Source organism: Schistocerca cancellata, chromosome 1, assembly GCF_023864275.1.
Source record: "Schistocerca cancellata isolate TAMUIC-IGC-003103 chromosome 1, iqSchCanc2.1, whole genome shotgun sequence".
Taxonomy (NCBI): domain Eukaryota; kingdom Metazoa; phylum Arthropoda; class Insecta; order Orthoptera; family Acrididae; genus Schistocerca; species Schistocerca cancellata.
Genome location: NC_064626.1, coordinates 718,828,783 through 718,900,871, shown reverse-complemented (window position 1 = coordinate 718,900,871; position 72,089 = coordinate 718,828,783). Strand labels below are relative to the sequence as shown.

The following is a 72,089-nucleotide window of genomic DNA, read 5'->3' as shown; positions in this document are numbered from 1 at the left end:
TTTAAAAAGTACGAACAGTACGTTGCTCGTAATAGCGTTGTCGTTGACGCACGTAATCTTATTCACTGTTACCACGAGGGCCAAAAGTAATTATAGGGTTTCCTGTCACAAATACTGATATTTACAAACGGTTACACTCTTGCGTTTGTTATTCACCTACGTACACGCTACGGATCAGTACTAGTCAGTGTGCTAAATCAACATTTCCTAAATCGATGGATAGGACGGGGGAGTCTAGTTTATAGTTTTCCAGCGCGGTCGCCGGATCTCGTCTCCATGAACTTTTTGTCTGGGGACTTGTGAAAAATGTGGCGTATCAGAAACTTCAAACAACAATGGACAACATGAAATCCCATATCACCACTGCATGTGCCGCAATAACACCAGAAACGCTCACAGCAATGGCTCGATCAATGTTGGAGCGTGCACATAGTTGCCATGTAAATGGCGATCTCTTAGAACATACGTTGTAGAGTTTCTGCTGTGGGAAATGTGATTGCATGCCGGCGTACATTTTGTGCGTTTCTGACGAGACGTACGTCTGTTTTGCAGTTTCACCGCGTGCAAAAGTTAAATTATAAAGTAATCATCAAAAAATGTTCAGTGACACATCCTGTATCAATCATGTACGATTATGGAATTGATGTACAATTAAGCAGAACTGGAATTTACCTCTGTTAGATTCTTGGTCAGTCATTAATTCTGTTTACTCTGGCAGGTGATATTCGATGTTTAGTTATCAATATGTCCATTCTAGTAAAAAATGGTTCAAATGGCTCTGAGCACTATGGGACTTAACATCTGTGGTCATCAGTCCCCTAGAACTTAGAACTACTTAAACCTAACTAACCTAGGGACATCACACACATCCATGCCCGAGGCAGGATTCGAACCTGCGACCGCAGCAGTCGCGCGGTTCCGGACTGAGCGCTTAGTACCGCAAGACCACCGCGGCCGGCTCCATTCTAGTACTGTACTAAAGATCAATAAAGCACAAACGAGGAACCCTTTCCTTATTTCCCATTGCGTGTCACTGTACATTTCTATTGTTTCCAGTAAAAAACAATAAGTACAGCGTTAGCAGCATCGTGTTACGTCAATCACATCCCGATTAAGGGCAACGTCGGGTTCACGCTTGCGTTTCTGGACGTGCAATAGCGGCGTGTTCCGTTTACTTCAAGCGTTAACTTCGGTTGCGATTTCTTGGGATGTGATAGACGTGTTGTTACGCAATCAACGGCACTCTTTTTGTGATTTTTCACGTTATTGGTTTTGTAAGAAAGAATACTGGCTATCCATTTAAAAAACCGTAAGTTTGTTTTCGAAATAATTTTTGCTTACGTTTTAGAATGTCTCATAGTATTTCCTCCATGGGCTCCTGCCTTACATCTATACCCGCGAAAGCCGTTTTCCAATATCTGTTGTTGCTCCAGAAATTCCTGCGCTGAAGCATTTAAGTGGGCCATCCTGTGTGACAAGTAGAGTGGAAACGCCAAGCCAGTGAATCTGTTGGACTTTTGCCTGTCTGTAATCGACGGATTGGTCAGAGGCACAAAACACACCAATCGCAAAATCCCTTAACAATGTTCAGGATGTAGAGGCTTGTCTCACTAGGGGTAAGATAGATACTGCCTACAGGAAAATTAAAGAGACCTTTTGAGATAGGAGAACCACTTGTATGAATATCAAGAGCTCAGATGGCAACCCAGTTCTAAGCAAAGAAGGGAAAGCAGAAAGGTGGAAGGAGTATATAGAGGGTTTATACAAGGGCGATGTACTTGAGGACAATATTATGGAAATGGAAGAGGATGTAGATGAAGATGAAAGGGGAGATAAGATACTGCGTGAAGAGTTTGACACAGCACTGAAAGACCTGAGTCAAAACAAGGCCCCGGGAGTAGACAACATTCCATTAGAACTACTGATGGCCTCAGGAGAGCCAGTCATGACAAAACTCCACCATCTGGTGAGCACGATGTATGAGACAGGCGAAATACCTTCAGACTTTAAGAAGAATATAATAATTCCAATCCCAAAGAAAGCAGGTGTTGACAGATGTGAAAGTTACCGAACTATCAGTTTAATAAGTCACAGCTGCAAAAATACTAACGCGAATTCTTTACAGACGAATGGAAAAACTGGTAGAAGCCGACCTCGGGGAAGATCAGTTTGGATTCCGTAGAAATGTTGGAACACGTGAGGCAATACTGACCTTACGACTTATCTTGGAAGAAAGATTAAGAAAAGGCAAACCTACGTTTCTAGCATTTGTAGACTTAGAGAAAGCTTTTGACAATGTTGACTGGAATACTCTCTTTCAAATTCTGAAGGTGGCAGGGGTAAAATACAGGGAGCGAAAGGCTATTTACAATTTGTACAGAAACCAGATGGCAGTTATAAGAGTCAAGGGGCATAAAAGGGAAGCAGCGGTTGGGAAGGGAGTGAGACAGGGTTGTAGCCTATCCCCAATGTTATTCAATCTGTATATTGAGCAAGCAGTAAAGGAAACAAAAGAAAAATTCGGAGTAGGTATTAAAATTCATGGAGAAGAAGTAAAAACTTTGAGGTTCGCCGATGACATTGTAATTCTGTCAGAGACAGCAAAGGACTTGGAAGAGCAGTTGAACGGAATGGACAGTGTCTTGAAAGGAGGATATAAGATGAACATCAACAAAAGCAAAACGAGGATAATGGAATGTAGTCAAATTAAGTCGGGTGATGCTGAGGGAATTAGATTAGGAAATGAGACACTTAAAGTAGTAAAGGAGTTTTGCTACTTAGGGAGTAAAATAACCGATGATGGTCGAAGTAGAGAGGATATAAAATGTAGACTGGCAATGGCAAGGAAAGCGTTTCTCAAGAAGAGAAATTTGTTAACATCGAATATAGATTTAGGTGTCAGGAAGTCGTTTCTGAAAGTATTTGTATGGAGTGTAGCCACGTATGGAAGTGAGACATGGACGATAACTAGTTTGGACAAGAAGAGAATAGAAGCTTTCGAAATGTGGTGCTACAGAAGAATGCTGAAGATAAGGTGGGTAGATCACGTAACTAATGAGGAGGTATTGAATAGGATTGGGGAGAAGTTTGTGGCACAACTTGACTAGAAGAAGGGATCGGTTGGTAGGACATGTTCTGAGGCATCGAGGGATCACAAATTTAGCATTGGAGGGCAGCGTGGAGGGTAAAAATCGTAGAGGGAGACCAAGAGATCAATACACTAAGCAGATTCAGAAGGATGTAGGTTGCAGTAGGTACTGGGAGATGAAGAAGCTTGCACAGGATAGAGTAGCATGGAGAGCTGCATCAAACCAGTCTCAGGACTGAAGACCACAACAACAACATATTCTTTCTGACATTTTAAATAGATCTCACCTTTCGTGACGCAGGGAAACGTACTTCATCCTAATGTAAAGCCTAGCGTCAAATCATGTAAAATTTATCTTCCACAGAATCAAGTCGGCGCACAAAGGCAGATATATTATATTTAGAACATCCGAAATGTTACTGATAATTTTGTGACGGCGAGCATTCAACAACTGACTCGTCCATCACGAAGCTTTCCAATCGTCAATGTTTCATGCACCATTTCATGCACACTTTCTTCTTATGTGCCTATGGTGTCAGTCATTTCTTACGCCTTGGATCGTTGATCAGTATCGACCACATTGTAATGATTTTAACAGTGAGTAGCGTGGCACCCATAATATTGCTGATTTAAATGTAATTGTATGACCAAAACACAGGGACACTGAACTGGAATGAATTGTGATTTTAGCTTGATAAATAAATTCTTAATTGACAAACTCTAAATACTGAATATACAGGGTGAGGCATTTAAATCTGTTTTTGGAAACATCTGGAAAACTACAAATCGAGTTAAAAAAAGGTTGTAATAAAAATGTTTCGTCTCAAAGGGGAACATCCAATGACACCAACCTCGACACAGCTGCCCCAACACAAGGGGCAGGAGGGGGTCAGATTCGGAATCTTAAATTCAGGGCGTCCGTAATTAAAGTTCCAGTTTCAAAACGCTGTAGAAAGAGAACCACTGCTCAGAATGACGCCAAATTTGAACAGCATATTACTGAATCAAGGGTAAACGTCACTAATAAAAAAAAATTAACGCAAATTTCATCAATGGATGGCTTTGTAAGCCTCAGAATTTGCACACAAACAGACGCGCTGCACACTTTGCGTCCGAAACGCCCGACATGACTGACTATAAAGGGCTGCTTACCGCTCGTTAAGCTCTTTTACAAAAATGGCGACTGCGCGCCAGGAGGCCTGCAGAAGTTCCGCACAGTCAAACGTATTAAAAATGGCATTAGTCCTATGTCTGCTAAGGGATTGGAGAAAATGATCACAAAATTCGAAAATACAGGTTCTTTTGACATACAATGTGGTAGAGGGAGCGAAGCCGTTGATCCGACATCTGATGAAGATGTGGCCCCGGGGAGTTGTCCGAACGTTGGACACGCCTGCGAGCACAGTGCATAAAATCCTACGAAACATTCTGCATTGTTACCCATATAAAGTCACCCACGTTCAAGAGTTGCTTCCTGCTGATCTGCTAGCAAGGCAAACGTTCGCTCTTGAATCCCTTGCTCGCGTAGAAGTGGACAATGACTCACCGTGGAACATTCCCTCGACTGATCTCCAAGGACATGTCAATATGCAGGATTGCAGAACGTTCGTCGTAGGGCCGTGTTTCTTTTTGAGGAGATTAGTCCTGCGGGTCCTGTTACCTGTTCGCTACGAGAGTCTTCTGTGCACCAGTGTCATACCAACTTCTGAACAACGTGGATGTGTGGGTAGGATCATTCTTATGCAAGATGGCATTCCTGTGCGCAGATTGCACAGCCAGTGAAGCGGCTGCTGCAGAGGCATTCTGGAAATCCAGTATGAAATTTTCACTCTTCAGCGGAGTGTGAAACTTCCTGCGGCAGATTAAAACTGTGTGCCGGACCGAGACTCACACTCGAGACCTTTGACTTTCGCGGGCAAGTGCTGTACCGGTAGAGCACTTGCCCGCGAAAGGCAAAGGTCCCGAATTCGAGTCTCGGTCCGGCATACAGTTTTAATCTGCCGCAGGAAGTTTCATTTTGGAAATGTTAGAATTATCAGCTGTTATTTCCCCTACAGCCTGCCATCCTGATCACCTGATCTTAATCCGTGTGACGTCTGACTATGGGGCTATCTGAAAGACGATGTATTCAGTGCTCCAATTACGAAAGTACAGTGACTTAACTGAAGGCACGCATTGTGCGACGCATTCTGAACGTGACCCGCGAGACACTCGATCTGTTGTGGAACATGCTGTTTCTCGATTTCAACATGTGGCAGAAAACGGTGGACAGCAGATTGAACATGTCTTGCACCAAGGTCGCGAAAAGTAGAAACCGATGACATTTAGGTTTTATGCCGTTTTCGGCACCAAAACAATTAAAAACAGGTCATTTTGCTTTTTGTGAGGGTTTTGGCCCCAGGACAATTAAAAACTGATTTCTCTCACCCGATATGATAAGAACTTGCTGTGGTGGATGGGCTTACCTAACTAACAGTGCCACAATTGTTGACTGCCGAGCTTGTCCAGTGAGGCACATTGAAAAGTACGGATGGTAGAATGTGCCACTGAAATCATATTCGTCGTAAGCTGTCGTGAGACGCTTAGGGCGTCACCAATTGGTAAAATTTTTGTTAAATCTCTTTCGGATTCACGACGTTTCCTCCTGCGTCATAAACATGCTGTTCAAGTTTGAAGTCAACTGAGTAGTGGGTCTCTTTCTGCAGCGTTTTGATCCTCGAACTTTAGTTGTGGACAACTTATATGTATAAGTAATCAAGCATTTTTGTTATGGAACTGGTTTGTCATGATTTTTGAATAATAGCCTTTCTCACTTCCTGGGCTTTGATGTGTAGTTTTTGAGATGTTATCATTTTTCAGCGGTTTTTAACCCATTCTGATTTTTGTCGATTACAGTGCCATCTACCATCTAAAGAAAAAAGGTTAAATGCTCAAGTTACGTATTTTTCCCCGGAGAAACCGAAAGCACAATATAATATGAGGGTTCCTACTTAAGATTTCGAAGTTGACGCCGCTCCTGTCCGCGGGGAGTGGGGCAGGCGGGAGCGAATAACAATCTTTATTAAACCGGTTTGAGGTTTTGAAATATTTTCGAAAACAGCTTTAAATGCCTCACCATGTATACAACGATGGCGAGAGGGAGACATATCTTCTCAGTTTGGTATGGAGCTTTTGTGGATGATTTTAATAAGATTCTTTCAATTTGTAATTATTTATTTTCAACAGTATAGCTTTGGCGGTTAGGCAGGTTCATTTTTATGAAGGAGGCTGCATTGTGCTCAAGCATATCTCTGCTAAGAGGTATTTCGCGGTTACAGCCAGTTGAATAACGGCAGCCCAGAAGATCTGCAAATTTGCCTCAGAGCTCACGTGTAAAAGTGCTCCAATTTCCTAAGGATCTTCCATTTACTATTTCTTAACAAGACACGGACCTTATCCCACTCAATTAAACCGCGTGAGCCTGAGGCAACCACCTACTTGCACATGCGGGGAAGAAGATTCCCCACAACACGCCGTCTTTTCCTGGAGCAGTATGCGAACAATAGACATACACTACACTTGGACTACACAGATACAGGCATAAATATATACACAGCAATAAGCGACGAAGAACAATGGGCACAATTAAACGTACTGACAATCAGTATGTCAAAAACAACATATGAAGAGTACATGCGGACACGACATAACAAAGAATGGATCAAATGGCTCTAAGCTCTATGGGACTTAACATCTGAGGTCATCAGCCCCCAGACTTAGAACTACTTAAACGTAACTAACCTAAGGACAGACACACATTCATGCCCGAGGCAGGATTCGAACCTGCGACCGTAGCAGCAGCGCGATTCCAGACTAAAGCACCTAGAACCGCTCGGCCACAGCGGCCGGCCACGGCATAAGACGTGCTTATGTGCAACGTAACAACAATCTCCAGAGGGTGGACAGCAATACACACAATGACAGCGAAACAGTGACAATGAGGAGGAACAGTAGGAGGAAGCCGAGATGTGGCAATGAATATGCATAAGGTGCTGGCGGTCTAGCCAAGAAATCGCCAAATACTGTACACAGATGAGCACCTAAGTTAATACATAGGATTATTAATAATTATTATAAGCAATACTACTTCTCTACTAATAGCCGTTTGTCTCTCTCTCTCTCTCTCTCTCTCTCTCTCTCTGTCTGTCTGTCTGTCTGTGTGTGTGTGTGTGTGTGTGTGTGTGTATCAGGCGGTCAACGGCTCGAAGAAACCATTCCGAGGTATTCACCGTCAGTCACATTCGGTACTAACAAATCTCTCCTCTGTCCTATCATCTTTTTATATTCTTCTTAAACAACAAGATTTATTTATATTACAACCTTAAATTATTGTTATTTTGAAAAGCATCATTCTTTGTAAATGTTATAGCTAAAATGTTATAGCTAAAACAAAAGAAAAGTGTAAAAAGATGAAAAACGAAAATTGTAAGATGTACGCCCTGTTTTAAAACATCAGGTAACAGGTCTATAATTTGGTAATAAATAAATAATTTACGATAGAAATAGAAAAGAGTATACCACGATGTTGTGCAATTCCTTGCTGGGAGGGATTATTAAAACAAGTCCTAGCAAGGACACTCTCTCTCACTCCTGACAGTTTTCCGAAGCAGCCAACACGAAACGTCGGCGTCGGGTAGTCAGTGCTTAGCAGGAAGTCGATTGTAGTGGACACTATGTTGGCGAAAGACTTGCACTGAGGATTCACGCACTCAGAGGACTGGTGAGGGCATCTAAGACTGATCGTAACATTTATCATTCTCGTAGCGTGAATTATTTTCGTGATTAACGCGATCATAAGATGAAACGCCGGACTGCAGTCTGTAGCCTCAAGTGCAGATTTTGCCGCCCACCGGCTAGGTGACAAGCTGTCATGTTCCACTGTCACCTGCAGTGCTTTATACCACTCTTCTAAACTCCTTAGTGTCTCGGTTAATCTGTGAACGCTTTTTTCGGTTGATGCCGTCGTCAACAACTGCAGCATGATATGGCTACTAGTTCACGTTCTCCCCACCCCGGAATTCCAGTGGAAAATGTATGTTTGCTGATGTAAATGTATATTTTCTAAAGCACAACAAATTCAAATTATGAAGTCAAGTTTGACTTTTCTTAGTGTTTCGACTGTGTTATCACCTTTACTGTTCACCTACACCCCCATGATATACCTTGATTAACAAATGGGACAGTTCACTACTCGAATCGTGCTTGTAGGTGGCGGTCGAATACGATGCCTTCGAGACTACATCAAGTGGAGTCTCTTTCCTTGGGGTCCAGTTGTTGGAGACATTGTCAGCAGCTTCGTTGCAACGTCACAAGTGTTGCTACACGTCGATGATCTTAAAGAGAGGCACGGCACGTTTGATTGTAGCCATCCGTTACCTACCAGTCGAAAATCAGTTTAATACGTCGGACGAACATGGATGCAAATGGGTTAATTGTGTTTGGGGTGTTCAGCTGAACTATGGGACTTTACGTTTGGCGCAGATCAACCTACTCTTCGGGTGACATGTCACATACATCATCTTCAAAATAAATCATCAAGCATGTAAATTAATAAATAAGTAAAGAGATATGGAAATTGCATCCCCGCTAAGGAGGGAAGTTCCAACGCAACGGTGCTATGATGTTCTGTACTGTTGCTATACCGCAAGCTTTTCTGATCCTCTAGTGCTTTTCTTCAGTATAGTTATGAAATTACAGTCGTCTTGCATCGTACGCAACGTCATACAACGAAAAGGGGCAGCGTCAAGTTCACAAATTTGAAGTGTGAATATATCGACGCGCTGTAACGATGGTCAAACATGGTGTTCAGGAGGTACACGTTTAAGAATACAGTCAGTGGAAGAAACTTATACTTCCAGATTCGCGCTATCTGAGTGGAAAGAGGTAGAGGAGTACATATCCCCACGAACAGACCACGTTCCGAGGTTCTGTATTAAAGTCTGGACACTTTTTCAGTAATTAGAACTCTGTCGTGATACAAACGTTCGATGAGCCGAAGCCGTGGAGCCTATGTAGTAAGGTATACACTAGCGCTGCTGATAAAATATTGACACTTCTTCAAAAGATATCGATATATATCGGCAATATTTTTTTCGTAGATATATCGATAAGCGATATCGAAATAGCAATATCGTGTACCATTATTTTTATTTTATATTATTATTGTCACAAGTTTCCGTAAATATATGAAATAGTTCTTCTGAAACTGTAGAAAAACATAATTTTACTTTCACTGGCTGAAGGAGTCTGACAACCTTTTGAGCTCCCGCCACATCCAGTATCTCTCTGACTATGTGAAGCAAGTATAGGCGACACAACGTAGTAGTCCGGTTGCACTGGGGGCTGGCCGTGTTAATGGAATAACAAGATTCCCGATGTGGAGAAATAGCAAACCAGTTGCGTTAAAAATTAATTTTTAACGCAACCAGTGCTCTATTTCATCACATCGGCATTCTTCAGAAACACCTGCTGAAAAAGGTGACTATAGTCTAAATTGCAAGATTTGTTTTTACAGTGGGTAGAGACTTGTGAGGTGTCATGCTGACGCTCGGCGCTACCAACAGGAACTGCGACGTTTAACTACACCACGCAATTTTGACACAACTGCTAGGTCGCTAGCGTTTGCAGGAATGAAAAAACAGGGAAGTCTGCATAAAGTGTTCCAGACAAAACCGCTATGTGACGAAACCGAACGAAAGACCCATCGGACATCTTTTATTGTGTCATTATCTGCAGTTACCATTGTTACGGAAGTGGTTATCGCCAAGCGTGAACGTGCATCGTTTTCCTTTAAATTCTTGCCCTAACGGGGAGAAGCAGCCAGCTAGCTTGTTGATATACAGAATAGCTAATAATCAATAGCAGGCAGCGGTGGCCGAGCGGTTCAAGGCGCTTCAATCCGGTACGGCGCGGCTGGTACAGTCGCACGTTCAAATCCAGCCTCGGACATAGATGTGTTTGATGTCCTTAGGTTAGGTTTAAGTAGTTCTAAGTAGTTCTAAGTCTAGGGGACTGATGACCTCAGATGTCAAGTCCCACGGTGCTTAGAGCCATTTGAACCGTCAATAAATCAATACTTAAATATGCAGATCTAAAATCGGCAGTATATTTACAATGTGCAGACAATATTTTTATAGGCCTATAGGTCGATATTTTGTCGTCGATGTATCGAGGGCCGATAATTACGTTTTGAATATCGATATATCGGTTTCCCAATATTTATAAAAATTTCACCGGCCCTAGTGTTCACTACACGCTAGAATTATGTTCCATCACCATTCTTCATTTCACTTCTCGTTCAACCGTAACATCACTAGCACAGAGCAGTAAGTTTAATTACAATTATCCGTGCGATAACATATACCCGCCTGACTCATTGTTGATACGTTGAATGCTCCTCAGTCCGACAACGTGAAGATATTTCTACATCACATTGCAATAATGAATTCAAAACTTCTTATTAGAATGTCATGTTTTCGTAGCGATTTTACCAATATGGAATGTATTGCATACCGAAAACCTTACACATTGCTTCGCTCTACGATCACAGAGTTCACTTGTTTAGAACAAATAAGGTAGTGTTTACTTAATATGTGATACTTTCCTGTGTAATTAACTTAAGACAATAGGAAAGAAAGAATGCTTTTTGCTCGATTCATGGGTACTATGAATCCTGTCGGCTGTCAATTACATTAATAAATTACAAAGATTCTGAAATCCATAGATGAGATTTCATTTCAAACGCCTGAAAAAGCGTCACAAAGAGAACATAAGTTCGTGAATTACAAAGACCAGTGTGAAAAGAGGACAAACACAACCACAGAATGGAATTCAGTTGCCTGAAGACGCTGTTGCCTTCAGCCTGAATCCGTTTCAGATGCTGTAATTAGCAATTTACACATGATTAAACATTAGTTAAACGTAAATCTTAGAAAAATGAGAACCTAGAATACAGGCCATACGTAACAGCCTGCTATACGCAGTTTCAAGCACATCTACTCACTGCTGAGGAAATTCTCTTACGTGATTGTGTCTACCCAATAGGCTCTTCACCGTTGACAATTAAATGCCATAGAAATGTGACAGTGACATTAGACACGAATTCAATTAAAGATTTTTTACGATCTTGTGAGAAGAAAGGACTTCAAAAAAGGCAGAGCAAGAACTTAGAGGCTGTGCTGTTATACCTCCAACGGGTGACAATCACATCAATTTGCATGTGCAAGACTAGAGGCTGGAAAGTGCTGCCAAACCACCAGTGGGCACACTTATTTAACAAAAGTTATGTAAATATACAGCGCATGTAGTCAGTTAATGTGTGTACCGTCAATGAAGATCGGTAATTACTTCACTTTTACCTTACGATGGTAATAATTTTACACAAGTCATCTGGACCAAAAGGATAAAAAAAATATAAATGAAATAATTGAAGAAATCATCTTACTTCAAGACAATGCCTTTGATCTGAAAGTGGTTGGGCAGTGAAACAACTAAACAATTTAAAATACGATATGTTGGAGCATCCATCCACAATAGTCACCAGATTAATGCCGATTCCCACATGCAACGAAATTTGTAGCTCTACAGCGATTTGAGCCAAACGAAGAGGAGATGGCAGCTGCAAGTGGCCACTTTGATTTCCAAAGTCTCATTTTACAGGTGGAATATATGCACTAGAAAAAAGCTGAGCGGCGAAAAAGAACAGTGTTCCAGTGTAAAAAAAAAAGAGATATCTAAAATCACTTATTCCTCCTAACCTACTGATTAATTACTCAGTACATTCAAGTAGTGTACACAGTGTGTTTCACAATTACTGTTACAGGGTTTGAGGAACTATAGAAGAGACTTAAAAGATAAAATTTCGATACAGCACCGATGTCCAGAAAGGTACCGTCACTTTCTCAGCCTCCCACTTTACGATACGATACGTTATGGTATAGCTGCACAACACAAGTTTAGAGAACGTTTTTCAGTTTGCCTCAGTCCATTATATACCGTTTTTCTCCGACTGCAACAACATCTGAAAGAAACTGGTATGTTTGCAACTAGGGATGTCGACTGTGGTGCTTCACGGACGCGAACCAGAGTGTGTGGACAGTGTGTATGAAAGCACGAGTCGCATATGCACCTTGTGCAACGAACAGCAGGATCACCAAGTGCAGCAATTCCTGTAGAGTACACAGGTCAGAGACTATTCAAAAATGGTTCAAATGGCTCTAAGCACTACGGGATTTAACACCTGAGGTCATCAGTCCCCTATACTTACAACTACTTAAACCTAACTAACCGAAGGACATCACACATCCATGCCCGAGGCAGGATCCGAACCTGCGATCGCAGCAGCAGCGCTTCAGAGACCATTGTCTACCTCTAGTCAGGAATGGGAAAAACCGAACGGTTGAAACCCTTACCGGTACTTTAGTTCTCAATAACCGGCAGTTCTAAAATATTTCATTTTTAAATAAAACCTCTTTTAAAAAAGGAGGGATTTTTATTCCAAAAATTTGCATTCATTTTAAATACACTACTGGCCATTAAAATTGCTACACCACGAAGATGATGCGAAATTTAATCGACAGGAAGAAGATGCTGGGATATGCAAATGACTGGCTTTCAGAGCATTCACACAAGGTTGGCGCCAGTGGCGACACCTACTACGTGCTGACATGAGGAAAGTTTCCAACCGATTTCTCATACACAAACAGCAGTTGAACGGCGTTGCCTGGTGAAACGTTGTTGTGATGCCTCGTGTAAGGAGGAGAAATGCGTACCATCACGTTTCCGACTTTGATAAAGGTCGTATTGCAACCTATCGCGATTGCGGTTTATCGTACCGCGACATTGCTGCTCGCGTTGGTCGAGATCCAATGACTGTTAGCAGAATATGGAATCAGTGGGTTCAGGAGGGTAATACGGAACGCCGTGCTGGATCCCAACGGCCTCGTATCACTAGCAGTCGAGATGACAGGTATCTTATCCGCATGGCTGTAACGGATCGTGCAGCCACGTCTCGATCCCTGAGTCAAGAGATGGGGACTTTTGCAAGACAACAACCTTCTGCACGAACAATTCGACAACGTTTGCAGCAGCATGGAATATCAGCTCCGAGACCATGGCTGCGGTTACCCTTGACGCTGCATCACAGACAGGAGCGCCTGCGATGGTGTATGGTGTACTCAACGACGAAGCTGGGTGCACTGATGGCAAAACGTCATTTTTTCGGATGAATCCAGGTTCTGTTTACAGCATCATGATGGTCGCATCCGTGTTTGGCGACATCGCGGTGAACGCACATTGGAAGCGTGTATTCGTCATCGCCATGCTGGCGTATCACCCGGCGTGATGGTATGGGGTGCCATTGGTTACACGTCTCGGTCACCTCTTGTTCGCATTGACGGCACGTTGAACAGTGGACGTTACATTTCAGGTGTGTTACGACCCGTGGCTCTACCCTTCGTTCGATGCCTGCAAAACCCTATATTTCAGATTGGTAATGCACGACCGCGTGTTGCATGTCCTGTACGGGCCTTTCTGGATACAGAAAATGTTCGACTGCTGCCCTGGCCAGCGCATTCTCCAGATCTCTCACCAATTGAAAACGTCTGGTCAATGGTGGCCGAGCAACCAGCTCTTCACAATACGCCAGTCACTACTCTTGATGAACTGTGGTATCGTGTTGAAGCTGCATGGGCAGCTGTACATGTACACGCCATCGAAGCTCTGTTTGGCTCAATGCCCAGGCATATGAAGGCCGTTATTACGGTCAGAGGCGGTTGTTCTGGGTACTGATTTCTCAGGATCAATGCACCCAAATTGCGTGAAAATGTAATCATATGTCATTTCTAGTATGAATACCCGTTTATCATCTGCATTTCTTCTTGGTGTAGCAAGTTTAATGGCCAGTAGCGTATTACGTTATTACACTAAATAGGAAAAGCGGTCAGTACTATCTTATTAACAATGCTAACGGAAACGAGCAACATACACACACCATAAGAACTGGTACAGCATAGCTGGGACAATAATGATGGCCCGGTTACCGTGTGTTGTGGCTACGATATGCGTGTACGTGCGGAGTACAAGACCTGCTGCGACATCGTCGCTTTGACGGTTTCACGCTGTCGTCGCCGGATATCCTTCGTATCGGAGAATGATACCAACCCTAGTCTGGAAATATTTTTATGAAGTGACATAGCGATGAAGTACAATGCTTCATTGTCTTTAAGAGATTAAATATTTGCCTGCCGTTTCTACGAAATAAAGGAAGGGGAAGGAAATTATGGCAACAGCAATAAATTAGAAACTTAACAATACATTCATAGCATACAATAAAAACAGAAACTGACTGACCTTCTGTCTATGTCTACGTAATAAGCCTTTATCTGCTTGTAGGCCTTCAAAAGGGGCAAATTTACGCGAAAAACAGTGCTCTTCAAACTCAGTTTTTCACCCTTTTGTACCGACTTTTCGTAATGCCCAAAGAGTGGCCTGGTCCCCGACTACATGAGATTTGAGGAGATTTTCAAAAACCTACAATCAGTAAGAGACTCGTGATTGTTTGTGGTACTCAACCAATTATCAAATGGTTCAAACGGCTCTAAGCACTATGGGACTTAACATCTGAGGTCATCAGTCCCCTAGCTTTGGAAGTACTTAAACCTAACTAACCTAAGTACATCACACATATCCATGCCCGAGGCAGGATTCGAACCTGCGACCGTAGCAGCAGCAGCGCTGTTCCCAACTGAAGCGCCTAGAGCCTCTCGGTCACAACGGACGGCAACCAATTATCACTTTTCGCGAAAAGCAGTGAACTGTTTAATATTTTGAGTCCGTGTATCTTGAAACTGAGAGTGTCAAAATTTTTTAATCTTTGTTCAATTTCTACGTTTATTACAGGAAATATTAATAACAAAAAACTGAAAACTGATTATTTCAGGAATCGGTTATTTCATAAATGGTTATTCTGAGCGGTTTTAATGTCACTCTAAATGGCGTGAAAAAAAACTATATAACCGTAAACCGGTCGTTTGAGCGATAACAGCCATCCCTACAGTACGGATCTTCTGAACGGAAAGTGTAGCGGAGCTAGTGCCGTCTGCAGGGCGTCGTGAGTGGACGGCTACTGGCGCTCTCTTGTCCAGCGTTCTGGCTTTTACTCCACCTCCCCACCAGTACGACCCACTGGCTGCACACGCAACGGAGAAAATACGGCGCGCAGCGTTTGACCAAAATGTGAAGACTGGCCGCTAAGGCTGTATCTGGGGGCGTAGCTCAGATGGTAGAGCGCTCGCTTAGCATGTGAGAGGTACCGGGATCGATACCCGGCGCCTCCAGGCCTTAATTTTTGTGAGTACATGGTACCACGCACTACACAACCCATGACATTAATATGAAAATCGCTCGTCAGGACCAGACTGTAAGAACACGTGTTCCATATTTGTAATGTAAGTGATGGATTACGAACAAAGATGAATCAATGTGTGCATAAAAAGAAGTGGCTATTAAACAGGATGTTTGATCGGTGTCTTAGAGCTTAATGATTACATTCATATTGTGTTTTTATGATCAGTGTTTTATCATAGAGCACTTCTAGCAGCCTTTTCCCTAAACAAAAACGCTGGAATTTAGAACGCGTGCAGTTCCATGGGTGAGATGAATAACTGTACTGTAAAATGTATGACTGACATCGAAAATCAATATTACAAAGCTTTCATTTGCACTGCATTGAAAATGAAGCTTTTAAATAATACTAATAATATAATACATCATTATTTTATTATTATTATACGCATCAGACACGTTGGTTACGGATCGGAAAGGTGCAATAGAAAATATCTGGAAACTACAGAGAAGAATCCCTAAGGCCCATAAAGAGACTGGAAAGTGGATAAGAGACCGAACACGTATCTGACATAGTACATGACATGAAGAAACATCGAGTGAAATTTTACCGGAATATCAAGAGAATGACTGGCACCCAACAATCTAAGCACACCATTCAGTATATGAAGTTCCCCAGTTTTCTCCTTGGCAAAGCACACTTTGGGCCTCGTGCGCTGCCCTAATGAAAGGTGTTTTTTTTAATTTTTTATTCAATTTCTTACAGTTCACTCCTCACTTTTTTTTCATTCAGCTGGTACAGAACGTAAGTAGCTTGTGCGCTGCCCTAATGAAATGTGTTTTTTACTTTTTATTTTAATTTCATACAGTTCACTCATGTATTTTTTTATTCAGTTGCTACAAAACGTATGAGTAGCATTTTACTCTTTGCTATTTAATGGTCAAGAAGAAACACCCCTTCAGAATCTCAAAAAGAACTCTCGATATTAATCTTTCTGGAACGTTAAATCGCCTCGCCTATCATGGTGCGACTTCATCCTGATGTGACGTCTGGCGTGAAATCATGCCAAATATGTCTTCCACAGAATCAAGTCGACGCACACAGTCACCTGCACTAATTTTAGAACACCGAAAATTTGCTGAGAAATTTGTTTCGCATTTTCTTATGTTCAGAGTTCAGTAAAGGACTCATCCTGCACAAGGCTTTTCAATCATCAGTGTTTAATGCACTGTTCCGTCTACTCCTTCTTACATGGCTATGCCGTCAGTTATTTCTTACACCTTTCATTGTCGGTCTGCGTGTACCATATTGTAATGATTTTAACAGTGAGTAGCGTGACACCCAAGCAGTGTGCTGATTTCAGTGTAATTTTATGAACAAAATACGAGGACACTTAGTTGAAATGAACTGTGATTTTAGTTTCGCAAGTAAGTTCTTATAGACAATACCTAAATACTGAATATATACGACGATGTTCTGTGTGGTCCCGAGACGGTAGGGACACATGTATTAGATCTTGTTATTAGTATGGTACAGAATGTTTTTGGATGATTTTAGTAAGATGTAATATCTTTCTATTTATAATTATTAATTTTCAGCAAGATAGCCCTGACCGTTAGCTAGGTTCTTTTGTATGGAGGTTGAAGCATTTTGCTCAAGGATATCTGTGCTAGGAGGTAGTTCGTGGTGAAGGCCAGCTATACAATGGCAACCCAGAAGATCTGCAGAGTTCCCTCGGAATCCGAGTGTAAAAGTTGTCCAGTTTTCTAAGGTTTTTCCATTTACGATGGCAACAAAAAAGTGCAAGTCACGATGGTATACTATTCCTTGCTGGGACCCGTTATTTAAAAAAGTCCCAGCAAGATCACTCACGCTCGCTTCTGACAGTTTTATGGAGCACACGAAACGTCCGCGTCGTGTAGTCATTACTTAGTAGGATGTCCATTGCTCGCACTTCTTTTTGCCACTCCTCTCAACCCCATATGGAGTCTGCAAAAATATTTATTTTGAAATCTTTTCTCGGCTAGTGTCAGTGCAAAATGTATGTCTGCTAAAGTAAATGTAAACATTTGGAGCGTAATAAATTCAGATTATCGCCTGAATTTGATTCTTCTCAGTGTTGCGATTGTGGTATATCCTTTGCTGTTCAGTTACATCCACAAGATTAACCTTTAGCTCAATTCACGTGTGTGGGCGGGGTGGAATAGGACGCTTTCGAGGGTTCATCAAACAGTGTCTTTCCTTGGGATCCTGTTCGAGAAACTGTCAGGCAGCTTAGCTGTACCTTCACTGTGTTTGCAGGTTAGGTACGTACTTCACGTCGATTACCTCGAAAAGGGGCACGGCACCTTTAGATACTGCCATCAGTTACTCAACTGTTGAAAATCAGTTTAATACGTCAGACGAACACAGATTCAAATGGGCTAATTGTGTTTGGGGTGTTTAGCTTAACTATGGGTTTTACAGCTTGACGCAAATCAACCTACTCTACGGGCAATCTGTCATGTACTCGTACATCTTCAAAATAAATAAGTACATAAGCTAATAAATAAGTAAAAAAGACATGTAACTTCCATCCAGGCGTAAGGAAATGAGTGCCAACGCAACGACGCTATAATGTTCTGTACTGCTGCTCCTCTAGCGATTTTTTCTATTTAGTGGTAAGAATTTCAGTCACCTTTCACCGTACACAAGGAATTTCAGATGTCCTCCAACACGAAAGGGCAGCGTCGGGCACAAAGTTGGGTCGAAATGTATCGGTGCTTTAGGGACTGAAGGTAACGCCGCTGATAAACGCCAGCACCTCGGAGGTCAGACTCGCCAAATTTCATGAGACGCCTCGATGAATTGTTTTCTGTGTCTAGCTTTACATCAGAATACGGTATGAAGCGACTTTAGAACATGAAAGTCAACTTTTTTGTTTAACGATGGTCAAACAACATCATGCGATGGTATACGAGGTGCGACAATAAAGTTATGAGATTGGTTTTCTTTGCAAGATGTGGCAACCCTGCAGCCTTGCGTAGGCACCATATCTTTGACCTTGGTCTATAAGCTGCTTCTAGTCCAAGCGGCACATCGCTGCAACTGCTCAGTCGTGAGTTGTGTTGTAATAAGTTAATAAGTGTTTGTGTCTCTCGCCACGGAAATGGAACCGCATAATATTGGGCAATGGAATGCCATTTCTTTTTGCGTTAAATTGAGTGAAAACGCGACGAAACCTTACGGTAAGCTTCAAAAGGCTTTTGGAGAGGGGGTTATGTCAAGAGCTCAAGTTTTTCTCTGGTATAAAATGTTTAGTGAAGGCAGAACGAATGTTGAAGATGAAGACCGCAGTGGACGACCATCATCCTCATGGACGGATGTCAATTTGGACAGGTTGCGTGAACTCGTACGATCTGATCGAAGATTACCAGTGAAAATGATTGCAGAAGAACCGAACATCAATCGAGAAACGGTTCGTCTAATAATAATTGAAGATCTTGGTACGAGAAATATTTGTGCAAAAATGGTCCCCAAAAACCTCACACCACAACAGCGAGAAACACGGAAAAATGTGGCAGCCGAACTGTTAGAGCAAAATGAAATCAATCCAGAATTGTTGAGCCGTGTTATCACTGGTGATGAAAGTTGATTTTCTCAGTACGATCCAGAGACAAAACGCCGAAGTTCGCAATGGTGTTTAAAGGAATCATCCAGGCCAAAAAAAGCTCGCATGTCAAAGTCAAAGGTGAAATGCATGCTTGTGTGCTTCTTTGATTCCAAGGGAATTGTTCACAAAGAGTGGATGCCTCCTGGACAAACAGTTGACCAATATTACTACAAAGAAATTTTAGAAAGACTTCGTAAAAGAGTTCTTCGTGTCCATGCCAACATTGCTGATAATTGGATTCTGCGTCACGATAATGCGCCATCCTATACTGCTCTGTCAGTACAGCAATTTTTAACCTCAAAACAAATTTCAGTACTACCTTACCAGATATCGCTCCGAGCGACTTTTTTCTATTTCCATGAGTCAAAACGGCGGTCAAAGGACACCATATTCAAACACAAGATGTCCAAAAAGCTGTGACGAGGGTCTTGGAGGATATTACAAAAGATGAGTTACAGAAGATGAGTTCCAGAAATGTTACCATCAATGGCAGAAGCGCTGGAAAAAGTGTGTGCAATCAGAAGGGAACTACTTTGAAGGAGACTACACTAAACTTGACTAAAACGGTAAGCAACATTTTTTCACATCAGTCTCATTACTTTACTGTCGCACCTCGTATGTTTCAAAATATAAACAGTGGAAGAAGCTTACACTTTCAGATTCGCGCTGTCTAAGCAAACACAGGTAGATGAGTACATTTCCTCATTAACAGACCGTGCTCCAAGGTCCTGTAACGTTCGGACACTTATTCGGTGATGCGAACATTGTGTATAGTGATGCATACGTTCTGTAATGGCCAGGGATGGATGCTCACTGTGATGGGTGGCGGAGCTGAATGGTGGCTTCTGGAGTCGGTACTTCACCATCCTCGGCTGAGTAGCAGTGAGTGACGAGTGGTTGTCTGGTTGCAGGCTGATATGTCATCAGGAAATATACTAAAGTTACGGGATGTGAAATGTGTTCAGGCAATGGGAAGACCGAGGAATTTCAAACATGATTTGTTGGAGCATCAATTTATTCACCAGGTTTCCCCACATTCCTACACAAAGAAATGTGCTGGAAAGCCATTTGAGTCAAATGAAGAGAAATGGCAGCCCTAGATTGTTTCTTTGAAGAACTTCCAGGGTCCCGCTGAGCTCTGAGCAACATGTGTTGACCTAATAGTGGACTACGTCGAAAAAGTAGCATGTTTTTTTGAAAGAAATCCTCTCAGCGTAAAAACAGAGAAGGCAATGCAAATATATAGACGGTCAGAAACCGTCTGAACAGCTTGTAACGATCTTGCGGGGTAGGTTGTGCTGAGAAATAATAGTTAAGGAAACAGTTCGGTACGTTGCGCCGTTTCCGAGTTAATTAGCACTGAAGTTAGCCAGTCAGGCCGTTGAGCGCGCAAGTTCAAGTGGCGCACCAGAAACGGTGTTGCGACAGGTATTACTCCTGTTGTTTCCTAAAAGCGAACAAGAACGCGACACAAAAATTGTACGTGGGACGGTAGCAAGGATCGAACGCGAGCCAAGTCGTGAGCAGTCTCGTGCGTTACCATCTGTGCTATGAGAACAACTGACACTAATTGTATCTGGCAGGCCACTTGAATTTGCGCGCGCAATGGCTTGATTGATTAACATCTATGCTAATTAACTCAGAAACGGCATAATGTAACGAATTTTATTCTTAGCAATTATTTCTCAGCACAATCTTCCTGAAACACTATTAGAAGCTCTTCAGACTGTTTCTGACCATCTAGTATGAACTCACTCACTCGTCCTATTCCATTGACGAATTACTTTGTACAGTCAGTTAAAGCATACAGGGTGCTTCGCAACTCCTATTACATGGTGCTATGGGTAGTAAAGGCGGCTTTATCAAAATTCCTTATCGTATGTTGCGAAACGTATTGTTTGGATATAGAAATAAGTTTGAAGATAGGATAACTTTAAAATCTTTTGTTCGACGATACAATACGTAATGGTAAAGCGGCACACTGCAAGTACGGGAACGATTTCCGGATCGCCTCAGTCTGACTGTAAAATTGTTTGAGATAAAGTGGTACGTTCGCCACTAGGATGGTCGACTGTGGTGCTCCACAGAGGCAAATCAGGATTTGTATTCCGCGTGTATTATGAAAGTATGTGTCGCGGATGCACCTTGTGCAACGAACAGCCGAGTCGCTACGAGAAGCAGTCTTGTAGACACACAAGTCAGAGCTCATTGTCTACGCTGAGAGCGTGCCGCGAAGCGGAAGATTTGAAGGTGATCCGATGATCATATATACTTTACATCCAAATGGAATATTTCCGCAGATGGGTTTCTTATTAAAACTATGCACAAAGTGCCTTCTACTACCCTCAAAGCCTCTAATACGAAACAACTTCTTTATTATTACTACAATGATCGTCATAAAAAGAGCTGCATCCAGCCGATCCACTGGAAACTTGGTGGTTATGTGCACTCCATCAGCTATGCCAATGATCACATTTGCACTGTCGGCCATGCACCCAGGGAGCGTGAGAGGTGCCATGACGTCGCCGATTGGTTGATTTAAGAGGGCCCCAAACGACCGTGCTGGCAAGCATCACGTGAATATACACAATTCCTAGGCGGTACGTATGACAGCAGCCCGCAGAGCTAGATGAGTTCGAGAAACGGGCACTACCATTGTCCGTCGTTGGCGGAAGTGGATACAGGAAGGCAAGAAATGCACAACTTGTGGGTTTGGACGTCTCACTCGCACGAAAAGGCGGAAGGACTGACGGACTGTCTGCCACGCGTGAACAGATCCAATGGCAATGATTGGGGGCTGTTCTGCCTTTTATGCCACATCCTGTAAGTGCTGGTACCATTGACAGGCGGCGGGATGTCTCGGGGCTCACAGCACGCCAACCATTGCGAGGCTTGCCACTCACATCCACACAGCGTCGCGCCCGACTCGTTTGATGTCGGCAACAACGGGCATGGTCCCCTGCTGACTGGCAGCGGGTCATCTGTAGTGACGAGTTCCACTTTTGCCTCAGGAACGACGACCGCCGGGTATCTCTCTGGAGACGCAGTGCAGAGCGCCACGAAGATCGGTTTGTGGGCTCCCTTCACACGTCCGTCAGCTTGGTCTGAAGGTGTGGGAAGCGATATCCGAACAGCGGCTCTACCTATCGTGAACCCCAAGCCCATCCCCTATTTCAACACGGCAATGCTGCTCCTAATACCGCTGCCACATCCCCAGCGTACCTTGTAGCTGTGAATGCTCTGCCGTGACCAGCTGCATTGTCCCATCTCTCACTGAACAACAATATGTGGATGCCACGGAGTTTGTCATCAGGACTCCATCTCCACCAACCAACGTGCAGGAACTGTGCCCTCAGATGCAAGCAGCTTTGGATAGAATATCACAAGACTACACCCGAGACCCGTAAAACTTCACACCGTGATGTCTGCACGCTTTTATTCGGAGCGACGTGGCCCAAACACCATAGTAACACATACGTTTTGTGGCCATGTAATGCGATAAATATTGGTCCTTCAAAGTTGAAAGTGTAATCATTTCGTACGTATGGTACCATCTACCTGCCCACTAAAAGCGATTCCAATCAGCCTTGTTCCTCTGGCTACAGCTCTTTTTATGACGATCAGCGTAACACCAGGTAACGTGAACGTCATGTAAAATCTGACTTGCGCATATCTTCTGTGCACGAATGTGATCAGTGGTAACAGACGTTGTAAACTGATTTTCTGTTTTGTGATGCCTGACTACAGTTTCATGACATTTATCATATCCACCTTGTAACGTAGCTAGATATTACGAAACAACATTCGATGCAATAAGGTACGCAGCCGTGTAGCACGGTGGCTCCAGGATGGCTATGTTTTTTTTTCGCTCTTACTCACAGCGCAGGTGACGTTACCATTCGTGAGAACGGTGTTAAGTAACATTCAGTCGGTATGTAAATTCATACCCCTTACGAATCTAAATAAACCATAGTAATTATCATTCGAATTTGTTCAAACTTGGTACACAATCTTTTGTTATTAAGGAAAAGATCCTGTCAAAATTTCAGACTTTTATCTATTTTGATGTGTGAATACATGATAATGAATGAGAGCGCGTATGTGGGACATACGTTAAAACTTAATGTCATTTTATGCAAAACCTTATAAAATTGAACCGTGTGAAAATTATGTTGTAACCACGATGCTGATGACGTATGTCGATGTGTGCTTCCTTTTGTAAGAGAGCATCCAGAATAAAAGTCTGAAGCCGAATAAGATTCTAAATTAATTTAAAGAATATTTTGCATTTCGTTCTATTTTATTAAACAATACATTAAAAACTGAAATTGTAAAGACGTCAATGACTATCTGATGAGTGGTTGGCTAAGGCAAGTTTTGCCGCAAGGATGATCTGGAAGGATCGTTATTATTCTTCATTAGATCAATAGCCAATCAGAATTAAGCGGTTCCCGTGCGTATATAATTAGATGGGCAGAGAGGAGAGGAGAATCGAGAGTGTCTCTCGCTAACCTGTTTCCGAGTAACACCATCCTAAACTACTGGCCATTAAAAGTGCTTCACCAAACGTGCTACAGACGCAAAATTTAACCGACAGGAAGAAGATACTGTGATATGCAAATGACTGGCTTTTCAGAGCATTCACACGAGGTTGGCGCCGGTGGCGACACCTACAACGTGCTGACATAAGGAAAGTTTCCAACCGATTTCTCATACACAAACAGCAGTTGACCGGCGTTGCCTGGTGAAACGTTCTTGTGATGCCTCGTGTAAGGAGGAGAAATGCGTACCGTCACGTTTCCGACTTTGATAAAGGCCGGATTTTAGCCTATCGCGATTGCGGTTTATCGTATCGCGACATTGCTGCTCGCGTTGGTCGAGATCCAATGACTGTTAGCAGAATATGGAATCGATGGGTTCAGGAGGGTAATTCGGAACGCCGTGGTGGATCCCAACGGCTTCGTATCACTAGCAGTAGAGATGACAGGCATCTTATCCGCATGGCTGTAACGGATCGTGCAGCCACGTCTCGATCCCTGAGTCAACAGATGTGGACTTTTGCAAGACAACAACCATCTGCACGAACAATTCGACGACGTTTGCAGCAGCATGGACTATCAGCTCCTAGACCATGGCTGCGGTTGCCCTTGACGCCGCATCACAGACAAGAACGCCTGCGATGGTGTACTCAACGACGAACTTGGGTGCACGAATGGCAAAACGTCATCTTTTCGGATGAATCCAGGTTCTGTTTACAGCATCAAGATGATCGCATCCGCGTCTGGCGACATCACGGTGAACGCACATTGGAAGCGTGTATTCGTCATTGCCATACTGGCGTAGCACCCGGCGTGATGGTATGGTGTGCCATCGGTTACACATCTCGGTCACCTCTTGTTCGCATTAACGGCACTTTTAACAGTGGTGGTTACATTTCAGATGTGTTATTACCCGTGGCTCTACCCTTCATTCGATCCCTGCGAAACCCTACATTTCAGCAGGACAACGCACGACCGCATGTTGCAGGTCCTGTACGTGTCTTTCTCGATACAGAAAATATTCGACTGCTGCCCTGGCCAGCACATTCTCCAGATCTCTTGCCAATTGAAAACGTCTGGTCAATGGTGGCCAAGCAACTGGCTCGTCACAACACGCCAGTCACTACTCTTGATGAACTGTGGTATCGTGTTGAAACTGCATGGGCAGCTGTACCTGTACACGCCATCCAAGCTCTGTTTGACTCAATGCCCAGGCGTATCACGGCCGTTATTACAGCCAGAGGTGGTTGTTCTGGGTACTGATTTCTCAGGATCTATGCACCCAAATTGCGTGAAAATGTAATCACATGTCAGTTCTAGTATAATATGTCCAATGAATACCCGTTTATCATCTGCATTTCTTCTTGGTGTAGCGATTTTAATGGCCAGTAGTGTAGATGTCTCTGCGAAAATGATATGTAAGACGAAGAGTTAGTTAGATGATTTCAGATAGAACGTGTCTTTACTAAAGCGGGTTAGGTTACGAACATTTTGAGGGAAGTGTGATGTTTCGGAACTAATTAGTTGAAGTTTTATCAGCGTGTGATCTTTTGGTCATAGAGACAATTCCGTGTGGGATATTCCGTGTTCTTGATGGAATATTTTGGCGAGCACTTCTAACATAGAAGAGCACTGGAACGACCGAATGTTCAACTCGCTAATAGTGGTTGATCAGTTACTGTTAGATCGCAAAATTGATCGGGTTGGACTTGCAGCAATTCTGGCTGCTTTTCCGTGGGAAATATTTTGTATGGACAGTGAACTTGAAATGATAAAGGACTTGCCTTATTAAATGCGGACTTGATAGCCATTTCATGTGCTTCCTTATGAATAGAAAGACGTTAATAGAATTTTCAAATGCTTACTGCAATTAAACTACATTCTCCTACCGCCCGAAATTTGTGAAAATGAACTTACACGAACTGATTTGCAACCTGAGTTAAGCGGCCTCTGTGCTGTATGTATTAGGTAGTGGTTTCATCAACGCAGCTTTACACTGTCCAGCGTGTATCTACTACTGCAGAGTGAAGGGACGTCGGAAGGAAGAAATATAGAGGTAGGTGAACTGTTCGATGAAAGTGACAGAGAGAGTAAAGGAGACGAAAAGAACCACCGAACGGCCCCGCCCCGCCGCAACCTGAGTGCAGGATACATTTACGTTTTTGTGTCAGGTTTGTTATTACCTCCTAAATAAAAATATGAGAAAGGTTTTCGACTTATTCTACAACCATGAAGATCATTTCACTTAAGATTGTGTAAGGAACATTACACTACTGCGTTTTATTTTTTATTTTGTTAGTTTATAAGCCGCCACTCGATATTATTTTTTTACTTACACTTCACTATTATTTGCTGCATTCTGATTGGTTGAAAAATTAGGCGTCGGACATTCATAAGTAGCCACTTCTGGAGTGTGAACTTACTCCCAAGGTACATGTGCCAGTAATTAAATTCTGACCGTGAGCCTCCGACACTTGCCCTATCTACTCTCCCACACCGTTCAATGACTCATTCCGTTACAAAAATTCTAATAACAATGAGGAGGTGAACACTTTTGTATGACAATTTACTTCATTTTAAATTCAAAAATTACGTCCCTACTTCGTCTGATCGCACACTACAGTTACTCCCACCTATCTATTACGTTACCATGGCCGATTTCTTACTGTACGATCGCTTTTTAATTACATAATAACTCCTCCGACACGATATTAATCCTTTGGTTCAAAATTATTACATTGACCACGATCGCTTCTCTCGTTCATGTCCGCGTCCTGCTAGCGTGATGGCTCTGGCGCGACTGACTCAGTCCTTCGCGCCAAACCATCTCTAGGCACCAATCTGCCCTCCTAGAACCATGGGGCTGCGCTGTAGCAAAGTAGCTTAAGATTAGATTCCATCAGTCTAGTACAGTACCGAAATCTGTACCCTTACAAGTTGTAGTCTGTATTCTCCTTTTGTGGCACGATCCACATACTTGAAGACCTCGTCATTACTGATGTGTGGGGCAGAATGCATTGCGGACCTGACGTAATCTACAGAGCGACGTGAGTGGACGGCTTCTGCTGCTGTCCCGTCCTGCGTTCTGCCTTCCAGTTGCTCCGCCTCCCCACCGACACGGCCAACTGGCTACGCTCGCAACGGAGAAAGTCTGGCACTTAGCAGTTCGGCTAAATGTGAGGTCGCTCTTCTGTATCTGGGGGCGTAGCTCAGATGGTAGAGCGCTCGCTTAGCATGTGAGAGGTACCGGGATCGATACCCGGCGCCTCCAGCTTATATTTTTGTGAACACTTGCTTCTATGCATTACAAAACCTATGACATTAGTAAGTCAATCGCTCTTCAGGACCAGTTTGTAAGAACGTGTGTTCTCCACTTGAAATACGGGTGACCAATCACGAACAAAGACGAATCAAAGGGTAAGCTAAAATAACGATGGTTCTCTTGGGGATTTCTTAAAAAAGATAAAAGTCTATTCTTTTATGATTAGGAGCTGAGTAGTATTGTATGTGATGTTTTTCGGGAGACTGTTTTGCAAGAATGTAGGGTAGGTAGAGGTGATTGGGGGTCTTGAGCCAAACTGTTAGTATTGGAGGGTGTAAAGGAACCGTACCACTGAGAGGAAAAGCAGTATATCGTTTTAAGTTAGGAGAATGGTAGTGCTCTGAGCGGATTTCTTGGTCAGACAGGGCGAGGTGGTTGAAGTTTCATGGGGACGGGATATGGAGAAATGAGTAGGGAAGGAGTCGCAGAGGAGACTGTGATGATGTAAGCCCAAAAGATTACGAGAGTTGGTAGTCATGAAGGAAGTATTGTTGGTGTCAAGTTTACATGAAGCGTAGCAAATCTGTTGAGTTGAATGTGGGAGACAAGAGAGGGATAGTACATACAGGATTCAGGTGGGTCAGGGTGGGTGGACGCGGTAGGGGAGGCAGACGTTCAGAGATTTTGAATCAACGGTATAACTTTGGTGGAGCTGAACTCCAGGTGGCGCTGGAATAACAGAAATTCGCTTGTTGGAGATAAGAACAGTAAATGCGTCATTTGGATCACCGTTATCTAAGAACAAAAAAAATCTACTGAGATACCCCTTCGTAGTATTCTACATCTATACTCCGCAAGCCATCTTGTGGTGTCGTTTGGAGAGTACTTAGTGTACAGCTGTAAGTTTCCACCTTTCCTGCTCCACTCACGAATGCTTCGCGGGTAGAAAGATTTCCGATAAACCTCCGTTTGGACTCTAATCCCTCTAATTTGATCTTTATGGTCTTTACGCAAGATATACGTAGGGGGAATCACTACTTTCTTGTATCTTTTCATGTACACTGTTGTTGTTGTTGTTGTGGTCTTCAGTCCAGAGACTGGTTTGATGCAGCTCTCCATGCTACTCTATCCTGTGCAAGCTTCTTCATCTCCCAGTACCTACTGCAACCTACATCCTTCTGAATCTGCTTAGTGTATTCATCTCTTGGTCTCCCCCTACGATTTTTACCCTCCACGCTGCCCTCCAATACTAAATTGGTGATCCCTTGATGCCTCAGAACATGTCCTACCAACCGATCCCTTCTTCTGGTCAAGTTGTGCCACAAACTTCTCTTCTCCCCAATCCTATTCAATACCTCCTCATTAGTTACGTGATCTACCCATCTAATCTTCAGCATTCTTCTGTAGCACCACATTTCAAAAGCTTCTATTCTTTTCTTGTCCAAACTATTTACCGTCCATGTTTCACTTCCATACATGGCTACACTCCATACAAATAATTTCAGAAATGACTTCCTGACACTTAAATCTATACTCGATGTTAACAAATTTCTCTTCCTCAGAAACGCTTTCCTTCCCATTGCCAGTCTACATTTTATATCCTCTCTACTTCGACCATCATCAGTTATTTTGCTCCCCAAATAGCAAAACTCCTTTACTACTTTAAGTGTCTCATTTCCTAATCTAATACCCTCAACATCACCCGACTTAATTCGACTACATTCCATTATCCTCGTTTTGCTTTTGTTGATGTTCATCTTATATCCTCCCTTCAAGACACCATCCATTCCGTTCAACTGCTCTTCCAAGTCCTTTGCTGTCTCTGACAGAATTACAATGTCATCGGCGAACCTCAAAGTTTTTATTTCTTCTCCATGGATTTTAATTCCTACTCCAAATTTTTCTTTTGTTTCCTTCACTGCTTGCTCAATATACAGATTGAATAACATCGGGGATAGGCTACAACCCTGTCTCACTCCCTTCCCAACCACTGCTTCCTTTTCATGCCCCTCGACTCTTATAACTGCCATCTGGTTTCTGTACAAATTGTAAATAGCCTTTCGCTCCCTGTATTTTACCCCTGCCACCTTTAGAATTTGAAAGAGAGTATTCCAGTCAACATTGTCAAAAGCTTTCTCTAAGTCTACAAATGCTAGAAACGTAGGTTTGCCTTTCCTTAATCTTTCTTCTAAGATAAGTCGTAAGGTCAGTATTGCCTCACGTGTTCCAGTATTTCTACGGAATCCAAACTGATCTTCCCCGAGGTCGGCTTCTACTAGTTTTTCCATTCGCCTGTAAAGAATTCGTGTCAGTACTTTGCAGCTGTGGCTTATTAAACTGATTGTTCGGTAATTTTCACATCTGTCAACCCCTGCTTTCTTTGGGATTGGAATTATTATATTCTTCTTGAAGTCTGAGGGTATTTCGCCTGTCTCATACATCTTGCTCACCAGATGGTAGAGTTTTGTCAGGACTGGCTCTCCCAAGGCCGTCAGTAGTTCCAATGGAATGTTGTCTACTCCGGGGGCCTTGTTTCGACTCAGGTCTTTCAGTGCTCTGTCAAACTCTTCACGCAGTATCGTATCTCCCATTTCATCTTCATCTACATCCTCTTCCATTTCCATAATATTGTCCTCAAGTACATCGCCCTCTATATACTCCTTCCACCTTTCTGCTTTCCCTTCTTTGCTTAGAACTGGGTTTCCATCTGAGCTCTTGATGTTCAAACAAGTGGTTCTCTTATCTCCAAAGGTCTCTTTAATTTTCCTGTAGGCAGTATCTATCTTACCCCTAGTGAGATAAGCCTCTACATCTTTACATTTGTCCTCTAGCCATCCCTGCTTAGCCATTTTGCACTTCCTGTCGATCTCATTTTTGAGACGTTTGTATTCCTTTTTGCCTGTTTCATTTACTGCATTTTTATATTTTCTCCTTTCATCAATTAAATTTAATATTTCTTCTGTTACCCAAGGATTTCTACTAGCCCTCGTCTTTTTACCTACTTGATCCTCTGCTGCCTTCACTACTTCATCCCTCAACGCTACCCATTCTTCTTCTACTGTATTTCTTTCCCCCATTCCCGTCAATTGTTCCCTTATGCTCTCCCTGAAACTCTGTACAACCTCTGGTTCTTTCAGTTTATCCAAGTCCCATCTCCTTAAATTCCCACCTTTTTGCAGTTTCTTCAGTTTTAATCTACAGGTCATAACCAATAGATTGTGGTCAGAGTCCACATCTGCCCCTGGAAATGTCTTACAATTTAAAACCTGGTTCCTAAATCTCTGTCTTACCATTATATAATCTATCTGATACCTTTTAGTATCTCCAGGGTTCTTCCATGTATACAACCTTCTATCGTGATTCTTAAACCAAGTGTTAGCTATGATTAAGTTGTGCTCTGTGCAAAATTCTACCAGGCGGCTTCCTCTTTCATTTCTTAGCCCCAATCCATATTCACCTACTACGTTTCCTTCTCTCCCTTTTCCTACACTCGAATTCCAGTCACCCATGACTATTAAATTTTCATCTCCCTTCACTATCTGAATAATTTCTTTTATATAATCATACATTTCTTTTGTAATGTGATCAAAAGTATCCGTACACCTCCAAAAACATACATTTTTCATATTGGTGCATCGTGCTGCTACCTACTACTAGGTACTCCACATCAGAGACTCAGTAGTCACTAGACGTCGTGAGAGAGCAGAATGGGGCGTTCCGCGGAACTCACGGAATTCGAACGTGGTCGGGTGGTTGGGGGTCTCTTGTGTCATACGTCTGCACGCGAGATTTCCACACTCCTAAACATTCCTATGTCCACTGTTTCCGATGTGATAGTGAAGTGGAAACGTGAAGGGACACGTACACCAAAAAAGCGTACAGGCCGACCTCGTCTGTTGACTGGCAGAGACTGCCGACAGTTGAAGAGGGTCGTAATGTGTAACAGGCAGACATCTATCCAGGCCATCTCACAGGAATTCCAAACTGCGACAGAATCCACTGCACGTAGTACGACAGTTAGGCAGGAGGTGAGAGAACTTTGATTTCATAGTCAAGCGGCTGCTCATAAGCCACATATCACGCAGGTAAATGCCAAACGATGCCTCGTTTGGTGTAAGGAGCGTACACATTGGACGATTGAACAGTGGAAAAACGTTGTGTGGAGTGACGAATCACGGCACACAATGTGGCAATCCGATGGCAGGGTGTGGGTATGGCGAATGCCCGGTGAACGTCATCTGTCAGCGAGTGTATTGCCAAAATTAAAATTCGGAAGCGGTGGTATTGTGCTGTGGTCGTGTTTTTCATGGAGGGGGACTGAACCCCTTGTTGTGTGTGGCACTATCACTGCACAGGCTTACATTGATGTTTTAAGCACCTTTTTGCTTCCCACTGTTGAAAAGCAATTTGGGGATGGCGATTGCATCTTTCAACACGATCAAGCACCTGTTCATAATGCACGGCCTGTGGCGGAGTGGTTGCACAAAAATAACATCCCTGTAATGGACTGGCCTGCACAGGGTCCTGACCTGTATCCCACAGAACACCTTTGGGATGTTTTGGAACGCCGACTTCGTGCCAGGCCTCACCGGCCGACATCGATACCTCTCCTCAGAGCAGCACTCGGTGAATAATGGGCTGCCATTTCCCAAGAAACCCTCCAGCACACGACTGAACGTATGCCTGAGACAGTGGAACCTGTCATTAAGGCTAAGGGTGAGCCAACACCATATTGAATTCCAGCGCTACCGATGGAGGGTGCCACGAACTTTGAAGTCATTTCAGCCAGGTGTCCGGATATTTTTGTTCACATAGAGTATATAGACAGAAGTGGCACGTGAAAATTTGTACCAAGGCCGGGAATCGAACTCAGGTCTCCTGCTTATGAGGCAGGCGTATTAGCCAGTAAGCCACCTTGGCATAGCGGTTCTCACAACTGCACGGATTAACCTGGCCACTTCGTTCCAAATTCTCCCTGCCGTCCAAATCTACTTTCAATTCCCTCTTACACACGAACAGAATTCTTCTAGGATCACTTAAGACCATGAAGTAGCTCTATGGCCCTTAGCAACTAACACCGGAGAGGACAGGTGTATGGTTCACTCAACTGTGTACGATAGCAGAGCCATGTAACGCATCTCAGGCCAGGAAATGTACTTGTTTGCAGCACGACAAGTTTCACAGAGACAGAACGACAACGTCTGGAGCGCCATGAATTGTCAGCTCAGCGACCACAGTTGTTGCTTTCCATAAAGTGGCAGCAGACAGGGATGCACGAAAGAACATACAGGACGCAGGAGTGGCACGACATCGTCTTTTCGGAGGAATTATGATGTATGTATCGGTATGTGGTGGCACCAAAGAGAACGAACGCTACCAGACTGCATTCATCATCGACACACAGGCGTAGGACTTGGCGTGAAGCTATGGTTACAATACCACCTCTGATTCGCATAGCAGATAATTTGGATAGCAGCTGTTACATTTCTGACGTTTTCCAGCTATTTTCGAGGACTCTATAACACTGTCTTTCAACAAATTAACACAAGACTGCATGTTCCCCGTGCTCCCTTTACCTACTTCGATTCAGTGGGTGTTCAACCCATTCGAAATATGTGGTCATAGATGGCTGAGAACCCGGAACACCAACACTCGCCAGCCACTACGATTGATGAACCCTTGTACACAGCTGAAGTAGTGTGGAATGACGTACCCGTACCCGGACCTGACATGCATGCTCATTTCGACTCTTCGCTCAGCCCGATTAGCACACAGAATAGCTATCTCCTGGGAGCAACAAAGGGTATAAATCTTGCACCATGTATACATTCCAATTACATACCAAGTCAACGACATATGGTTCCTACTGTACCATATTGGCTGACAAAAAAATGTGAAGTACGCTGAAGGGGTACCCTCATGGGAGAGAAGCTCTTGACCGCCTCCTAGATCATTTTAATTCCCTGCATCCTAGCATATAGTTTACCATGGACGTGGAAAGTGATGGAAAGCTTCCGTTTCTGGATGTTCTAGTGTACAGAAACGATGATGGGACACTGGGACACAGTGTTTATCGAGAGCCTACGCACACAGACCGTTACCTACGCGCTTCTAGCTGTCATCCATCGTTCCAGCGTACGGGGGTCCTGCGGTCGTTGGCGAAAAAAGCTTATGCCATTTCAGATGGAGAAAGCTTGACACAAGAATTGGACCATCTTCAGGTTGCGTTCAAGCAGAATGGCTATACAGATAAACAGATCCGTCGTGCTTTCCAGTTTGGACCTTCGCCTGAACCACCAGAAGATACCTGCAAATCGGTGGCTTTTCTACCTTTTGCTGGGAACATTTCCTCTAAGATAGGAAGAATTCTATTAGATATGATATCAAAAGTATTTTTCGTCAAGGTTTCGTTAAGGTTGACCTGGGTTGGAGGAAGCCCGGTGTGTACAAGATCCCTTGCCACTGTGGGAAGTCTTATATTGGTCAGACAATCCGAACCATTCAGGACCGATTTGTTGAACACCAGCGGCACACACGGTTGCTTCAACCTGAGAAATCTGCAGTGGCGGAGCACTGCTTCACCGAGGGATATAGGATGCTGTATGACGAGACACAAATGGTTGCCCCTGCATTTCGCTATTGGGACTGTGTTTTAAAAGAATCCATAGAGATTCGTTTATCTGATAATCTTATTAATAGAGACAAGGGTTACCTTTTAAGTAAGACTTGGAACCCGGTGTTATCAGATATTAAAAAAATGTTCAAATGTGTGCGAAATTTTATGGGACTTAACTGCTAAGATCATCAGTCCCTAAGCTTACACATTACTTAACCTAAATTATCCTAAGGGCAAACACAAACACCCATGCCCGAGGGAGGACTCGAACCTCCGCCGGGACCAGCCGCACAGTCCAGGACTGCAGCGCCCTAGACCGGTCGGCTAATCCCGCGCGGCTCAGAAATTAAAAAACAACGGTCTGTGTTTCGATAATTTTTAATTTTTGGAATAATTTTTAATTTTTGATAGCGATATCTCGATTTCGGCTGTTTCCACTACTGGCGGCGCGGTATGTTTACTTACGCTAGAGGGCAGTTGCACCTTCTCACGCACGCGTTGTGGGCCTTGCGTGGCCTATATAGGGGCCGCCGCTTGCGCTAGTTCCGGCGAGCTCGTGTACCAGCACTTTCACCTGAAGATGGCGGTCAGTTGGACCGCGGAAATATTGTGTCAAGATGACGTTATGATCCAGCTGCACACCCGAGAAGAATATTAGGCCCTATATTTGTACTCTGCATCCTCTTTCCCTTTAAGACTTCTCTTCTGGTTTCTTGTTTTCTACCTTCTTTTACTCTGCCAGGTCTTCAACTGACTTTTCAGCTGCAGACAGGCACTGTAAATCTATTGTTCTCAAGGAGTCTAGAGCTAAATTTCTTATATTAAAGCCCGTTGTTTCTAATACCTTCGTCCTCCCTACGTTCCCATCATTAAATATAAGAACAGCATCATAAGTTGCAGTGTCGACAACTGCAGCAAATGAAAATAAGGCATCGTTTCCATATGAGTGAATTGGAAGGCTCCTCCGAATTCTGTGTGTTGCTGCAAACACTAAGGAACAGAGTCACAGATGATCTATAAAGCCGGCCGGAGTGGCCGTGCGGTTCTAGGCGCTACAGTCTGGAACCGAGCGACCGCTACGGTCGCAGGTTCGAATCCTGCCTCGGGCATGGATGTGTGTGATGTCCTTAGGTTAGTTAGGTTTAAGTAGTTCTAAGTTCTAGGGAACTGATGACCTTAGAAGTCAAGTCGCATAGTGCTCAGAGCCATTTGATCTATAAAACAAAAGAATACATATCACAGACTCCTAGATATATCCTATGCAGGTTTGCTTGAAAGTAATTCAAGGAATATTTGTTCACCGAGCTGGTACTGAAGTATTGCTTCAAAAAGTGGGCTTAATAGGAAGGCCATTATCGTCGTCGTCGTCGTTCGTCACCAGTGTTCAGCCCAAAGGTAGGTGTTCACTAGGTAACTCTCCATGCTCTCTTGTGTTCTGCCATCCTCTTCCGATTCACGTAATTTCCACTTCCCTTTATGTCGTCTATAATCTTATTTCATCTTCTTCCTCTCAATCTCCTCCCACGAAGTAGACCTTCCAAAGCGTCTGTTAACAGGCACTCCCGTCTCATCGAATGTCTCGCCCAGTACTTCTCCTTTTCTCTTATAATCTGCAGCTGTATTCTTCTCTCACCAACAATTTCCAAACCTCTTTCCTTACTCACTCTTTCCATACAGCTTATTCTCTCCATTCTCCTCCACATCCACAACTCAAACATTTTTAGCTTTTTCTCATCCTCTCGTCTCAGTGCCCATGTTTCTGCCCCATAGAGTGCCACAGCTGAGACAAAACACTTTCTAGGTCTTTTCCTCAGACTTTATCCAGTTTGCCACACAAACTCCTACTTCTATTGCACGTCTCGTTGGCTAAAGCAGTGCGAGTTTTCACCTCCTGATGCCATCTCAAGTCCTCAGTAATACACTCCTGGAAATGGAAAAAAGAACACATTGACATCGGTGTGTCAGACCCACCATACTTGCTCCGGACACTGCGAGAGCGCTGTACAAGCAATGATCACACGCACGGCACAGCGGACACACCAGGAATCGCGGTGTTGGCCGTCGAATGGCGCTAGCTGCGCAGCATTTGTGCACCGCCGCCGTCAGTGTCAGCCAGTTTGCCGTGGCATACGGAGCTCCATCGCAGTCTTTAACACTGGTAGCATGCCGCGACAGCGTGGACGTGAACCGTATGTGCAGTTGACGGACTTTGAGCGAGGGCGTATAGTGGGCATGCGGGAGGCCGGGTGGACGTACCGCCGAATTGCTCAACACGTGGGGCGTGAGGTCTCCACAGTACATCGATGTTGTCGCCAGTGGTCGGCGGAAGGTGCACGTGCCCGTCGACCTGGGACCGGACCGCAGCGACGCACGGATGCACGCCAAGACCGTAGGATCCTACGCAGTGCCGTAGGGGACCGCACCGCCACTTCCCAGCAAATTAGGGACACTGTTGCTCCTGGGGTATCGGCGAGGACCATTCGCAACCGTCTCCATGAAGCTGGGCTACGGTCCCGAACACCGTTAGGCCGTCTTCCGCTCACGCCCCAACATCGTGCAGCCCGCCTCCAGTGGTGTCGCGACAGGCGTGAATGGAGGGACGAATGGAGACGTGTCGTCTTCAGCGATGAGAGTCGCTTCTGCCTTGGTGCCAATGATGGTCGTATGCGTGTTTGGCGCCGTGCAGGTGAGCGCCACAATCAGGACTGCATACGACCGAGGCACACAGGGCCAACACCCGGCATCATGGTGTGGGGAGCGATCTCCTACACTGGCCGTACACCACTGGTGATCGTCGAGGGGACACTGAATAGTGCACGGTACATCCAAACCGTCATCGAACCCATCGTTCTACCATTCCTAGACCGGCAAGGGAACTTGCTGTTCCAACAGGACAATGCACGTCCGCATGTATCCCGTGCCACCCAACGTGCTCTAGAAGGTGTAAGTCAACTACCCTGGCCAGCAAGATCTCCGGATCTGTCCCCCATTGAGCATGTTTGGGACTGGATGAAGCGTCGTCTCACGCGGTCTGCACGTCCAGCACGAACGCTGGTCCAACTGAGGCGCCAGGTGGAAATGGCATGGCAAGCCGTTCCACAGGACTACATCCAGCATCTCTACGATCGTCTCCATGGGAGAATAGCAGCCTGCATTGCTGCGAAAGGTGGATATACACTGTACTAGTGCCGACATTGTGCATGCTCTGTTGCCTGTGTCTATGTGCCTGTGGTTCTGTCAGTGTGATCATGTGATGTATCTGACCCCAGGAATGTGTCAATAAAGTTTCCCCTTCCTGGGACAATGAATTCACGGTGTTCTTATTTCAATTTCCAGGAGTGTAGTACCTCCAAGGTAGTTAAATGCTCGTACTTGGCTATTAACAACCTGTCCGATCTTTATACATGCATCTCCTTACTTTGACGATCACCATCGTCTGTTTTTGCGGTATTGATTCTTATTCCATATCCCACACAAGCATCATTCAGATTTTTTAGCAATTTATTTACAGTTCGTTCACTTCGTGCCACTAAAACTACATCAGCAAATCTTTCCGTAAATCCACACTCCTCTTTCCATCCAAGCCTTTCACAATAATCTCTTCCAGGTATAAGTTTAACAATAAAGGAGAGAGGCAACATCCCTTCCAATGCTGCTTCCTCCAGACATTTCATTTCCAGTCATTCTTATTTTCTGTCGTAAATACAGATTCTGTACCAATCGTCTCTCCTTCCAGTCTACTCCATTCCTCTTCAAAATATCCATCAGCTTGGTCCATTGTACTCTGTCGAAAGCTTCTCCTATATTAATGAACACAGCAAATACACTCCTGGAAATGGAAAAAAGAACACATTGACACCGGTGTGTCAGACCCACCATACTTGCTCCGGACACTGCGAGAGGGCTGTACAAGCAATGATCACACGCACGGCACAGCGGACACACCAGGAACCGCGGTGTTGGCCGTCGAATGGTGCTAGCTGCGCAGCATTTGTGCACCGCCGCCGTCAGTGTCAGCCAGTTTGCCGTGGCATACGGAGCTCCATCGCAGTCTTTAACACTGGTAGCATGCCGCGACAGCGTGGACGTGAACCGTATGTGCAGTTGACGGACTTTGAGCGAGGGCCTACAGTGGGCATGCGGGAGGCCGGGTGGACGTACCGCCGAATTGCTCAACACATGGGGAGTGAGGTCTCCACAGTACATCGATGTTGTCGCCAGTGGTCGGCGGAAGGTGCACGTGCCCGTCGACCTGAGACCGGACCGCAGCGACGCACGGATGCACGCCAAGACCGTAGGATCCTACGCAGTGCCGTAGGGGCCCGCACCGCCACTTCCAAGCACATTAGGGACACTGTTGCTCCTGGGGTATCGGCGAGGACCATTCGCAACCGTCTCCATGATGCTGGGCTACGGTCCCGCACACCGTTAGGCCGTCTTCCGCTCACGCCCCAACATCGTGCAGCCCGCCTCCAGTGGTGTCGCGACAGGCGTGAATGGAGGGACGAATGGAGACGTGTCGTCTTCAGCGATGAGAGTCGCTTCTGCCTTGGTGCCAATGATGGTCGTATGCGTGTTTGGCGCCGTGCAGGTGAGCGCCACAATCAGGACTCTATACGACCGAGGCACACAGGGCCAACACCCGGCATCATGGTGTGGGGAGCGATCTCCTACACTGGCCGTACACCACTGGTGATCGTCGAGGGGACACTGAATAGTGCACGGTACACCCAAACCGTCATCGAACCCATCGTTCTACCATTCCTAGACCGACAATGGAACTTGCTGTTCCAACAGGACAATGCACGTCCACATGTATCCCGTGCCACCCAACGTGCTCTAGAAGGTGTAAGTCAACTACCTTGGCCAGCAAGATCTCCGGATCTGTCCCCCATTGAGCATGTTTGGGACTGGATGAAGCGTCGTCTCACGCGGTCTGCACGTCCGGCACGAACGCTGGTCCAACTGAGGCGCCAGGTGGAAATGGCATGGCAAGCCGTTCCACAGGACTACATCCAGCATCTCTACGATCGTCTCCATGGGAGAATAGCAGCCTGCATTGCTGCGAAAGGTGGATATACACTGTACTAGTGCCGACATTGTGCATGCTCTGTTGCCTGTGTCTATGTGCCTGTGGTTCTGTCAGTGTGATCATGTGATGTATCTGACCCCAGGAATGTGTCAATAAAGTTTCCCCTTCCTGGGACAATGAATTCACGGTGTTCTTATTTCAATTTCCAGGAGTGTATATAAGACTAAAACCAGCCGACCAGTTGCAATGGATAAAGTAATCTTTACCTAGGTTTCGACAGATTTAAATCTTAGTCCAAAATAAAATATAGCCCTGAAAATAGGGTTTGTCATGTAAATAAAAATTAGTACATGGATGTACATGACAAACCCTATTTTCAGGGCTATATTTTATTTTGGACTATTGGATCTAAGCAGATATTTGTAAAAACGACAATGATACATCATTCCATATTAATGTAATACTGCCGCCTTCTGAAGAAGACAGATTTAAATCTGTCGAAACCTAGGTAAAGATTACTTTATTCATTGCAACTGGTCGGCTGTTTTTAGTCTTATTACGTGGAACCGTTGCTGTTGCGCAGCTATGTTTAAAATCACAGCAAATATGTCTGCCTTTCTCCATGTATCTTCCTCCTATTATTCTTAACAGACCAGTAGCATCTCTTGCTCCTTTTCCTCTTCTAAATCCGAACTGTGCCTCCCCAGTTCATGTGTCCTATTTGCTATATAGTCTTCTGTTCATCACTCTCAGCAATGCTGTAGCAACATGAGGAATTATGCTGGTAGTCCTATGCTCTTCACATTTATAGTTATTTCTCTTTTTCTCAGTTGGTATCACTACCGTTGCAAGAAAGTCATCGGGCCATTCCCCTTTGTCATCTATCTCGAGTCACACATTTAATTACTTTTGAGGCGCTGCGGATGAGATTTCATCATTGAAGCTCTGGGAAATTATTGTCCGTGAGTCCTACTAAAACTGAAAATTGATATTTTCGGTCAATTTCCCCCCATAACCCATTGAGTTGCTAATATTTTCCCCATAGGTTTTTTATTTATTTTTTATTCCCATTTTGTTCTGTATTGTTCGTTGACTTTGTTCGTGGCGGACGTCCGATGATACTCGTTCAGGTTGTTCGTTGATCCGCTCACTCAGTTTTTTTTTATTACAGAGGGTAGCTAAACCCTCTGACCGAACACGCTGAGCTACCGTGCCGGCAGCCACAGTCTACGGTATAGGCACTGTTTAAATTTACGAAAATCATCATATTTTGTCTTACACACTTTTCTCAAAATGACAGTTTTTTGATCGGTATTCTTTACATAACTATCTTTGATATTTATTGAAGTAATAAAGAGTGAAGACAATACTGCTTTAAAAGTTTTTGTTGGTGTGGCATACTCGAAAAAATGCAACGCCACTACACTATTCTTACACTCATAGTTTTCTTCTTCCTTGTTATGCACACTACACAATGTCTGGAAGCTGTGTTCTTGAGAGGTTTGGAGGAGGGGGGGAGGGGGGGATAAACCTAACTCAACCTGAAAACAATTGCTTATAGTTCGCAAAACACTGTAAGAAATCGAGTGTGTTATTCACCACCAAACAGATGGATTTGAAAAAATGGTTCAAATGGCTCTGAGCACTATGGGACTTAACTGCTGTGGTCATCAGTCCCCCTAGAACTTATAACTACTTAAACGTAACTAACCTAAGGACATCACACACATCCATGCCCGAGGCAGGATTCCAACCAGCGACCGTAGCAGTCACAGACTGAAGCGCTTAGAACAGCACACCCCCAACAACGGCCGGCCACATACCGATTTCACAGCTTTCCAATGGTATCTATTAACAGGGAAGAGGAAGCTACAACAGCTCGGCCTCTCTCACAGACGGAAACAGAACATCGGACTTGAAACTTGCGACCGGCTGTGAGCCGGCAGTATAAGACGATGGGTTGAACGCCGCTGGCCAGCGCTGCCCCCATACCGCGCTCCGCCCGCCGCAGCCCCGCCCTCCGGAACGAGCACCCTCGCACGTCGCGCGCAGAAGCGGCCGTTTGTCGCGCGCACTCTCCGCTGCGCTACTCTTCTGTTCTGCGGAAGAAGCGCATCGCTCCGCGCCGCACAGGACGGGACGGCTGTGCTACAAAAAGACGGCCCGGGGACGCGGGGCGGCATCAAAGGCCCGCCAGGAATGCTTTGAATTTTATTTACAGGTCGGCCGCATACCGGCGGCGTGGCGCTGCCTTCCCCCAAACTGCCTGCCTCTGATGTGTGTTTTCCTCCAGAAAAATTCTCTCCGAATTGGCGGCCGCACTCGCGTACAGCGGCAGCTGACATCTCGCTTTGTTTCTGGACTGACGGTGCGTTAGTCACGTTATGCTTCTTTTTTTGTCACTGCGTACATATCTGTTTTCTGTGGCTGTCCTCTGACATTACAAAATGTGATACAGCAGCCGATTTTTATCCGTTCTCACTAACAAGGGAGCATTCCCAAGTGTCAATAAACGATCTTGATGTATGGAGGGGGCAAAATAGTCCAATACGTATTCTTTTGTTTCTGATCAGTCTGAAAGAACTGTTTAGAGCATCCATCCCGAGAATAAGGAACTTCATCTGGTGATCCCAAAGGGCTCGATCGCACACGTACAGCCGTGGAATGTATACGGTTGTCGATGTTGAAAGAACTTCGTGAGAAGGTTTTCAGATACAGTTCTGTTGACCTATTATGATGTTAGTCTCCACTTGAGAAACAATTAGTCCCTCGTGATGATTGGGTGTTGTGTGATGTCGTTAGGTTAGTTAGGTTTAAGTAGTTCTAAGTTCTAGGGGACTGATGACCATAGCTGTTAAGTCCCATAGTGCTCAGAGCCATTTGAACAATCTAGTCAAACTACAGTCACTAGTACACAAACAATTCTTTTCGATAAGGCTTACCTATGTACTGAAATATGCCTGATACAAATGAGATACTTAGAAGTTCACTCGTGACAAATTGAAAATTTGTGGTAAGTTCATAGGGGACCAAACTGCTGAGGTCATCGGTCCCTAGGCTTACACACTACTTAATCTAACTTACGCTAAGGACAACACATCCACCCATGCCCGAGGGAGTACTCGAACTCCGGACAGGGAGAGCCGCACGAACCGTGGCAAGGCACCCAAGACCACGCGGCTACCCCGCGCGGCGTGACAATTTGAAATCCTCCCTAATTTTGTTTTATATTGTCTTCTCCGTCGTGTATATTACGTGAAGAAATTTCTTTCCTTTTATGTGCATGTTGTAAGAGACGTTATGTATTGAGCATTTCCTTAAAGATTGTCATTATTGTAATTACTTTCTATCATAAGATGAGTTACTTATACAACGGTTGCCCAGAAAGTAATACCCCGCATTTTTTCCTTCATCAATTTTTTATTGAATATAATGAGAATTACACATACCAAAGAATGTTATTTCATCTACACACCCTATTTTACCACGTAATCTCCATCCCGTTCTATGGCCATCCTTCAGCGCGAAACAAGGACGTGTATGCCCTGTCGGTATACAAACTTTTGGATATCCAAGGGTGCAGATAATTGCATCCACACTTCCTTTGTTCATTGACGGATGCAGCGCCAACAGCCGAGTCGTGATGCGTCTATCCTCGCGAATGACATCAGCTCGCTGCAACATGCCAGGTGACAGGCGTGGATGGTCTCCCCGACCGCTGCAAATCGTAGAGCTCCGCCGAACCGCCTTCGCCGGCCGGAGTGGCCGTGCGGTTCTAGGCGCTATAGTCTGGAGCCGAGCGACTGCTACGGTCGCAGGTTCGAGTCCTGCCTCGGGCATGGATGTGTGTGATGTCCTTAGGTTAGTTAGGTTTAATTAGTTGTAAGTTATAGGCGACTGATGACCTCAGAAGTTAAGTCGCATAGTGCTCAGAGCCATTTGAACCATTTTTTTTGACCGCCTTCTGATGACCTCACCCTCCGTGCCCAGCGATTAACTGTACTTTTGTCGACAGATGCTCCATGGACTTTGCACGAGCGTTTGTGAATATTCCCCAGAGTTTCTTTCTCTGCAGTGAGAAATTCAATGACGGCACGTTGCTTGTAACGTACATCACCTATAGACGCCATTTTGAAACTGTCCTGCAACTACGTTATCTGCCGGGAGTGACGGAAACTTTGCGCGCTCACTTATTAGACTTCAAATAAAACAAAGTAACCTTCCGCATTCATAGCGTTGTTTTCGGCTGAGAAAAAAGTGAGATGCATTACTTTCTGGGCAACCCTGGTGGTTTTCAATTAACATAATATACATACGTGAAACGATACACGAAAAAACAAAAACCGTGAATGTAACACGTAAAATAAAAATCTGACATTTAAGTGTCAGGAAGTCGTTTCTGAAAGTTCAGATGGTTCAAATGGCTCTGAGCACTATGGGACTTAACTGCTGAGGTCACAGTCCCTTATAATTTAGAACTACTTAAACCTAAGTAACCTAAAGACATGACACACATCCATGCCCGAGGCTGGATTCGAACCTGCGACCGTAGCGGTCGCGCGGTTCCAGACTGTAGCGCCTAGAACCGCTCGGCCACTACGGCCGGCTTTCTGAAAGTATTTGTATGGAGTGTAGCCACGTGGACCATAAATAGTTTAGACAAGAGGAGAATAGAAGCTTTCGAAATGTGGTGCTACAGAAGAATGCTGAAGATTAGATGGGTAGATCGCATAACTAATGAGGAGGCATTGAATAGAACTGGGGAGAAGAGAAATTTGTGGCACAACTTGACTAGAAGAAGGGATCGGTTGGTAGGGCATATTCTGAGGTATCAAGAGATCACCAATTTAGTACTGGAGGGCAGCGTGGAGGGTAAAAATAGTTGAGGGAGACCAGGAGATGAATACAATAACCAGATTCAGAAGGATGTAGGTTGCAGTAGGTACTGGGAAATGAAGTTTGCACAGAATAGAGTAGCATGGTGAGCTGCACCAAACCAGTCTCTGGACTGAAGACAACAACAACAACATGATAAAAATACTCCGTCAGAACACTGTGTGCAGCTTATTTTCCAAACATGGCATTTCAGAAACCGACTTTATTACACATTACGTGGCTTGAAAGGGTCTTTAATTTATGTTGTAACAGAACCTTTCACTTTTGAACATTAGTTAATGGTGCTGGGGTATTTTGTAAATTTTCAAATCAATCACAAAAGCTAATTATACGGTTTTCAATAACATCAATTACATATTAACCTTTTTACGAAAAATATTTTTATACATCATCATCGTATCGAAGATATTTCCTCTAAACTTAAACTGCCAAATTACCTTTCGAGCTATGTTTTGCCTCTTACAAGTGAAATTCGACAAAAACAAAAAAAAATAGTATTGCACTACTTTTCCCTTATACACACCCACCAAATCTCATCAAGATCGTTTATAGGCCCTTTGGAATGTTCCCTTGTAAGTCACTGACTGCAGAATTGGATTATTCCACTCGCAAGTTTATATGCAAGGGCGTGGTGGAAGCGTAACTTATCATTAGAAATGTCTCCATGACTCATGCTATCCGACATTGTGTGGGGTATGACTTCCCGTACCAGTTTCATTGCCTGCCGGTGTGGCCGAGCGGTTCTAGGCGCATCAGTCTGGAACCGCGCGACCGCTACGGTCGCAGGTTCGAATCCTGCCTCGGGCATGGATGTGTGTGATATCCTTAGGTTAGTTAGGTTTAAGTAGTTCTAAGTTCTAGGGGACTGATGACCTCAGATGTTATGTCCCATAGTGCTCAGAGCCATTTGAAGCATTTTTTGAATCAGTTTCATTAGACGTCCTCCAATTCCATTATTACATAACCGAGGAGAAATTGCTTTCAGGGTTTTGTATATGTCCTATTCTCCTCTTAAACATATCACTGTTTTGCTAAATATAAAATGTGTTTCAAAAATATGTATCTGAGTTCACGTGTTTATAAAAATGGCCAAATGTGTGTGAAATCTTATGGGACTTAACTGCTAAGGTCATCAGTCCCTAAGCTTACACACTACTTAACCTAAATTATCCTAAAGACAAATACACACACCCATGCCCGAGGGAGGACTCGAACCTCCGCCGGGACCAGCCGCACAGTCCATGATTGCAGCGTCACGTGTTTATATCTGTACTAATAATAAAACTGTAAAAGCAACGTGTCTATTTCAGCATGCTAATCTCCAATGCTACTGGACGAATTTTCATGGATAAGTTGAGTGGAGCTTTGGACAATATGTAGGCTTTATTTCATCACAATCTGATAACGGAAAAAAATTATATCGCGATTTTAGTGAAAAAAATAAAATTAGTGAAAGTTTACGAGCTTATAGAGTATCGCACTCGATTTGCGACGGGATTCGAGACTTTCTTGCAGACAGAACTCAACACGTTGCTTTTAACGGAACAAATCGACAGATGTAAAGGTAATTTTCGGAGTACCCCAAAGAAGAGTGGTAAGACCGCCATTATTTAAATCGTATATTAATGATCTAACAGAAAGCTTCAGAAGCCTTTTAAGACTATTTGCAGAAGATGCGATTGTCTATAAGAAAGTAGTAATGGTGTACGCTCTGGCAGTTCACCGTGACCGTAAATAATTATAACATATTGCGCATACACAGGAAAAGAAATTCACTACTGTATAACTACACTACTGCAACAGTATCTACCGTAATATCTCTAGGGGTAACTATCCGGACAGACTTAAAGTGCAATGACGACGTATAACAAATAGTAGGAAAAGCAGATGCCAGAATGAGATACACAGGAAGAATCTTAAGGAAAGGTAAGTCACCCGCGAAGGAAGTAGTTTATTAGACAGATTCTTGAGTATCTTTCATCTATCTGGAACCCTTACCCAGCAGAAGTGATACAAAAGATAGAGGAGGAGGAGGAGGAGATTAGTGTTTAACGTCCCGTCGACAACGAGGTCATTAGAGACGGAGCGCAAGCTCGGGTGAGGGAAGGATGGGGAAGGAAATCGGCCGTTCAAAGGAACCATCCCGGCATTTGCCTGAAGTGATTTAGGGAAATCACGGAAAACCTAAATCAGGATGGCCGGAGACGGGATTGAACCGTCGTCCTCCCGAATGCGAGTCCAGTGTGCTAACCACTGCGCCACCTCGCTCGGTCAAAAGATAGAGACGATCCAACGAAGAGCGGCGCGTTTCGTCACATGGTCGTTTAGTCGGCGTGACAGCGTTACAGAGATGTTCAACACACTCCAGTGGCAGACGTTACAAGAGAAGCGTAGTGCATCGCGGAGAGGTTTACAACTGAAATTTCGAGAGAGCACTTTCCGAGAAAAGTCGGTCAACGTATTATTTCCTGCCACATACTTCTCGGTAATGACCACGGCGAGAAAAATTGAGTAATTAAAGCTAATACAGAAGCTTACCGACAATCGTTCTTCCCATGCCCCATTCGCGAGTGGATCGGTATCAGTTGGCAGTTCCGGAAGTATCGTCCGCCACTCACCGTTAGGTGGATTGCGGAGTATGATAAAAATGTAGATTTAAAGTCTTATAACGTGACATGGGGAAGGATACTTACTATTTTAAAAAGCTGTTTACTCTTTGACGTTTGAACTGTATCATATTTGTGAAAATGCGTTGGCCGGCCGGTGTGGCCGAGCGGTTCTAGGCGCTTCAGTCTGGAACCGCGCGACAGCTACGGTCGCAGGTACGAATCCTGCCTCTGGCATGGATATGTGTGATGTCCTTAGGTTAGTTAGGTTTAAGTAGTTCCAAGTTCTAGGGGACTGATGACCTCAGCAGTTAAGTCCCATAGTACTCAGAACCATTTGAACTATTTTTGAAAATGCGTTTATTGACTGATATGTTCTACATAATAAGATTCAACGTAATGAGGACAATGCTCATACATTCCTCAACACATTTAATCCACGCTTCCGTACTAATATTATTAAAAGCGAGAGTAATTGTCTCTTACGTTTTCACAACTGAACTGCTGAGCCAAATTCGATGAAATTTGGGATGGAGATGACTTAATCCTTCGTAACAACATAGGCTGCTTTAGAAAAAAAAGATCTACATCTACATGGTTAATCTGCAATGCACACTTGTGCCTGGCAGAGGGTTCATCGAACCGTTTTCATACTACTTCTCTACCATTCCACTCTCGAATTGCGCGTGCGAAAAAGGAACACTTAAATTTTTCCGTTCGAGCTCTGATTTCTCCTAATTTATTATCATTTCTACCTACGTAGGTGACTGTCAACAAAATATTGGTGATTGAAATTTTGTAAATAGATCTTGCCGCAAAGAAAACTGCATTTGTTTCAGTGACTGCCACCCCAACTCGCGTATCATATCAGTGACACTCTCACCCCTATTGCGCGATAACACCAAACGAGCTGCCCTTCTTTGCACTTTTTCGATGTCCTCCGTCAATCCTACCTGGTAAGGATCGCATACCGCGCAGCAATAAAAATGGTTCAAATGGCTCTGAGCACTATGGGACTTAATATCCGAGGTCATGAGTCCCCTAGAACTTAGAGAAGTACTTAAACCTAGCTAACCTAAGGACATCACAAACATCCATGTCGTAGGCAGGATTCGAACCTGCGACCATAGCGGTCGCGCGTTTCCAGACTGTAGCGCCTAGAACGCCTCGGTCACTCCGGCCGGCACAGTGTATTCCACGAGTGCACATCGTAATAGTGAAACATGCAGCTAAACTTTATAAACCTGAAATATGGACGTGAAGCCGGCCAGTGTGGCCGAGCGGTCCTAGGCGCTTCAGTCTGGAACCGCGCGACCGCTACGGTTGCTGGTTCGAATCCTGCCTCGGGCATGGATGTGTGTGATGTCCTTAGGTTAGTTAGGTTTAAGTGGTTCTAAGTTCTAGGGGACTGATGACCTCGGATATTAAGTCCAGTAGTGCTCAGAGCCATTTTTTTATGGAGATGAAAATCATAAGTGTGTAACTAAGTGGAAAAATGGTCACCACAGAGTAACTATAATAATGATGCTTCAACTTTCTGTAAGTACAGATGTATTTTCGACAAATGCTCCCTTGCCACTTACAATTGTCCCACTTGAATCTGTTTAGTCGTCAGCAAATAATTTTTTTGTATTTATATAGTGATCTCCAGCATATAAACATGTACATGAATGTATAAACACCTGAAGATGGGCGCAAGCCCGCAACCGGTCGGGTGACAAATAAATAACCTTTTATTGTGACTGGTGGCGGAAATTTTTATACACCCTATAAAGGAACAGTCACGGAGTTCAACAGCAGCCACTATGGATAAAACTCATATAATTAGATCACTCTTATGAAGCAATTAGTCGTTGAGGAGTCCCGAGCTACCAGGTTTCAACGAAGAGTGGTCAGGGAGGCTCACAACTACCATCGCACGTCTGAGCTTCGGTCACGACTGCTTCAAGAGACACGTGCACCGAAATGGTCTCTCATAATCCCCGCTGCACGCGTATACTGAAGAGGACGGCAGAACAATTCCTTCATCGGTTGCATAAATTGCCGTTATTTCACAAATGTTCTGTTGCAATATCTGCTGGACCCGAGCTGTGTCCTACCTCTTCAATAGCGTCATTGTTATCCAGGGACAACTACTAGATGTATGGAATCTTAGAATGTTTTTAGCCCACTTGGACCTCAGCGTTAAATACAATGTTATTAATGAAGCTGTATAGTTAAGTAAAGATTTTGGGTGAAATTTTGAGGAAGGTGTAAATTGTTGATTTGATTGCGTCTAACATTAAGACAGCACGCTTCCGTAGCAGAGTGGTCAGTGCTGCAGATGAGGACGACCCAGATTCGATTTCCAGTACTGCAAGAGATTTTTCTTTGGTGGGAGGACTGGAATGGAATACCTCGTGAGTACAATTGAGGAGCTACTTGACCGAGTGGTACCGGCTCGAAAGCATGAAAACACAACGGCCGGGAGAGCAGTATGCTGGCTGACCGGCCCTCCATACCGCATCCAATGACGCCACTGCGGTCAGCCAGTACCATTGTGCCTACAAGGGCCTGTAGACGGAATTTACTTTTGCAATATAAAGACGCTTTCCTAAGAGGTCAATGAACAATAAACCTTTTAACAATGGAACTTCTGTTATTCAGAAAATGGTCGACAAACGCTGTCTTAGAGCCATGGAATCAAATTCTAGAGCGGATGATACATACTGCGGAAAGAGGTAGGGCATCTGAGAATGACGTCATTACATCTCTTCAAGCCAGGCACCTTATAAAAACCTGTGCCCTCGAAGTAATTCAACTGCATCCGTCCCAATGAAGATGCAGCAGGAATAAATAAGGCCGGGCGCGGTGGCCGAGCGGTTCTAGGTGCTTCAGTCCGGAACCGCACGACTGCTACGGTCGCAAGTTCGAATCCTGCCTCGGGCATGGATGTGTGTGATGTCCTTAGGTTAGTTAGGTTTAAGTAGTTCTAAGTTCTATGGGACTGATGACCTTCGAAGTTAAGTTCCATAGCGCTCAGAGCCATTTTTGACCCTACGTTGCTGAGATGATGGCTCAGTCAATTGAGGCTACCGCAGCATTACCTCAGGCTATAGTAACTGTACTTTTTCACTGTGGCACGTGCACCTTCCTTCGTCTGTAAACTTCAGGTGGCCGGCAGTGATAGCTCAGCTACAGAGTGACGTTGCACAGCAGGGCTCGGTCACAGGTTAGGCTAGCTTGCGGTCGACGCATTCTACGGTGACGGAGGTGCAAACTCCGGACCTGAGTCTTGGTGGCACCGTCTGGCGCTGGTGGGCGCCCCGTGGCTCGGTGGCTAGGAGTGCCTCAATTCTACCCGCAGCCCATCAGTTGGTTGGACTCCCTTGGCAGGCGGACCTGTCAGAATGGTGGTAAAGGCAACGGGAGCGACCTCTGACTTGCTGCTTAGATGTATCCCTTGCTAGCAAGAGGTCCGGTATTTATTCGCATCAAAACTATTTTGTGGTGTAGAAGTCACGTATTCTGTGTCCCGAAGTGTCCCTGGTTCCGCTAACCATCCGGGCACTTACCAGCAGGTGGACGGCAACGCCAGGTGAGGACTGTAACGGTATGGTGGGTCAGTGTATTACTGTAACTGGCTCACTTTACGGCGAGCTCATCTGCCAAACCTCATGCCATTACGCATCAATCGAGAGGGGATCAGTTTTTTATACAGTTACGGGAAAAGTCGCAACACAAAAAAATAAATAATTAAGGGTAATGAACTTTCGGGAACGCATTTTTCTAATTGATTATACTTGCAAGATCACAGGTTAAAATAAGTGAGAGATAAGCCATTGCAAATGATGGTACATTAATAACCGGTGTAACCGCCAAAAAGTTGAATGAAAGCATGCGAGCTTACATGCATTGTGTCTTACGAGTGCTGGTTGTCAGGTTGTAGGATGCAGTTTCATGTGTGTTGCACTTGGTCGGTCGATACAAGGACAGTTAATAATGTTTGTGGATGACGCTGAAGACGTCGAACGATGATGCCCATTACGTGCTCGACTGGACACAGATCTGGTGATCGAGTGGGCCAAGGCAACATGCCGCCACTCTGTAGGGCATGTTGTGATTCAATAATAGTATGTGGGCGAACGTTATCCTGTTGGAAAACACCAACTGGAATATTGTATATGGCCGGCCGGAGTGGCCGAGCGGTTCTAGGCGCTACAGTCTGGAACCGCGCGACCGCTACGGTCGCAGGTTCGAATCTTGCCTTGGGCATGGTTGTGTGTGATGTCCTTAGGTTGGTTAGGTTTAAGTAGTTCTAAGTTCTATGGGACTAATGACCTCAGATGTTAAGTCCCATAGTGCTAAGGGTCATTTTTTGAATATTGTATATGAATGACAACATAGCAGGTAGAATTATCAGATTTACGTACAAATTTGCAGTCAGGGTGCATGATATAGCTACGAGGGTTCTCCTAATGTCATACGAAATCGCATCTCAGACCATAATTCCAGGTGTATGGCCAGTGTGTATAGCATCCAAACAGGTTGGTTGTAGCCTCTCAACTGATTTCTCGTCAAGCCATTCATTCCAGCCACTAAAGAGACTAATGATTGTGCTACCCTTGCATGGTCAAAATATCGTGGCCCTCTTTTTTCCAAAATCGTATCTGGAGGCGCCGGGTATCGATCCCGGTACCTCTCACATGCTAAGCGAGCGCTCTACCATCTGAGCTACGCCCCCAGCTGCTTGAGATTTCCTGGTAACACAGTCTGTGTGCGTGGCCGAGGTTTTGCTGGCACGCATGGAGGCAGAGTGGACGACTGGGTGGGGAGAGAGGAGGGCGTGGTCGTACTGGCACCCAGGGCGCTGGCCTGGAAACGAGTGTACGACATCGAAGCACAAACTCTCGTGTCTGGGGGCGTAGCTCAGATGGTAGAGCGCTCGCTTAGCATGTGAGAGGTACCGGGATCGATACCCGGCGCCTCCAGTAACTGTTTTGTTGACTATTACAACTTTGTGTGGTGGTGTGACGCTTGACAGATTAAAAGTCTCCGTAACAAATAGATTGTCTCTGACAGTAGAAGAGTTCCTCGGTCTTACAGGAAGACGGATAGCGACGCATGTGTTTAGACGGAATGGCGCGATCGAAACCTGTAGGCTGAGCCACTTTCAAACGGTCATGATTAATTTGTTACAAAATTAATGAAACATCTTCTCCCATGGCGCTAGAAGAAACAGTGAAGTTCTGAGGAGCATGAGCTTTAAACGGCTACAAGGCACAGGACCCGAGTAACATAGGTGATACACAGAAAACTTGCGAAAACTCGTTACGGTCCATACAAGTGACAAAACATGCTGTTTGCATAGTTTAACATTTGAAAAGATTTCACAGGTGAAATTCGCAAGTTCAACATACATTATTATAAATTTTATTTGTATCTGTTACCCTGCTGTGATGTCAAGAAGAGTGCTCCACCTACCACCTTCGAAGGATACCATGGGTCTGATGATGGTCATGTGATATGACCGAAACCGGTCACCTATGTTCTTGTAACATACGCGGTGTGATTAAGACTGAATTTTAAAAACAAAAAATTAAAAAAAAAATTTAATCACTGTTCCAAAAATGTTTGTTAGAACTCATAATTCCCTTTAAGCGTCGTTAGCGGTAAGGGAAAACAATCTCAGCTGCCTCGACAAATATAATGTTGGTAACGAAGTTGGTAAGACACTAATCTTTCAAAAAGGCGAAGGCAATGCTGAATTTCTGAAAATCAGACAGTAGAGGTTCTGAGCTGTGAACAAGTGCTCCTAAAAGACCGACGGAAAAAATCACAACACCAAAAAAATAATTAATGTACAGCAATGAAATCTCGGGAACACATTTTTCTACGTAATATAATTGAGTGACATTGCAAGATGGCAGTTTAATGTAGGCGCGAAATAAGCCATTGCAAATGTGAAATGCTGGCACGTTAATAACCGGCGTAACCGCCAGAATGCTGAAAGCGAGCATGCGAAAGTGTATGCATTGCGCCGTACAGGTGCCGGATGTCAGTTTGTGAGGCAGTGTTCCATGATACAGGGACAGTTAATACCGTTTGTGGACGGTGCTTCAGTTGTCCGATGGGTCCCGTATGTGCTCGACTGCAGACAGAGAAGGACAAAGTACCACGTCATTCTGCAGAGTATCATGGGTTAAAACAGTGGGCGAGCGTTATCCAGTTGGTAAACATCACCTGCAATGCAGTTTATGAATAGTAACACAAGAAGTCGAACCACCAGACTGACTGACGCACAAATTTCCAGTGAGGAAGTGTGGAATAACCGTGAGAGTGCTCCTGCCGTCACACGAGATCGCGCCTTCCACAACTCCAGCTGTAGTCCAGTGTGCCTACCACGCAGACAGATTTTTTTTTTTTTTTGCCCTATGGGACTTAACACACTGCAACGGCCTTGCCGCAGTGGCTACACCGGTTCCGCGAGATCACCGAAGTTAAGCGCTGTCGGGCGTGGTCGGCACCTGGATGAGTGACCATCCAGGCCGCCATGCGCAGTTGCCATTTGTCTGGGTGCACTCAGCCTCGCGATGCGAACTGAGGAGCTACTCGACCGAACAGTAGCGGCTTCAGTCAAGAATACCACCATAACGACCGGGAGAGCGGTGCGCTGACCCCACGCCTCACCTATCCGCATCCTCCACTGAGGATGACACGGCGGTCGGATGGTCCCGGTAGGCCACTCGTGTCCTGAAGGAGTGCTTTTAAGGGACTTAACATCTGAGATCATCAGTCCCGTAGAACTAAACTTCTTAGCTAACTAACCTAAGGACATCACACACATTTATGTCCGAGGCAGTATTCGAATCGGCGACCGTTGCAGTCGCGCAGTTCCGGACTGAAGCAACTAGAACCGCTCGACCACCGCGGCCGGCACAGGTTGGTTGCAGGCGCTCTACTGGTCGCCTGCTAACCAACACACTGCCATCACCGGCACCGAAGCAGAACTAATTTTCATCAGAAAACACGACAGACCTCCACCCTGCCATCCAATGAGCTCGCAATGGACACCCACGTAATCGCAAATGGCGGTGGTTTGTGGTCAGCGGAATGCACGCTACAGGGCTTCTGGCTCAGAGCTGTCCTTTAAGTAATCGGCTTGTAGCCATTCTCTGTGTCTCTGCTACTCAAATTGCTGCTGTAGATGCCGTACGATGCGCCCGACTCATAAGCCAAACACGATGGTCTTCGCTCTCGATAGTGCCACGTGGCCGTCTGGAACCCGGTCTTCTTCTGACTATACATTCTCGTGAACAACACTGCCGGCAGCCACGTACAGTGACTACATTCCTGCTAAGTCTTTCTACATCATCATAGACGGAACAGCCGTGCTTCTCGTCGCCCCAGTGAGATGTTGATAATGGCGTCTTCGTCGCCTTAAGGGCATTCTAGACGAATATCAACTTACCACGTCCAATCTCAACAGTAACCAAGGCTCACGAACGTTACAGAGTGTATTTAAACCAAACTTGATTTTCATTCTCATACTGGCGCTACTTGCGCCACTCTTATGCGACTGGCGCGAAATTTTAATAGACATAATGTAGAAACACGCCCATCAAATTTCGTTTATGTCGCAAAACTCCTTCTTGGTGTTCCGATTCTTTTTTCCGATGAGTATACTTGCCTGTCAAGTGAGCTATCTGTATTCTGATGACTGACTGAGAAGAATTAGGGCCAGTGATCCGATCGGTGATGGGTGTCTGCCACCGGCAGCAATGATGCGAATGATTCACACAGCCTTGCTCATTCATGCGCTTCTGCTTGGAGATTGCCGATATTTGCCAAAATGTTGGCCTACATTGACATTTCCATGATGAGGCATATTAAGCATTAAATGTGTGTAACAATTGAACTGAAACTAAGGGAAAGTGGTTTTACAAAGGACATAGTTAATCCGTATCAAATTGTTCTCACATTTTAGTACCGCAAGTTGTCACTCCTGTAGCTCCTTACGCTGCAGTGGACAAAAATATTGTTATTTAGACTTTTTAATAGACTGTAGATGTATTTCGTGTGGTCTAGTGTCAAAGAAATAAATGAAGAAGTTATAGATTCTAGACTGAATATAAACTAAACGCCGACCGAACAGGCCGTGAAGGCCCAACGGTACTGACCGGCCGCCGTGTCATCCTCAGCCTACAGGCGTCACTGGATGCGGATACAGAGGGGCATCTACATCTACATCTACATCCATACTCCGCAAGCCACCTGACGGGGTGTGGCCGAGGGTACCTTGAGTAACTATCGGTTCTCCCTTCTATTCCAGTCTCGTATTGTTCGTGGAAAGAAAGATTCTCGGAATGCCTCTGTGTGGGCTCTGATCTCTCTGATTTTATCCTCATGGTCTCTTAGCGAGATATACGTAGGGGGGAGCAATATACTGCTTGACTCCTCGGTGAAGGTATATTCTCGAAACTTCAACGAAAGCCCGTACCGAGCTACTGAGCGTCTCTCTTGCAGAGTCCTCCACTGGAGTATATCATCTCCGTAATGCTTTCGCGATTACTAAATGGTCCTGTAACGAAGCGCGCTCCTCTCCGTTGGATCTCCTCTCTCTCTTCTATCAACCCTATCTGGTATGGATCCCACACCGGCGAGCAGTATTCAAGCAGTGGGCTAACAAGTGCACTGTAACCTACTTCCTTTGTTTTCGGACTGTATTTCCTTAGGATTCTTCCAATGAATCTCAGTCTGGCATCTGCTTTACCGACGACTAATTTTATAAGTTTATTCCATTTTAGATCACTCCTAATGCCTACTCCCGGATAATTTATGGAATTGTCTGCTTCCAGTTGCTGACCTGATATATTGTAGCTAAATGATAAAGGATCTTTCTTTCTGTGTATTCGCAGCACATTACACTTGTCTACATTGAGATTCAATCGCCATTCTCTGCATCATGCGTCAATTCGTTGCAGATCCTCCTGCATTTCAGTACAGTTTTCTATCGTTACAACCTCTCGATATAGTACAGCATCATCCGCAAAAAGCCTCAGTGAAAGTCTGATGTTATCCACAAGGTCATTTATATATATTGTGAATAGCAACGGTGCTACGACGCTCCCCTGCGGCACACCTGAAATCACTCTTACTTCGGAAGACTTCTCCCCATTGAGAATGACATGCTGCGTTCTGTTATCTAGGAACTCTTCAATCCAATCACACAATTGGTCTGATAGTCCACATGCTCTTACTTTGTTCATTAAACGACTGTGGGGAACTGTATCGAACGCATTGCGGAAGTCAAGAAACACCGCATCTACCTGTGAACCCGTGTCTATGGCCCTCTGAGGCTCGTGGACGAATAGCGCGAGCTGGGTTTCACACGATCGTCTTTTTCGAACCCCATGCTGATTCCTACAGAGTAGATTTCTAGTCTCCAGAAAAGTCATTACACTAACATAATACGTGTTCCAAAATTCTACAACTGATCGACGTTAGAGATATAGGTCTATAGTTCTGAACATCTGTTCGACGTCCCATCTTGAAAACGGAGATGATCTGTGCCCTTTTCCAATCCTTTGGAACGCTACGCTCTTCTAAGTGATTTCAGGTGTGCCGCAGGCGAGTGTCGTAGGACCGTTACTATTCACAATATACATAAATGACCTTTTGGATAAGATCAGAACTTCACTGAAGCTTTTTGCGGATGATACTGTAGTATATCGAGAGGTTGCAACAATGGAAAACCGCTCTCCCGGCCGCATGTCAGTTTCCGAGACCGGAGCCGCTACTTCTCAATCAAGTAGCTGCTCAGTTTGCCTCACAAGGACTGAGTGCATCCCGCTTGCCAACAGCACTCGGCAGACTGGATGGTCACCCATCCAAGTGCTAACCCAGCCCGACAGAGCTTAACTTCGGTGATCTGACGGGAACCGGTGTTACCACTGCGGCAAGGCCGTTGGATTAGACTGAATATCGTCCAGTGAAATTTTAGAAAAATATAATGTAAGTTGGTAACCGTGCAGAAAATACGTTTTAGTTGAGTGCATAATCCTAAGCTCAAATTGTGTGCTCCCGGAGCAGAAACAAGGAGAGAGGTTGACGTATGACAGCAGCCATGGACGAAACGTTAAAAAGCAGGATGCTTCACAGACCACGGCCATTAAGTCCGACAACTAGTTAGCTCACAACAGAAACTTCTGTCCGTCGCCGGATACTAGTTCTGGTGCCTCTGCGAAAAGAAAGCAATTTCGCAGGGAAACAAATTTAGCTGTGTATTCTTAACTGACGGCTCTGTTTTTGTTGCTGGCTACGGTGTCGCTACGTAAAGACTTGAACGCCACTGCGAAATAACCTGCAGGGCAATAAAGCGGCCCGGTGTTTCGGCGTCAGTGTTTTTCTTCCAGGCGGTTGCTGGCACCGTCGCCTACCTGTTCTGCTCCACCCCCCCTGCTACGTGTGGCTTCGACTGCGAGCTGCAAACCCGGCGCGGCGCGGACGTCGCGGTTTTTACATTGTAAATGGCGCGGACGGCCCGCGGTGCCGGGGCAGTTTTAATCAGGCGGGCGCCGCCCTCGCTGGCCGCCTGTTGTGTGCATATTTATGGAGGCACCGCAGGCGCCGTACACCGCTAACAACGCCGCTTCGCGAGCTTCCTGCTGCCTGCCGTCGCATTCACTAATCCCTCGCTCTCCCACTTTTTGTCCGTCTCTGTTCCTGCTATGTGTGATTCTGTGTACGTGAATGTCGACGTGAGTGTGTGCCCTCCGGTTAGAGATGTACGAGTAAGAGAGAGGAACACAGGAAGGGAATAGTGTGGTTCTGTGCATGTGAGTGTATGTGTGCGCGCGAGGGAGAGGGAGAGAGAGGGCACAAATAGAGTGAATGAGGGAGGTATCATATTGTGGTGCATTTTTTCCCTTACGCGCACGGAGAAATGGGAATTGGTGGCGGGTCACAGATGGACAGAAGTGGGAACTAAACTAATTCAGGTCTAAACTGAGCGCTGCCCTCAAAGAGGTACCGAAAATTACGTTAACTCTTTGCATAAACTGGTACGATGTTTGTGCATTTTGGCGCGTAATTTCTCCTGCTATGTGTACAATTTTCTTTCATTTCTGGAAATGAAGATTGAGAGAATACTCCGTTTTAAGGTTAGGAACATTTACACATTTGTTACATTTATCTTGCCCGCACCGGACGTCGTTAAACATTCTGACTATGGTGCCGGCCGGTGTGGCCGAGCGGTTCTAGACGCTTCAGTCTGGAACCGCGCGACCGCTACGGTCGCAGGTTCGAATCATGCCTCGGGCATGGATGTGTGTGATGTCCTTAGGTTAGTTAGGTTTAAGTAGTTCTAAGTACTAGGGGACTGATGATCTCAGATGTTACATCCCATAATGCTCAGAGCCATTTGAACAAATTTTTTTTTTTACTATGGTATCATGACAGCATTATTCGGGAAGGATCGCGAACAGTCCAAGTTTAATCTCTTCACAAATCTATTCCTTATAATATTGCATTCAAAGCACCCGAGTTTCATTCTCACGTAATGGCTCCAAATGGCTCAGATGGCTGAGCACTATGGGACGTAATGTCTGAGGTCATCAGTCCCTTACAGCTTAAAACTACTTAAATCTAACTAACCTAAGAACATCACAGACATCCATGCCCGAGGCAGGATTCGAACCTGCGACCGCAGCAGTCGCGCAGTTCCGGACTCATGCACCTAGAACCGCTCGGCCACCGCGGCCGGCCTCACGTAATGGGATTTATAAAACACCAACTGGCAATCCCGGAATTTTCCGGCCATTTCTTTTACTAGTTTTCTATTAGAAACGAAAACAAAAAATGAACTTTGTTTGTAGTATAATATCGAAAAAATTTCATTTCCATGTATTCATGGAAATAACTTTGTAATTATGAAACAGTCGTACAAAGAAATATGCTAATGTACAAACACGTAAGTACAGTACCCAAAATAAGAAACATAGTACGCAAAATATAGTTCCCTGTAATTTTATTTAACCGAGAACTTGATTACAAACAATATTTCTAGTTAAATGTCCAGGTGCTACCATGAATAGAGTTAGTAACAAAGATGTAAAGAATTTAAACGTCACGCATTATGCGGCAGTTTTTGACGCATCTCGTTTATGACATCATAGTTCCTGAACTGTGATAGGTAGATGGTCCTTACCCCCACAGCGATTGTTGCCTGACAGTAAGTTGTTGCCTGACAGTAACGGATATATGTACCAAGTTTGGTTGAAATTGGTCCAGTGTTGTATCACAAAGAGATCGACCTCAAAGTGGCGAAGTTGTGGAAACCAGAATATTTAACAATATTAACATTTTAGATTTCGCAACAAGCCTATGGCTTGCACACATCAAACGAATAAAACACAGTGAAAACAGTCACCAATACTATTTCCTTCTTGCAAAATACGTTCCGAGTAATTCACCCCAGTATTTTCAGGGGAACCGTCAAGTTGCATTATTAAAGCTGTACGATGTTTTCTTGTCTATTTAAAGTATTTCCGATAGCGACTGAATACAACAGCTGCAACACAGGACTATGAAGACAGCCCAGCACTGCAGCTGTTGCCAGCCACTGTTCACATCCGTGATTACTTACTGATTATTCTACGTGTTTCGTAGTCGCCTTCTGTAACTAACTCAAGACTGAATATTGTGCCAGAATAACCTCAGAATATTCTATAAGTTTCGCAATTAAAATTTTAATGTAAATAACATTTTATTTTTGTGGCGAATGGGCTTCGCATGAAACGTCCTTTCACAATCTTCGTTTGACGTGGTTTCATCTAAACATTAGAAAGGTGAAGCTGATGAAACATCAGTTCCTTGCGGTATTCGAATAGACATCAGAGCACGTGGATAGATGACATTAAGAAATATCCATACCGTGTGAATGCGTACGAGTGAAGGACGTAATCCATGTAGAAGTCTGGAGCAGGCCTGAAATCGACAGTGGTTTTCAAACTGATGATATTGATGTTGTTGCTGGTGGTGGTGCGGTTTTTTTATTTTTTTGTGTTTATTCCCTTAGTGTGAGAGAACAAAAAACTACATAATCACTCAGATTTACTGGACGTGGTTGAGCAATGCCATAACCTGTTGGAATCAGCAACTTGACTGAACACCTGAAAGTACACCATGAAATACCACAGGTCAGTTTTACAATTATTTTCTATGAAGAGAACTTGTTACAGAGTAGAGCAGTTATGCATAATACCTTGTGATTGGTTGGTTGGCTGATTCGGGATCAAGGAACTAAACAGCTTAGTTATCAGTCCCTCGATCCAGGGGTAGTTCATCAGGAATAATTAGTGACGCCCACACAGTACGTTTTCTGATGATGAAAGTACATAGGAGCAGTAAAACTAAAGCACTTAAGTCAAAACTTATGCCAGAGCTGAGAATGAATTTACGGAGAATCGTACGGGCTGGAACGGAGGTCAGAGATGACGAGGGGTCTCGCAGGGATCATCCAATGGCGAAGAAAGCTCCACCCCACGTCTGCTGACTCCTGCCAGCCTCATGAAGGACGAAGACAGTTGAAGAGCGAAGAATGTCTTCTAGTCGACCAATTCAGAACAGTGAAGGTGAGAAGGCCAAAAGTGTAATAGACATCGGTTGGTCTGTCAATAATGAAAACAACAGGAGAAAAATAGGTAAGGCAACATGTGGGCGTCCACAGACCTCTGCATGCGACGGGAGTAGTCTCACCACCAGCTTAGTGCAACCAATGCGTCTAACGAACAGTGTGATACCTCTAAAATACAAAACATAATGCGGCAGAAAAGGACACAAATCGCATCTAAAAGTAACTAAAACACAGTAAGAGAGAGATGAAAGAGTGGGCTGGTCAAAGAGACAGGATCGGGAGTCCCCCAAACCCAGCATGCAGCAGGAGATGCCCCAACCCCAACCACTCTTTCCCTGCCCTGACTGTAGCGTAAAACCTTATATTTGAAAATTAAAACGGTCATAGAACTCGGAATGCCACGCTCATCATGGAGGGCCAGAAGAAGGGGGCATTCCACCAGGATATGGGCTACTATCTGTAAGGCTCCACGTCTACAACGTTGGAGAGTCCTCCGGGAAAAAAACGAAAGGAAGAGCACCATGCAGCGGCAGTCTCCTCGATAGTGCAGAGTTTATTGGAGGAGGCAGTAGCCAGTAAAGCTTCATTCCATCTACGAGTGAACAGAGATCTGATTTGCACCTGCAAATTGGCACCAGAGATCACCAGAGCGAATGGGGCTAAGTAATCACTCCTTTAGCCAAACTGTAGGTCAGTTAATCCCCTGGTTTAATCATATGACTTGAGACCCAGATAAAGACAATCGAACTGTCAGTATGACTGTGTTACTGGGAAGGTACTGAATAGCAGAGACCACAAGGTGACAAGAGTAACATGTGCCAATGGCCTAAAGGCTGCTCATTAAGTTACTACATATTAAAGTGCAGTCAAGGGAGGCCCATTTAATAAAGTGGAGGGTTCTGTTAATAGCTCTCAGCTCATCTGTAAGAACACATGTTCCTGGCAATTAATGGTGTTCCTGATCTGTAGGGGATGTAAAAGTATATCCTCTCTTATCCACAGGTTGAAAGCCAGCAGTGCAAAGAATGGTAGCAATCTAGAACTGCCAATGAACTGGAAGTAACAGACACAGAAAGGTCATGGGGGTGGTAGGCTTAAGGACGTTGAAATAGATCAGTCCTAATTCGTAGCTTGGCCTCCAACCAAGGGAGGGTTGGGGAGCACATTCCAGGGACGAAAGGCAGTGATCCTGGCAGAGGGCTGCGAGGCGCACTTCAACTGGCAATCCCACCCAAGGGCGAATATCGGGAGGTTGACGCCCCTTGTATGCAAAATGAATGTGGTACATTGGATGACCAAATTGCGATTGCATGGAAGACCAAGAGTTGGTACCATCGGAACTGAAGAGGTAAGATCTTCACTTTAGCAAGGAGACTGTCTGCAGGACTAATCCAGAAGATTCCAGTGGCCAGACGAACTCCATAGTGATAGACGTGGTCTACCAAATTCAAAACCGAGTGTGCTTCACTGTAACCTGACAACCCTAGTCCAGTCAGGATGAGACCAGGGCCCAGTAAATACGGAGAAGAGGAGCACGATCCGCACCCCCAAGAGGTGTGGGCAAGGAACAAGAGAGCGTTTAGCTTCCACATACAACTAGTCTTTAGTTAACGAACATAGGGCAGCCAAGTCAGCTTTCTATTAAAATAGAGGCTCAAACGCTGGGGCATGTGCAACAACTTCCAGGAGCTAGTTACTCAGTGTTCTGCGTCAGATGGACCATGATACGATGCCAGAAATTTATAACCTGCATTTTTGCACAAGATGCTGTAGATAACTAGAAATCATGGGAAAAGGTCCACACAGGAGCCCATTAAACATCATCCGAGACGTCGTTCAGACGAGGCTACTGAATGGGAGTTGTAACAAATGCAACTGTTCTCGAGATATAGTGCAAGGGTGACCAGTTGCCCAGCAAAGGTCACTAACCCACTGACAGTAATAAGAGAACTGAGTGAAGTATGGACTCCAATCTGGAACAGTTGGTGAGATAAGAAATGGCGAATAAAAATCGGTACGGAGTCTCAAAACCCCAACCATAGTGGGTAAGTAACATTTGATGGCTCCAAGCAGTGTCATACGCCTTATGTACGTCAAAGAAAGAATGCAATGAGGTATTGGCGTTTAGAAAAAGCCTGTTGGATCGGTCTTTGCAACCATACCAGATGGTGGGTTGCGGATTGCCATTTCCAGAAAGCACAATGATTTAGGGCCAAAGGGCTTGAGAGTAGAGACCTAATATAATCTACGGGTAGGAAAGACACCTTTGAGCCAAGTATGGTTTAAGACGCCAAGTAGAGTAACAAACTATCAGTCAGAAGGTCCATACACGCTGAAGGGGTATTCGCTGAAAGTGCATTGAAATAACCAAGTGGGTTCACATTATGGACATCCAGATTAGCTGTGAAGGGGCCAGGAGGACTGGTTATGCCCTTGGATCACACTGCCTGTCGCATCTTTGAGCATTGTTCATAATCCAACAGCATGGGACGATCCTGCGCGTTTGGGGCACCGGAGTGGCCTTGTCCCGATTGTCGTTCTTACCCTTGGGCCTCTGATCTGTGCAATCCCAGGGAGAAGGGTCCCAAGAGGGAGTCCTGTCACAAGTATACATCTGAAGAGGATGCTGCTGCTGTGATTGGGAGAAGGAAGTGGCTCCTGAAGGGAATGCCATGGGAACCACAAGAGAGGAGGGTAGTGGGAGAACGAATTGAGATTGCGGCAACGATGGCTGTGACTTACTTGGACGTCATATCAACAGGAAGTAGGTGTCCATATTTTTTGCATGCCACAGTATACAATGGGTGGTCAGTAAATTTATTTTCCTGGATTTTCTTTTCTTTCTAGAAGACTGGGCATATCAGTGAACGTTGAGGATGACGTTCTGTGCAGCTGACACACAAAGGTAGTTGTTCACACAAGAACTACTTTCATGGAGTGATCGTTTGCAGTTTTCACATTTTAGTCATCTTGCTGTGCAGCAAGATGACCACAAAGTAGAAGCATCAGAAGCATCTCATTGGCAGTGAGACGTTCGATTTCATGTCACACCTGTACAACACGAATAACCTTTTCCGGGAGGACATTACGTTCAAAGGCTAAGACAAAGGCACCTGCTTGGGCCTTCTTAGATACACTGAAGAAAATGTCTAAGACAAAGGCACCTGCTTGGGCCTTCTTAGATACACTGAAGAAAATGTACATCTCACTATGCACGATTTGCCTTTGGAGCTCAGTGGAAGATGATTCCTTGGACCATAATCGAAGTCTTGTGTGGGGGGATCATTTGTTACTGGTATTCACAAAAACGTTCACATGCCTGAAGAGCTGTAGCTCGCGTAGCAGAGGAGGCTTTAAGCGACAGTGATCCATTGCAAATTTCTCCCAATGACTCAACTTCCCCAAATTTTTCTTCAATATTTTTCACAAACAATAATGACTTGTCGCAGTAAAAGTATCCCCATCAGTTGCAGTACATACTAAGTATAGGATGAATTTTTTCACACCTAGATGTCTGCCTTGACCCTCCTGGAGCCGCATTTTCGCCTAGCACTTACTCACAAAAAAGACATGAGCCTCCTCATACGGTAATAGCCTGTGAGCCTGCGACAAACTCACAAAGTACTTTTACTCGAGCACCTTATTTACAGTTCTCTGCGATCTGATGACGTCATCCTTTCTCCTGCAGATGTCTTAAAGTACTTTCATTAATCCCTGGGGTCCTGATAGTACTGTCTGTGTCAATGTTGTTTCTCTGAGAAGAGTAAATATTATCAAATGCATTGTGTGTAATCTAGTAGCAGGGAATGAATTACTGAAGAAGCACTTTTGACAAGTCTGTTTTTAGGAAGTTGTATAGTGAACAAAGGATAGTATGCAGAGAGCTGTGTATGAATACATTGGTACCAGAAACGGAAAAAGATAACGTGCTAACCTTCTTGTTGCTCTATCTAGTCTGGTAACAATAAAGTAAAAATTCATTTGATCAATGAACTAGTCATATACACGCAGGATACTGATTTAAACACTATTTTAATATAACTTATGAAGCTCAAGAATTAACGTCTTTGATGACCTCGGCTCGAACTGCTGTTACACGCTAATGAAATACGAAAAGATTGGTCAAACACCAGAGTAACAAAATGTTTCATTGACCAATAAAAAGACAAAGAAAACCAGGATGTGTATTCGCAAACGTCGCTCTAACGAAGCGTAGGATATAATGGAAAAAGTTGCAGTTACGAACGATCGACGAGACTATTGTGAATAAACGAGGCCTCACGGAACGGTAGCAGTGACGTAAATGATTAAACATCGCGCTTTGTCAGTAGCGGAAAGATGTGGGCACGACAAAGGATTAACGATACGGAGGCGAAATTTCAATGCCGCGTCAATGAATAAAATGTCAGCGTACGATATGGCCCCATAAACAGAAGCGGTTACTGTCGCCCACACAATACAGCACGCTGCAGAATGCATGCACACATGACTGACGTTTCACGTGACGGGATGCTGAGCGGCAGCTACAATTTAAAAAGTGACAGTTAAACGAACGAAGAGCCAGCGCGCCAACCAAGTAATTCACATCGCAGAGCTGCGTGGGTCGGTGCAGCACGGACGGAAAATACGTACCAACGGGGCAGATATTCCCTGATAAAAGTTGCAGAATTACTTCGAGAGCAAGGTAGCACAGTACTGTTAGAAAAGCAGATGGAAATTCTGCTAGTAACTATCAGGTTTGTCGAACTTCGGAATTCCGCCATCGCCTGAGTTCCGCAAACTCTGAAAATTTTACAGCATCTAACATTATAAAATTACGACAAATTCTGTTATGTTCAGGTGCAATTTTTGACAACTTTGTGACGAGTTTCTGTAGCTGAGTAACTTTTTCCGTAATCGTGATAATTAAGAACGAGGTTAGCGTAGTTGGTTTCAATTGTGGAGGCGGAAGAAATTTTTACGGTATTTCAAGTATTAGCTATTCAATAGACTACAATGTATATTTAATTTACTACACTATTTTCTTTTGATTGTTTGGGTTGTAATGCGGAAGTTAAATATTAGGTTGAAGTGATAGTCCAATATTAGACCGTGCGCTTATTTACATCAAGTTTCACAAACTTTCCATAGCATCTGCGAAGTAAAGCTATAACACAGTTAGGAAGAGATGAAGGAAGGGATGGTAAAGGGAGGGGGAGGGCGGACTAACCCATAGGAAAAATCCCAGTGGAGTTCTCTGAAGGTCCGGTGTGATCACGTGGGCATTTGATTGGCGTATACAAAAAATGAATTTAGAATCTATTTCAGCAATCTAAGTCCTTCAGTACCCTTCTTTGGGCAATACCTGCAATCTGTTAATAATGACATTGACGATGCATATGTCTGTGTGATATAACTTACGTCTTTTCTTATCAAGACTAAATGGAGCTCAGAAAGAGGCGGTCAGAAAGTTCAGTGGTGTCAATTCTCTCGATTTAAACAAGCGCACATTCCGCTGATGATGATAATTTCTTCTGGAAATAATCTTCAAGGTTGTTACTAAGCCATTTCTCCACAGTATCATTTCTTACTGGAGTCCTAGTCCCGCAAGGTATGCAGAAGAACATCTCTGATGTTTGCAAGGGAGGAGACGAAGCACGAGCGGAAATGAAGCTCAGTCGGCCGAACAGTTGCCGCAAAGATCCGAAGTTTAAGTCCGGGTGCAGCAAACAGTTTTAATCTGGCAGGAAGTGTCAAAAGTGACGAGTTTCTCGCGAAACCACGTACAGTACTGTGCAAATTAATTGGGGCAAGCTCATGTTTTACAAAGAATTGAAGTTGGTTATCTGTAACTTATTTTATCCGTTGGATTCTTGGCGGGCTTTTGTTGCCTTGACTATAAACAACACTTGTAGGTCCCGTTCAGTTCAGTTCTTGTATGTATGGCAACAGCATGTGTTACTTGTCTTGTCGCCGAGAAAACTGTGCTAAAATGGACATTTCACCTAAGAAGTGGGCAAAAACACTTGCTGTTATGAACACGGATTTATGTCTATAAGAGACATTGCCTTTGTTGTTGGTGATATTATGTCATTGTCTCCACAGAGAAAATGCAGATGTGGACAAAAACGAAAAACTATACCAGAAACTGACAAAACTCTACTTAGAAACTGTAGAACTGATCCTCTCAAGACCGGTAAGGATCTTCAGAGAGGTATATTGGGTACGTTTAAACTGACTCTTCAGCGATATGGTGTAGGCTTCTTCAATGTGGGCCGAAGATACGAAAGCAGCTGTTCTACATCTACATTTATACTCCGCAAGCCACCCAACGGTGTGTGGCGGAGGGCACTTTACGTGCCACTGTCATTACCTCCCTTTTCTGTTCCAGTCGCGTATGGTTTGCGGGAAGAACGACTGCTGGAAAGCCTCCGTGCGCACCCGAATCTCTCTAATTTTACATTCGTGATCTCCTCGGGAGGTATAAGTAGGGGGAAGCAATATATTCGATACCTCATCCAGAAACGCACCCTCTCGAAACCTGGCGAGCAAGCTACACCGCGATGCAGAGCGCCTCTCTTGCAGATTCTGCCACTTGAGTTTGCTAAACATCTCCGTAACGCTATCACGGTTACCAAATAACCCTGTGACGAAACCCGCTGCTGTTCTTTGGATCTTCTCTATCTCTTCCGTCAAACCGATCTGGTACGGATCCCACACTGATGAGCAATACTCAAGTATAGGTCGAATGAGTGTTTTGTAAGCCACCTCCTTTGTTGATGGACTACATTTTCTAAGGACTCTCCCAATGAATCTCAACCTGGTACCCGCCTTACCAACAATTAATTTTATATGATCGTTCCACTTCAAATCTTTCCGCACGCATACTCCCAGATATTTTACAGAAGTAACTGCTACCACTGTTTGTTCCGCTATCACGTAATCATACAATAAAGGATCCTCCTTTCTATGTATTCGCAATACATTACATTTGTCTATTTTAAGGGTCAGTTGCCACTCCCTGCACCAAATGCCTATCCGCTGCAGATCTTCCTGCATTTCGCTACGATATTCTAATGCTGCAACTTCTCATACTACAGCATCATCCGCGAAAAGCCGCATGGAACTTCCGACACTATCTACTAGGTCATTTATATATATATTGTGAAAAGTAATGGTCCTATAACATTCCCCTGTGGCACGCCAGAGGTTACTTTAACGTCTGTAGACGTCTCTCGATTGATAACAACATGCTGTGTTCTGTTTGCTAAAAATTCTTCAACCCAGCCACACAGCTGGTCTGATATTCCGTAGGCTCTTACTTTGTTTATCAGGCGACAGTGCGGAACTGTATCGAACGCCTTCCGGAAGTCAAGGAAAATAGCATCTACCTGGGAGCCTGTATCTAATATTTTCTGGGTCTCATGAACAAATAAAGCGAGTTGGGTCTCACACGATCGCTGTTTCCGGAATCTATGTTGATTCCTACAGAGTAGATTCTGGGTTTCCAAAAACGACATGATATTTTTCATGAAGAAAAATCTGTTGGCGGCGACAAAAATATATAAATCTTCGGCCTCCAATGACTGGAAACGCGTTATTTTCAGTGACGAGTCAAATTTTATTGTTCAAGGGTACAGAGCGAGGGTTGTCAGGTGTTTCACCCATTGGGCAGTGAGCGCTGAGCATCTTGAACAGATTGTAAAATACCCTCCCGAAAAATGTTTTGGGCTTTATTCACTGCAGGTGCTCCTTAGGCAACACGATCTGGCCCTGTGTCAGATTTCTAAAGCAGTGAAGATGTCCATGGAAGAAAAGACAATTAATGTGCTTCAGTGGGGTATAGTGAAAAAGCGTTTTGGTAAAATGGACTGTTAAACAGAGAATCCATGTTAGTAAATGTGGTTAAAGTGTGGTTTCACGACGACGAAGTATGAACCATTTTCTCTAACCTAGGTGTATCTATGTCACAACGTGTTCAGGTCTTTAAAGCAAAAGAATGAAACATTACTATCAACCTTCATCCCACAAGACGGTGTCTGAACCAATGCGTCTTGTTTGTTTTCGTTAGCACAGGAAACAGCGCTAGTGTGCGGTAGTATATGTTATGTATATAAAGCAAATGAACATGACTTATGAGGGGAAAAACAGTTTTTTTTAAGTGTTGTATACGACAGGGGCTTGTGACGTGTGTCTTTATGTTCCACCTTGTGGCAGGACGGTTCATATTCAGTAAGCAACAAACTGTGTTATACATACAGTAACAAATGTGCACAGTTAAAGTATAATCGTCTTGTCTCAATTAATTTGTACACTACAGTAAATTCAGAGAACTAGTTTGTGAACCGGCTGTGCGAAGTTTCTGTTGTCTGCGTGTTGTGTACCTCGAGTTGATTAGAGCACGCACCAAGGCGTACAGACAAATACCTTTCCCTCGCTCAGTATGCGAATGCAAAAGGACAGAAAATCAGTATCATTGGTACTACATATTTACCATCAAGAACCGTGAAACAGCATGCAGAGCATACACTGAAAGTTGCCAATTCATTCGATAATTTCATTTTTACCCACTATATTTTTCTGTTAATAGATCTAAATGGTGATGTTTGGAGTACTTCGTATCTCTACTATATTCATCTTCGATTGATCGAAATAACCTCTGTTAACAACCTCTTTGTATCTCCACAGAGACATTTTTGCATCTTTGGGAAGATGGTTTGTCAATAGACAAATGGGGAAGCTTTCGCAGGCTGGAAGCAATTAGGGTTTGCTTGTTTGAACATGGTTCTGCCATTCTAATTCTGTGTCTTGGAGTGTGCTGATGTGGTAGTGGTGAGATTTCTGCCTTGAGAGGAAGACTGGCTTCGACTGATGTGTATCTGAGGTAGTTTGGAGATGAAGAAATTGGGTGAGGTTACTTCAATTATTTGCCGTGCTGAAGCCTAGGTGAACTGGTTAGATTGTCTTGGGATTGCTTACTAAAGTTCTGCACAGTTCACTGACGATTACTCCGCGGTCATACCTGCGGCAGTATTCTTCCGCATGGTGCATTGGAAACGCGTAGGTCACGCAATTTTGAGTAAAGGTAAGTTGATTATAGTGACGAATGTTAGCTTTTCAATCCGTCGTGCTGTAGATTCAAAGTTATCATCCAATCCTGTATTATAAAAAAGTTTGTCTTACTGAACGTTGTAGTTCGAGGGCTAATCGGAAAGTAAGGGACGATAGGTCGCGAAATGGAAACCACAATGAAAATCAAAACTGTTTTACTTGCAACAGTTCGCTAGAACTTCCAGCTACGTTTGTCGTAGCGTTGTACCAACTTTACAATACTCTCGTTATAGAAGGCAGCCGCCAGCGCTTTCCGCCAATTCTCTACGCTGGCCTACAGCTCGTTGTCTGTGCCAAAATGTTGTCTTCATAGCCAGCGATTCATATGAGCAGAGTTGAAACTCAGAGGGAGAAAACTACGGGCTGTATTGTGGGTAATCAAACATTTCCAATCGAAAACGATGCCCCTGCAGAATGCGGCTGAGAATTGTCTTGAAGAAGAAACCGCGCGACAGTTATGTAATGTTGGCTGCTTAACTTCAGGCGAAATTTCACACCAGACCTTCGTACTTGGCGGGAGGCACTATTGTTCGAGGTATCCTTATGTGCTCCATGTGTGCTCAGAACTAAAAAGAACGACGTAACGCGATCGACGGACATACTAGAGACACTGCCCAACACACCCGCGCAAAATTTCATCGGATTTTCACTGTGGTTTCCATTTCGCGACCGATCGTTCCTTACTTTCAGAATAACTCTCTTATATTGAGAACTTGCGATAGTCATTGTGAAATTCATGCACGTCTGTATTGCTTGGAGGAACAATGTGGCCTTGTAAACCAACTATAGTCTTTCGGTAACATTATATAGTTACTTGTTTATAAACTTATATCTGAATTATTTTCCCTTAATCCAAGTCATTACTTTGTTACTTGTACGTGCTACAGTGCTATACTGCCAAACCGCCATATCGCTTTAATTTGTTGGTTCTATTCTCGGCCGTGAATACTTTCATGCATCAGAGGCCACTCAGTTTCCAACTAAAAACTTAAGAAATAAGTACCCTCTCTTAGAACCAAATTAGGTTTCAGATACAGCTGTTACTGCTATCGGTGCTTAGTAGATGTGCTGCGAAGTGATCCGGCATCTTTGAGGTATTGAATAGAAGGGGCATTCGTAAATTATGTTCTAAATTTTTTTGGTTCAATTTTTTTCTCTCATGCTGAGAATCGATGAGTAAATGCTTAAGCGGACATCCTCTTGAGGACTGCTAGACGCTACAAGCAGAAAAGGAGCACCTGTTTTAGTTCTTGTTCAGTTTTTTGAATTATTTCGGGTCAGACTGCGTTTCCAGTTTTATTCTGTGGCTTGGAAGGTTCATACTTAATAACTAACTTAAAAGATCAGCGTTGTTATATTCTCTGCTCTTTGGAGTAATTCAGTATCTCAAAGCAAATGCTCTTAAGTTTCTACAGTTCTGTAGGAAATTGAAAGTCCCCCACTGGCAATGCGCATCTTGTTTTAGTGATCTTTTCTACATGTATTCATTTTTCGCACTGTGCAGTTCCTTTTAGCTGCTGCTAAAGAATGCTCACAACGAATTTAACAAAAATGAAATGAAAACTGAGGCAACTTTAAGCCACGGTGATAGTAAGAAGGTAAAATGAAAGCAGATTAGAGAACAGCGAGTCCAGCTTGCGATAAATGGCCGAACACGTAAGTGCAGAGAACATTTACGGGCGACTGCGAGCGTATCCTCCTTGACGCGGGTTTCCAGGTCCAGCGCGCCATCTGTCAGGCGCTCCGTGCCTTCCAGTTGCCGGCTACTGCCGCCTGCCGACCGCAACACATTCATCTGTGGCCTCGCCCTGCGGTCCAGCTGGGAGCGCGCGAAGTTGCGTCACGCTGCGCTGAGTGAACCAGCAAAAGTGAGCGCAACTTGCAGACGCAGTACGAACGCAGAGCACTAGCGTCGCACAGGAAAGGAATCTGGATCGATCTCTTTTCTCAACAGGTCAAGCTCAACGAGCATATATACTATCCGGTCACAATGTCACCACCTGTCAAAAGCAACTACAATAAAGTAAATTTCGAAAACAAATATCAACTGTTAGTGGACAAAGCTTTACAGTCACATCATAAATGAAATGTAAACGCGGTTTTCCGAAGCTCCTTCACCAAAGAAGACGAAGTAAATATTCCTGAATTCCAATCAAGAACAACTGCCAAGATGAGAAACATAGAAGTAGATATCCTCGGTGACAAAGCAGCTTAAATCACATAATAAAGGCAAGGCCTCCGGTCCAGATTGTATACCAGTCAGGTTCCTCTCAGAGTATGCTGATGAAATAGCTCCATATTTAACTATTATATACAACCACTCGCTCACAGAAGGATATGTACCAAAGGCTGGAAGATTGCTCAAGTCACACCAATACCCAAAAAGGGAAGTAGGAGTAATCCGCTGAATTACAGGCCTATATCAGTAACGTCGATTTGCAGTAGGGTTTTAGAACATATACTGTAAAATGAAGTACCTCGAAGAAAAAGATTTATTCACATATAGTCAGCACGGATTCAGAAAATATCGTTCTTGTGAAACACAACTAGCTTTTTACACTCGTGAAGTAATAAGTGATATCGACAGGGGATGTCAAACTGATTCCATATTTTTAGATTTCCAGAAGGCTTTCGACACCGTTCCTCACAAGCGTCTTCTAATCAAACTGCGTGCCTACGGAGTATCGCCTCAGTTGTGCGACTGGCTTCGTGATTGCCTGTCCGAAAGATCACAGTTACTAGTAATAAACGAAAGTCATCGAGTAAAACAGAAGTAATATCCAGCGTTCCCCAAGGAAGTGTTATAGGTCCTCTATTGTTCCTGATCTATATTAACGACATAGGAGACAATCTGAGTAGCCGTCTTATATTGTTTGCAGATGATGCTGTCATTTACCGTCCTGTAAAGCCATCAGATGATCAAAACGACTTGCAAAATGATTTAGATAACATATCTGTCTGATCCGAAAAGTGGCAATTGACCCGGGATAAAGAAAAGTGCGAAGTTATTCACATGAGTACTAAAAGAAATCAGCTAAATTTCGATTACGCGATAAGTCACACAAATCTGAGGGCTGTAAATTCAACTGAATACTTAGGGATTACAATTACGAATAACCTCAATTGGAACGGTCACATAGATAACATTGTGGGTAGAGCAAACCAAAGACTGCGATTCATAGGCAGAACACTTTGAAGGTGCAGCAGGTCTACCAAAGAGACTGCTTACACCACGCTTGTCCGCCCTATTCTGGAGTATTGCTGTGCGGTGTGAGACGCGCATCAGGTGGAACTGACGGATGACTTCGAAAA

At 44.3% G+C, this 72,089-nt stretch overlaps 4 non-coding genes and 1 pseudogene across 4 annotated transcripts; 3 read left to right on the top strand and 2 right to left on the bottom strand.

Annotated features, from left to right (window-relative positions):
• The first annotated feature begins 15,389 nt into the window (after positions 1–15,389).
• On the top strand, positions 15,390–15,462 carry Trnaa-agc (transfer RNA alanine (anticodon AGC)). Its single transcript has one exon. It is a non-coding gene; the product is annotated as a tRNA-Ala (tRNA).
• An 11,396-nt stretch (positions 15,463–26,858) lies between these two features.
• On the top strand, positions 26,859–26,931 carry Trnaa-agc (transfer RNA alanine (anticodon AGC)). Its single transcript has one exon. It is a non-coding gene; the product is annotated as a tRNA-Ala (tRNA).
• A 23,791-nt stretch (positions 26,932–50,722) lies between these two features.
• Positions 50,723–50,795, bottom strand: Trnaa-agc (transfer RNA alanine (anticodon AGC)). The gene has a single exon. It is a non-coding gene; the product is annotated as a tRNA-Ala (tRNA).
• Positions 50,796–50,969: 174 nt separating this feature from the next.
• Positions 50,970–51,042, top strand: Trnaa-agc (transfer RNA alanine (anticodon AGC)). The gene has a single exon. It is a non-coding gene; the product is annotated as a tRNA-Ala (tRNA).
• Positions 51,043–55,905: 4,863 nt separating this feature from the next.
• On the bottom strand, positions 55,906–56,023 carry LOC126102740 (5S ribosomal RNA; annotated as a pseudogene).
• Positions 56,024–72,089: the final 16,066 nt, after the last annotated feature.